We start from the raw sequence: 60,948 nt of genomic DNA, 5'->3' as shown, positions 1-60,948 counted from the left end.
TAAAACTGTGAGGGATAGGAAAAACCTACCGTGGTTCAACAACAAAGTTAGGAAACTACTGCGATAGCAAAGAGAGCTTCACTGCAAGTTTAAGCGCAGCCAAAACCTCTCAGACAAACAGAAGTTAAACAATGTCAAAGTTAGCGTAAGGAGGACTATGCATGAAGAGTTCAGTGAATTCGAAAGTAAAATTATATGTACCGACTTGGTAGAAAATACTAGGAAGTTCTGGTCTAACGTTAAATCAGTAAGTGTCTCGAAACAGCATATCCAGACACTCCGGGATGATGATGGCATTGAAACAGAGGATGACATGCATAAAGCTGAAATACTAAACACCTTTTTCCAAAGCTGTTTCACAGAGGAAGACCGCACTGCAGTTCCTTCTCTAAATCCTCGCACAAAAGAAAAAATGGCTGACATCGAAATAAGTGTCCAAGGAATAGAAAAGCAGCTGGAATCACTCAACAGAGGAAAGTCCACTGGACATGATGGGATACCAATTTGATTCTACACAGAATACGTGAAAGAACTTGCCCCCCTTCTAACAGCCATGTACCGCAAGTCTCTAGAGGAACAGAAGGTTCCAAATGATTGGAAAAGAGCACAGGTAGTTCCAGTCTTCAAGAAGGGTTGTCGAGCAGATGCGTAAAACTATAGACCTATATCTCGGACATCGAAATGTTGTAAAATTTTAGAACATGTTTTTTGCTCGCGTATCATGTCATTTCTGGAAACCCAGAATCTACTCTGTAGGAATCAACATGGATTCCAGAAACAGTGATCGTGTGAGACCCAACTCACTTAATTTGTTCATGAGACCCAGAAAATATTAGACACAGGCTCCCAGGTAGATGCTATTTTCCTTGACTTCCGGAAGGCGTTCGATACAGTTCCGCACTGTCGCCTGATAAACAAAGTACGAGCCTACGGAATATCAGACCAGCTGTGAGGCTGGATTGAAGAGTTTTTAGCAAACAGAACACAGCATGTTGTTCTCAATGGAGAGACGTCTACAGACGTTAAAGTAACTTCTGGTGTGCCACAGGGGAGTGTTATGGGACCTAGTAGATAGTGTCGGAAGTTCCATGCGGCTTTTTGCGGATGATGCTGTAGTATACAGAGAAGCTGCAGCATTAGAAAATTGTATCGAAATGCAGGAAGATCTGCAGCGGATAGGCACTTGGTGCAGGGAGTGGCAACTGCCCCTCTACATAGACAAATGTAATGTATTGCGAATAAATAGAAAGAAGAATCCTTTTTTGTATGATTATATGATAGCGGAACAAACACTGGTAGCAGTTACTTCTGTAAAATATCTGGGAGTATGCGTGCGGAACGATTTGAAGTGGAATGATCATATAAAGTTAATTGTTGGTAAGGCGGGTACCAGGTTGAGATTCATTGGGAGAGTGCTTAGAAAATGTAGTCCATCAACAAAGGAGGTGGCTTACAAAACACTCGTTCGACCTATACTTGAGTATTGCTCATCTGTGTGGGATTCGTACCAGGTCGGGTTGACGGAGGAGATAGAGAAGATCCAAAGAAGAGCGGTGCGTTTCATCACAGGGTTATTTGGTAAGTGTGATAGCGTTACGGAGATGTTTAGCAAACTCAAGTGGCAGACTCTGCAAGAGAGGTGCTCTGCATTGCGGTGTAGCTTGCTGTCCAGGTTTCGAGAGGGTGCATTTCTGGATGAGGTATCGAATATATTGCTTCCCCCTAATTATACCTCCCGAGGAGATCACGAATGTAAAATTAGAGATATTCGAGCACGTGCAGAGGCTTTCCGGCAGTCATTCTTCCCGCAAACCATACGCGACTGGAACAGGAAAGGAAGGTAATGACAGTGGCACGCAAAGTGCCCTCCGCCACACGCCGCTGGGTGGCTTGCGGAGTATAAATAAACAAGAGGTCGCCTTACGATGTGCCTACATTATCATAGTGTCTCCTCAGCATCTGAAATGCTGTGCACCATGCCATGGAGCCCCTCGTGGAGAAGTTCTGTGCTGTGGGCTTCTCAACAATTGAAATAAATATTAGGAATTTGATGTTAAAAGTTCAGTTAGTTCAGATTTGATGTTGACTCAGCCTGGAAAAAGCATCCAAGTTGTCAAACAAATGTTCTGGTGTTTTATGATTTAATGCATTCGTAATAAAACAAGTCGTTAAACACCACAAGAATTTTTGTCAGTAGCTTGGAAACCACCACAAGAAGATTTTTTGAGACTCTGCGGGAGCCATTCAACCAGCACCAGGACCTAATTGCAAGACGCACTCTGTTGGCATAAATCCTCGCAAAACACATCAAGCAGTATTTAGGAGGCGATACATGGAGCATCTTAACTTATCCTTTGTGGTTTTTTCCTCACTACTAATTACCAAATAATGTTAAAAACAACTGTATTTTTCTCCTTTGGTAGTGGTGTCATTGACACTGTTAAAAAAAGACTATTTAATGAAAATTGTTTCATCAATTTGTTTCCTTATTTGCGCACTGTGCAGGTTCTTTCTTAGTCCACGTATTTAAAACCTAAGCCATTTTTCACTTTTGGGTATGTCGCCACTTTTGTGAGAGAGCACTGGTGGGAAAAAGTATCAAAGTCCTTATCAAATATTTACAATGCACCATGAAGCACAATAAACAATAAAACAGAGACCACAAAGATACAAAAGCATGAAGTCCAGATTATAACACAAAAGAAGCAGTGATGATAATTTTATCAGACGATGCAACCTTTTCCCTCACCCTCAGAACTTTCTTCCCGAGAATCCTTGATGGTAACATCCTGTTTTATCCCATACCATACCGCTGACGGCCTATGTGAATGCCTCCTCCTTTGAAAAGTATTATGGTCTGTTTTGACATCCCATTCAGTTCTGTCAAATGTGAATCGATCTTTAATATTTCAAGAATTCACATTACGCAATTTCACACTAACAAATAGCTTGCAAGTACCAGAAAGTAGTGATCAATGGACTCAATGCTGGATGAGACTCCAGTGTGTGAATTTTTTAGGCATCCAAGAGTATAATATACCGAGGTAACACTAAAATGTGTTAAGTAAACAAAAGGTTCAGTTCTGTCTACTATCCTATGAAAAATCACCCTCATTATATTGACTTACAGGTAGGATTGATGATGTGACATTCATTAGTTTTCTATGGTATAATTTTTAGAACAATGCAGCCAATATCAAAGAAGTATTTACACTGTAGAAGCCTGTTCAGAGGTATAAGTATTCTTACACTTAAGTGACAATATGTTTATTCCTTAATGCTATTCGTATTTAATAAAAATAGGAAAGAAAAAACTGTAATTCAGAACCACAATACCCTAAGTCCAAAGTACTCAAATAGAAAATAGTGTTTTATACTCTGATGCAAACATACGTAACAGTTCACCAGCAGAAATCCGTCCAGGAAATTTAAAATCTCCAGATATTCACGAAAAGATTACATTGTTAACCAGTTCTACAATTTACTGAAATGCTGGCATTTTACCTGCAGTTTCGCCCACATACGGTGTGTGTGAGAGAGAGAAATATTGGCTTCTTGCTGTGCCCATTCTCACGATCTGGTTGACACACTGAACAACACAAGTAAAAGACATAGTGCACTCTAGACTTTTAAAGTATACCAAGAGAACTATATACAGAAAGGAAATACTAACAGCTTGTTTTGGAACCTTTTTACACTTCACCACCTCCTCACCCCCATCCCAAAGCGTAGTAGGTTGACTCTCACGTAACTTTTTTAAAAAATACGAGTCATGTGCGTACCAAATTTTTTGATATCTCCCCCCCCCCCCCCCCCCCCCGTCCCCCTTTTCTCCACACACCATCAGCAGTGGCGACACTATGAGTATTTTATGTCCAAAGTAATTTTTTTTTCCGAACTGCAAGTGCTATGTGTGTCAGACACACACACGACGTATGTGGGCAAGGCCACAGGTAAAATGCCAGCATTCCAATAAATGATAGAAGTGGTTAACAAGATAATCTTCTTTTCATGAATACATGGCGATTTTAAATTTTTCCATCTCTTATGTCATCCCATTTGGAGGAACATAGTTCTTACACCAAGTACTTCCTTTCAGACAAAAAGTGATGTGTGTACCAACTTTGGTTGGAGTCCAGTGGCTTTGGGAGGACATGTGGAACGCAAACTACTGGCCATTAAAATTGCTACACCACAAAGATGACGTGCTATACACCACGAAGATGACGTGCTACAGACGCGAAATTTAACCGACAGGAAGAAGATGCTGTGATATGCAGCGCATTCACACAAGGTTGGCACTGGTGGCGACACCTACAACGTGCTGACATGAGGAAAGTTTCCAACCGATTCCTCATACACAAACAGCAGTTTACCGGCGTTGCCTGGTGAAACGTTGTTGTGATGCCTCGTGTAAGGAGGAGAAATGCGTATTATCATGTTTCCGACTTTGATAAAGGTCGGATTGTAGCCTACCGCGATTGCAGTTTATTGTATCGCGACATTGCTGCTCACGTTGGTCGAGATCCAATGACTGTTAGCAAAATATGGAATCGGTGGGTACAGGAGGGTAATATGGAACACTGTGCTGGATCCCAACGGCCTCCTATCACTAGCAGTCGAGGTGACAGGCACCTTATCCAAATGGCTGTAACGGATAGTGCAGCCGCGTATCGATCCCTGAGTCAACAGATGGGGACGTTTGCAAGACAACAACCATCTGCACGAACAGTTCGACGACGTTTGCAGCAGCATGGACTATCAGCTTGGAGACCATGGCTGCAGTTACCCTTGACGCTACATCACAGACAAGAGTGCTGCGATGGTGTACTCAACGACGAACCTGGGTGCACGAATGGCAAAACGTCATTTTTTCAGATGAATCTAGGTTCTGTTTACAGCATCATGATGGTCGCATCCATGTTTGGTGACATCGCGGTGAACGCACATTGGAAGCGTGTATTCGTCATCGGCATGCTGGCGTATCACCCAGCGTGATGGTATGGGGTGCCACTGGTTACACGTCTCGGTCACCTCTCGTTCGCATTGACGGCACTTTGAACAGTGGACATTACATTTCAGATATGTTACGAACCGTGGCTCTACCCTTCATTCAGTCCCTGCGAAACCCTACATTTCAGCAGGATAATGCACGACCGCATGTTGCAGGTCCTGTATGCGCCTTTCTGGATACAGAAAATGTTCGACTGCTGCCCTGACCAGCACATTCTCCAGATCTCTCGCCAACTGAAAACGTCTGGTCAATGGTGGCCGAGCAACTGGCTCCTCACAATACGCCATTCACAGCTCTTGATGAACTGTGGTATCGTGTTGAAGCTGCATGGGCAGCTGTACCTGTACATGCCATCCGAGCTCTGTTTGACTCAATGATCAGGCGTATCAAGGCCGTTATTACGATGAGAGGTGGTTGTTCTGGGTACTGATTTCTCAGGATCTATGCACCCAAATTGCGTGAAAATGTAATCACATGTCAGTTCTAGTATAATATATTTGTCCAATGAATACCTGTTTATCATCCACATTTCTTCTTGGTGTGGCAATTTTAATGGGCAGTAGTGTACATGCTTACACCCATTTTCATGATAAATGTTGATAAAAAATCAGGGATGTAAATTTCACTTAATATTTATTTTAGCACATCTTGCCAATACTACATTAATTCTTAGATAAAATCAGCATCTGAGTAGAGAGAGTAGTTTCTTTTTTAAGGTAGCTGTCTTTCTCCAAATATATATACCTACTGAGAACCAAACTGTTGTGACCACCTGCCTAACAGTATGTCAGTCCACCTTTGGAATGGCAGTACAGCAGAGAATCTGTGGCATGGATTTGAAAAGTCCTTTGTAGGCTTTCTGAAGGCATCTGGTACCAGGTGTCTATGCACAGTTTGTGCAATTCTTGCAAATTAAATGCTTTTGATTTACTGGTGCAGAACTGGCACCTACTGGCACCTACTAGCATCCCAGATGCATCAGGTTCAGACCGTGAAATTTGGTGGCCAAGGTTGATACCTGAGTTTACCATCATGTTTCTCAAACCCCCACAATACGATTCTGGCATTACGACATGGATAGGTATCATGCTGGAAGACGCCACCACTGTCAAGACATACAAGTTTGAAGTGATGCAGGAAGGTTTGCAACAACATTCACGTAGTCCACACTGTCATGGTGCGTTTATTACCACAAGTCCCATGGAAGCACAGTCAAATGTCACCTATAGTACTGTATACACCCCATCAGCTTGCATCTGTGGTGTGGTGCACATTTCAAGCAACTATTTGCCTGTATGATGGATTATCTAGGCACCACTGTGAACCTGGTGTAACAAGGCAACATGTTTCCACTGAACCAGGATCAGTCTCCTTGATCCCTGTACAGAGAATGAAGGCTCCAAGCTTCATGTTCTGTGGTGAAACACAAATATCTTAACACCTTGTCACCTACTCGTGGTTTCACCATCCTTCAACCACTTTTCACAGATGCTCTAGATGTTCCCCGACAGCAGTACATGAATAGCCAACCACCTTCGCAATTTACTAGGTGCTTGTTCCCAGATGCTGGGCCCTAACTACCCTTTGTCAAAGTTGCTTTATTTCATTCAAATTTGCTGCTCTACTCATTTACTTTCTTTATGTCATGTGCCCACGACACTACCACACAGCGTTCAGTCTCACAGAGAGCACTGATTGCAATGTGCTTGTAATTCCACTCTTAATAGATTAGCACTTGACAAATTATTGTTACCATTGATTAAAACAGTACCAAACAGACTCAAACTCAGGACCTTTGCATTTCACAGGCAAGTGCTCTACCTTCTGAGCTACCCCAAGCACAACTTACAAACTATCCTCACAGTTTTAGTTCTGCTAGTACCTCATCTCCTACCTTCCAAGTTGTGTTTGAATAGCTCAGTTGGTACAGCACTTGCCTGCAAAAGACAAAGGTCTCAAGCTTGAGTCTCAGTCCAGCACACAGTTTTAATCTGCCTGCGAGTTTCATATCAGCATACACTCCACTGCAGAGTGAAAATTTCACTCTGTTGTCGTCATAGAGGTAGTGTATTCCTCAACTCGTTCTACATTTGTGAAGGCTACCCTTCATGGTTACGTAAACAACATTATGTTAAAACAAAAATCTTAAATGACAGTGTATTAGAATTCATCAGTAGGTCCCCTTCCCCAACCTACCTTAATTTTGATTAGTAGGTCCCATTTTCTCACTGTCACAAAGGGAAATAGTCATACTCATGCAGAATCATTTATACGTCAGCTGCCCTAGAACTATTGTATTTCACCTGAACAACTATCTGTCACACTGGCATACAAGCTGGCATACGAGCTAACTGCAAGGTTGAGGATTTCTTTATACAAATTTGCACCTTCTCACAAACTGAATACAGACGACTCGTGGCACCAAGTACTTACCAGACAGGAAAATCAATGTTCGTGTCCTCATTAACTGACCATAACTAGCTAAGCTCATCTGGGTAGTTGACCAGGGTAAAAAGAAAAGCAGGGGAGGGGGGTGGGGGGGAACTAACGATAGAAATCCCAGATGAAAGAACTTACTACTGTGAAAAAATGCAGGGGAGGAAAGAATATTAATGAAACATTGTTCTATTTTCCAACCGACTGACTTCTTATTGTACATATGTAATATCCAACATCTCTACAAATGATAACTCTCCTGAAAGTTAATGCACCTTGCTTATCCTTTCTCCCTTTGTCTTTTTGATCTTTATTAGAGCCACTTCCTTACTATTTTACCACCTTTCATTCATTACAGCACAAAAAAATCGGTTTTTCTTACAGGGAACCAATGAAATAAAACCTAAACAGTGCATTACATAAATGTATTTCCAAGGCAACAGCAAACACTTGATTACACTTATACATCTCCATTTAATCACATTTTGTTACATCTCCACTTAATCAAGAAACACACATCCTTAACATAATGGCAAAACTTCCAACATTGTTCTTATAATAGCAGATGCATTAATAAATAATGAAAGCTCCACCATCATACCTAAGACGCTTTAATTTCCATCTCCTCAAAGTGAAACAAAAGCTTAATGTTTATAATGTATATATAATATATATATGTGTATAAGCTGTAGCACAGTTTAAGTAAATATTTCTTCACATCCCACATTTTTAAGAAACTACACTCTTTACATAAAGGCTACTTTGCATCGAGGCATGTGGACAATATCAAAAAGTTTCAATACTGTCTAAATAGGTTCACCTAAACTACAGACTATGTCAATAAAAAAATTTCCACCAAAATACTATGACTCCAGTTTCACAACGAGGTGTAGCGGGCCCTCATGGTACATGAATAAGTAGCACATGTCTCCAAACATGCACCAGAAAACCTACTCAACATTCCACCAGTACACAGCCAGCTCCAACTCCAATTCACCCCAACTTATGACACATGCAACCTGCACATTCAAGGCTATATTTATCTTGGTCTCAATTAATACTAAAATTAGATTGCACTTTGGTTTCTAAAGTATTATAAAAAACAATACCTGCTTTTGGGAAACATGCTCCTCAATTCCAATATATCCAAAACTAGTATCTATTTACTATTGATTTATAGTCTCCTCAAATGTCAAAGTTCAGAGGAATTAAATTTGTTCAGTTACATACAATTTACACATTAAATGCAAATTAGATTTATAATTTTGAATAATGTGCAGATACTGTCATCATCAGAAAAGAATATGAGTCTCAGATATCATTGGGAACAAATGACAACTGCGCAATAATACTGCACAGATATGCTGTTGACATATGAACACACAGGTGAATTCATTATGTAAGAATAAGTATTGACATTTTTATCCTCTAGAATGCACATAATGTCAGAGAAATGTGATGAAACTCATTACAGGATCTCTTATCTATATATATTGCAAGTATAAAAACTACAAAACTGTATCAGGAAACACAATCACAACAGCTTCGCCATGGAAATGGAAGCAATGTGAGAACAGAAACAGTAAATTACAAAACAGTATTACAAAAAGAAATGAACTACTCTGAAGTACTGACACTATAAAACCAACCTAAAAATGCCACCTAAACTAATACTTTTTATGAGGAAAATAGATTTACAATTCTGTTGGTAAGTACCATTGTTAGGTATTACATCACTAATTGACAGTGACAAAATTAATACAAATCAAGTATAATACAAACTGAAGAGTTGTGGAAGGCAATTTTCCTGACCTGAACAACATATTTTCCGACCAGTGTTGTAAGCAATTTGCATCATGGAAGATAAAATTAGAATGCAGTAGTGGTACGGTCCTCCAAAACAACCTGGAAAACCACTACAAGAGACTTCAGTGTGCAGGGTGAAAATATAAACAATAGGGACACAGGAGCATGGTCTATATGACAGGAATATAAAAGGAGTGTACCAGATTTTTTTTTTCCCAGCAGAAAGGTTAGGATAATGTCAGGACAGGGCAAGGCAACTAACAGCACCAACAGCTGGTTTTTCTCGGCAATCACACACAGTCTGCAAAAGTGGTATTCAGTCCTTCCAGTCTTTCTTTATTTCAAAACTCCACTCCCACTTCAAATGCTCATGCTTATCATCATCAGTAAAAAGCGAGTGTACAATATAGCTTCCACGTGCCACCATCCCAGATGGCGCATCTTCAGGTGGTGTCGTGTATGACTGCACTTCAGTCTTCGGGGGATAGCTGCCTACCATATGTGTCATCTTGTCCACTGTAACACAGAAATTTTTAACATTTTCAGTTACTGGCAAAAATGAACAGGAGTTTCACCAACAAACAAACTTATTTTATACCTGTATTCATATGCAATGCTTCAAAGTAAGTTCACTTCTACTTTCTGTTTAGCACCACCAAGAACAACCACTGCATATCAGGCCAACCGAAAGAATTTTTATCAAAAGCACACAATTTTTACATACGTTAATTTTTAACTATCTGAGCTAACTTTCCCAGTCTTTTAAACATCTTACAAGGCAACTGTAGTTGTTAATGCTTCATTTGGTGTTCTTGTAAGTAACCTATGAGAATTCCCTCTTTTGAACAGAATACAATTTTCTTCCAATGTTTTAGCAGTTCAGGTGTGAGAATGACTTCATTTTAATGACTATGTCTTTCTGAATTATGAAAGTAATTTGGCAAAGTGGTGCACAATTCACAGCCAGAGAACGAAAATGCAAAGTGCAGTCAAATGAAGAGCATTATTGCTCATAAAGGTACTGATTGTACGCAGTAAAGTTGAAAAATGGAAGACTATAGAGGTAACTGCAGCATTTATGTAACTCTTGGGTTTGGGAAGCAAATTAAAGTTTTATAAAATTTTGCCACTGATTTATCTACAAGTTAAACAGATTAACTTTGTGCAACTGAAGATGGTAATAGGCTGGAAAAACTATTGTAGAGAAATGTGTGTGGAAACATGATTGAAACAAAGTGATAAATATGGTGGCAAATGTGTTGCGGAATTCAACAAAGTGACTTTTGAAAGAAAAGAAAAGAGACATGGGAGAGCAGATAAAGTGAAAAGAATGGACATATTCAGGGGAATAGAAGAACACAAGTTGTTCCAAAGTGCAGGAAGAAGGTGTTACTAAGTGTCAAAAGAATATATCCTTCTGGATTCAAAGACCTCAGATTGGTGCACATACAGATAGCATTTAAGGCACTTTATTGTCTATATAAGATCGCTGCACGGGACTAGACAGTGCACCGACATTATAGATAGCTGTCTGACTTTCCATAATTGCTTCCACATTATTATTATTATTAGCAGCTTCCCACAATTCCTCGTGGCAAGTGTTACTATCACATAATTCAAGTTCATAATGTGGACAGCCCTTTGTAAAGTTTTACCATACATTATACTATTTACTCTCCCGGACTATTTATTTAATGGCATAACATCATACGCAGACAGTGTTTATTCCCACACTTTGAATTTTTTTCTGAGTTGTTATAACATTAATAGTATGAGCTGTAAGAGAGAAGTACTTTAGCATTGTAGCACTTTACATGTTTGTGCACACAGAGAATTCGGCCAACTAACTTAACAGAGACTGCAAAAATGTTTGCTTACAGAGGGTGTTCAAAGTGGAATGGTCAATATTCAGGCATAGGAAAGGCATGATCATTAAAAAAATCTAGTAAACAATGGATTTAAAAAGGGTACCTAAAGAGATAGCCTATTAAGAAGAATAAGAATGAATTCTGAGGGGACTCCAGGGAGCAGAGGAAGCAAACTCTATCCTCTGCCTCCCAGTACATAGGCTGCTGAGGGAAGATGGGAAGTGCAGGGGAACAAGCCGCACTGTTACACAGTGCTGGCACCACACTTGGTTTCACATACAATAAGTGCTCCAAACAGTGCTGGCAGTGCCACCTACTGGCTGCTGCTGTAACAGCTGTTGACTGCTGGATATGGTGCATCTACAGAAGTAAAAACTGAGATGGGCATGATAAAAGCTTACAGGAGTCATGAAATATAAATTTATAGTTTCCTGTTGAACAATGGTAGTTGTTGCTATTAATTCTGCATCACTCCTCATATAAAATTCAAAATCTGCAGTAGTGGGACTTCCACTGTGGTAACAAACAGTCAGTTTTACTGCGCCCAAATCATATGTTGTTGATCTCACACTCTTTAAGTAGGTCTACATGCTTGAACTAGAGCAAACAGGGCCTGCCCCCTCATGCTCTCATTACAGGCACTATACCCCTTTTGCAGCCACTGCAACATTCTTACTTTTGGTATATCATACAGTGTGGGTTTCTTATCCGGCTCTCTGTTATGATATGGAATGTTCTGTATCACAATGATTGACTTAAGAGGAAGATTTGGGAGAAACATATTTGTAAACCACATTTCAAATTTTCCACAATTAATCTGACCATGGGAGTCACCTTTTGTGGATTTAGTCCAGAATTTTAGTTTGACCTTCTTAAAAAACCCTTCCTTGATACAACACTTTCTGGAGGAGGTTCCCCATCCCATAATGCCTACATCATCATTCTGCTAACATTTACCAACAGTCATATTACTGTCTATCCAAGCTTGACCAGACAGAACATTTCTGTGGCTGTTTCATTTCTAAAATGAAATGCGACTGCCAATCAATAATATCTCCATGCTGTAGCAGTACAGACCTCTCATTCTACACTTTTTCCACGTGAATCTCACAGACAACAAAATATTCTGCAAAGATGGACTACCCTGATGTCCATTCAATATTTTCCTTGAGTACTGGTCAAAATTTCTGCAGGCTGGGAGTAGTCTACTGCACCAAGTAGATGTCTTTGATTATCTGAAGAAGCCCTTGTAAAAGTTATCCAACATAATTTTGGCGTAACTGAAAGAATAAAGAAGTCCAAAAGCAGGACTGCATTCTACGCAGGATGTATAGTTGCTAATAATGAGGAGAGGTCCCCAGGGGAAGGACAGAGTTCTTTAAACTGCCTGTACAGTCGTGTAGGTTACGGTCCCAGATATCACACTATGCAGCCATGAATAAATAAATGAAGACAGTAATTTCTACTAAGATGTAAAAAACTAACATATGGAAGGACTCAAGTCAACTACTTTCAGCTTACTAAGCCAGTGTCTTAACCATAACACAACATGGAGGTTTCTAAAAAAAATGGATTTTGTTATTACGACTTTAGCCACCTACTGGCAAACAAATTCACACACACACACACACACACACACACACACACACACAAATGAACACTTTAAAATAATTCAGACAAAGGGGAATGCAGGTCCAAAGCATCACCTAACAGAAAAACTTTGAATTTCTCTCTTTTTGCCAGGAGTTTCTGGTTATTTCCCGGGATTATCCATACAAAATTTGCAAATTCTTCTCAGAGATCTGAAGCTTGTCCTTAAGTATGTCACTGTTCATCCTATAGGCTGAGATAGGGGTTGGAGCAGTTCCTTTTGCTCTCCAGTTCAGTGACAATTATTTTTCTTGATTCACTCCATAATGTACTATCCATTGCCCTTCTCTGAGGAGTGGAAGCACTATCTGGCACTGCCTGCGATGGGCCAGGAAGCACACTATAACTCATTACGAGACATCTGGGACACCCTGCATAACTGAGCACCACTGTAATTTTTGGGCTGAATGCTATCAATGAAAATTTAGTACAATTATTTCCCCAATTTTCAGCAATTAGATTTCACTATTTTCTTACACTACTTTCACTGTTTTGCAGGCATTTAAAGTTGGCAATCCATTAGCTCCAAGTGGACTGTCATGAGAACCTTTGGTGGGTGACAAAATGATTTGGGTTTTAACAATTTTGCACACAAGTTTCTTCTAATACAATTTCTTTACATCTAATTCCTCATTTTTCTTTAGAGAACAATTAGATCGGTGACTTGTATCAGCGCTTTTGAAGTTGAAAAGCAAGCATGTCAAACTGTCAGTCATTTGTTTATCATAGCTATTTCAAATAAGTGTTGCAACTGGAAAGCCCACCAAATGTAAAATCTGTTCAACAATATTACTTTTAGTGTGGAGATCTCTAATCTCTTGACATTCATTGTGAAACTCATGAAATGAAATGAACATGTTTTGCACAAGTGGTGGACAGAGTAATCAGGACAATAATATTTGGCTGTCCTGTATTTATCAACAAAGTGATTCATCAAATAGACAAAAATAATTGTGCACACAATTATTTTGCTATGAACTGTCAGACGACCTTAACCTGATTTAGCTCAATGTTTTACAAGAGATCACAAATGGAAATTCTGGGCACCAAAAATTCTGTGTTCATTTGAGTCAAAAACTCCATTCTCAGCAGCACAAACTTCAGCAGAGGACTGCTTCTCTGGACATTTTATTAGAACATATGAGGTGGCCTATAATGCAATTTTGTGCATTAATGGGCAATGGATTTCATGTGCAAACAAGACAAAAAGGCGTCCAAATTTGTGGGATCTACTGCCTCACCAAAAAGGCACACCAAGTTATGATTGGTTGGATTAAAAGAGGGGGGGGGGGGGGGGGGGGGAAGGGACCAAACTACAAGGTCATCAGTCCCTTGTTCTGAATAAAACAATGCCACTAGTATAAGAATAAAATAAATGAGTGACAACTCAAAACGGAATGAAAGGAAAAATCACAAGAACGAAGGGCAACAAGCATGTAAATGGACAAAAGGAGACAAGAAAACCACAGAAACGCAAGAAACGGGATGAAGACATTAAAACAATTAGTCAGATTACCATGGCTGGCTGAGCACGAGAATAAAAAAGGAGCAGCCAGCCACTCTGCAACGCATTTAAACCTCCACCCTAGAAGCACTAGGGCAGAGGACACAGAGGGACAAAGGACATGCACTAGAACTTGGATCAAATGATAAAACCCACCCTCATGAATAAAATGTAAAACTAAATTAGTAGATGAGGCGTTGTCAGATAAAATTAGCGGCAATGAGTCCAGAAACCCAACATTTCGTTGCTGGGCAGTCAAAGTGCGACACTGCACCAGAATATGGGCCACTGACAACTGTGGGTTACCCAAGTGTGATCAATGCGGAGCTGGCAGAGGACAACTGATTCCCTGTGAGAAGCCTGCATAGAAGTCTTCCACACATTCGTAGTCTCCTTAATGACACACAGTTTGTTGTGTGTACTGTTATGCCATTCCGTCTCCCAGAGCCAAAAAACCCTACAGCATAAATCAGAACGCAGGTCAGATTCAAAGATGCCCATCTCCAGAAGCAGTTTCCGCATAGCCTGTTTAGCCAGCCTGTCGGCAACTTCGTTGCCTGGGATGCTGACGTGTCCTGGGGTCCACACAAACACCACTGAACAAAGTGACCGGTCGAGGGCATAGATGGACTCCTGGATGCATGGCGAGGATGGCGAGGGTAGCACTGGTGGATAGCTTATAGGCTGCTCAAGGAATCAGTACACAGAAGACAGATTCCCTGGGGCATGAACAGATATACTGAAGTGCACGAGAGATGGCCACCAACTCTGCAGTGAATACACTGCAGCCATCAAGAAAGGAATGATGTTCAAAATGGCCTCTGTGGACCTAGGTGAAGCCAACATGATCATCAGCCATTGAGCCGTCTGTGTAAACCACTTCAGAGCCCCGGAACAAATCAAGAATCTAGAGGAAGTGACAGCAGAGAGTGACAGGAGTTACTGAGTCCTTGGGGTCATGCGAAAGGTCCAGACGAATCTGCGGCCTAGGTGTACACCATGGAGATGTATACGGACGGACCTGGATGGGAGGTGGTAAAGGGGAGGATTCCAGTTCAGACAGAAGGGAATGCACACAAACCGCAATCGTTAGCCCTGACCTGGGCCACCGATGTGGGAGATGAACTGCTGCTGGTGGAAAAAGGAGAGGGTAATTCGGATACTTAGGAGAACTATGAATGTGTGCAACGTAACTGGCGACCACTTGTGCATGCCTAACCAGTAATGGAGGGACTCCGGCCTCCACAGGACACTGATCACCAGACTCGTTCTAAAAGCTCCTGTCGCTAGGCAAATGCCACAGTGGTGCACTGGGTCGAGTACAAGCAACGCTGAGGGCACCGCAGAATTGTAAACCAGACACCCATAGTCAAGGCACGATTGAACAAGGGCTTTGTGGAGCTGCAGCAGAGTAGAGTAATTTGCACCCCAGTTGGTGTTGCTCAGGCAGCGGAGGGCATTGAGGTGCCCCCAGCACTTCTGCTTAAGCTGAAGAAGGTGAGGCAGCCAAGTCAATCGGGCATCGAAAACCATTCCTAAGAATTGATGTCTCCACTACAGTGAGTGGATCATCATGAAGGTAAAGTTCGGGTTCTGGATGAATGGTACAATGCCGACAGAAGTGCATGACACACAACTTAGCAGCTGAAAATTGGAAGCTGTGGGCGAGAGCCCATGACTGCACCTTGTGGATGGCTCCCTGTAGGCACTGCTCAGCAACACCGGTATAGATGGAGCAGTACAAAATGTAGAAGTCGTCAGCATACAGACAGGGTGAGATGGAAGGCCCTACAGCTGCTGCTAGACCATTAATGGCCACTAAAAATAGTGATACACTCATTCTCCTGGATATGGGGAACTATGGGAGGCACTAACTTGGACACGGGAAGTACGGAGCGACAGGAAATTCTGGATAAAAATCTGAAGTGGGCCTCAGAGACCCCACCCATATAATGTGGCAAGGATACTATGTCGCCAGGTGGTGTCATACGCTTTGCATAGATTAAAAGAGATGGCAACAAGGTATTGGCGTCTGGAAAAGTATGTTCGGATGGCAGACTCTAGGGACACAAGATTATCAGTGGTAGAGTGCCCCTGGCAGAAGCCGTCCTGACATGGAGCCAGTAAGCGTGACTCCAGGACCCAACACCACCGCCGACACACTATACGTTCCAGCAGCTTACAAACAACGTTGGTGAGGCTGATGGGCCAATAGCTATTCACATCAAGCGGGTTTTTACCGGGTTTGAGCACTGGAATGATGGTGCTCTCCCGCCATTGTGATGGAAAGACGCCATCACACCAGATCTGGTTGAAGATGTTTCATCACCTGACTGTGGATCCGATCTGGCCCAGGAGCTGTGTCAGGCCAATGTGCAAGTGCGCTGAGGACCTCTCGCTCTGTAGATGGAGTGTTACAGGGTTCACTGTGGCGTGTAGTGAATGAGAGGTCTTTCCTTTCCATCTGCCGTTTGAGGGAGCGAAAGGCTAGGGGGGAGGGGGGGGGGAGTTCCCCGACACAGCGGCTCAAGCATAGTGCCCAACAATCGCGTTTGCGTTGGTTCACAGCACACCATTGATGGTAACACCAGGGACACCTGTCGAGGTCTGGTACCCAAAAAGACGTCTGATATTCGTCCGGACTTGGGAAGGCGACATATGGCACCCAATTGTCAACACGTACCTCTCCCAACACTCCTGTTTCCGTCATTTTATAAGCTGGCGTACACGGGCGGGGAGCCGCTTAAAGGCTATCAGATGCTTTAGGGAAGTGTGCCGCTTATGTTGCTGTAGAGCTTGCTGATGCTCTGTAATTGCCTCAGCGACTTCCGGCGACCACCAAGGGACTGCCTTTCACCGGGGGCACTCTAAAGAGTGAGGGATCATGTTTTCTCCCACAGATACAATTGTTGTAGTCAGCTCCTCAACCATCACATCGATATTACCGTGTGGGGGAGATTCAATGGTGACAGCCTTGCTTAAAGCCCATCCGGGCACGCGTCCATGGGCCTGATGCTGGGGCAGTGACAGGAAGATGGAGAAGTGGTCACTACCATACAGGTCGCCATGTGCTCTCCAGTGGATAGATTGGAGAAGTCCTGGGCCGCAAATTGATAAATCAATGGCGGTGTAACTACCTCGAGCCACACAGGAATGTGTGGCAGCTCCAGTATTTAAGAGGCAGAGGTCGAACTGAGAAATAAAGTTTCGACATCTCTGCCTCGGCCAGTAAGCACGGTGTCACCCCACAAGGCGTTATGGCGTTAAAATCTTCCAAAAGTAGAAAGGTACAGGGAGATGATCAATCAGTGTAGCTAATACATTCGGAGGAAAATATACATTGCAGACAGTTATTTCCTGTGTCATTTCCTGTGCTGTTCCTTGGCTGGAAGGACTTCACTGAAACAGTCTCCAGGACTGAGGATGAGCGTGAAGCCCTACGACCAGCTGCTTTTGGGCTCTTCAGCCACTGGCAGGTGTCATCTTTCCCACTAGCAGAAACCTGGGAAGGGAGTGACCCAAGGGAACCCTTCCTAGCGAGAGTAGCCGAAGAAGTCTTACGCTTCTCTGGTTCAGAAATGGGGACTGTAATCCCCAATGGTTGAGGGGCGGAGTTTGGGGGGGGTTGCTCCTGAAGTAGGTGGTGCACGAGCAATAGGGAGAGAAGAGCCCCCAACCATCAAGGGGGCAAGTGTAGTCTCCTGGTTCTGAGACGTGACAGGAATGCAAGGAACTGATGGGGCAACAACTCTAAGGCCAAGATGAAGGCACCGGTGGCAACCTGGTTATACCTCGGATCCCGATAGACGCAACGGACGAAATGAACACCTCGCCACTCTAAATTGGCGCGCAGCTCATTGCCAGACTGCAAAATAAGGTCCCTGTGGAATATAATACCCTGGATCATATTTAAACTCTTATGAGGTGTGATAGTAACAGAAATATCCCAACTTGCCGCAAGTAAGTAATGCCCGTGACTGGGCAGAGGATGCTGTTTTTATCAAAACTGACCCACAGCGCATTTTGGACAAGCCCTCCACTTCCCCGAACTTGTCCTCCAAATGCTCCACAAAAAAGACTGAGGCTTCACGGACATGAAAGATTCTCCATCAACTCTCGTACATACGAGGTACCGGGACGAATAAGCTTCACTGCCATCCTTAGCCTCGCGTTCCTCCCATGGTGTGGCCAGGGAGGGGAATGACTTGGGGTCATATTTCTTAGCATTGAAGTTAGACTATGCCCGCTTAGAGACTCCTGGTGGCGGACCAACAGCAAGAGATGACGTACTACGCTTCATGGAGTGTCATCCGCTCTGATGCCACCTACTCCAACCAGAAGGCCTCTCCACGGGTGCCACCCAACCACAGCAAAGGCCACCTGACAGGATGGCCATTGCCGGGAGTAACGATGCCCGAGGGTGATGGGCATCTACTCCTTGGCATACATGGGGAGTTAATGGCGCAGGCATCATCAGCAAAGCGATCCCCGTGTAGTCAGGCAGCTACAACCAACAGGGTACATGGCGGCCCCACCACAACGGACTGGTTAAAGTGCTGGATATGAGGTGCAAAGAAGTCCATCATCGTTGGCACAGAAAGTGACACTACATAGTGCTTGGTGGAAAAGGTGTCATCGCCCAAGAGATGGAGAATGGGCGGGACTGCAATGCGACGACAAGAAAGTGGGCTAAAGATCTCAATGCATGATGGACACGATGCACCATGTAAAGCGCCCTTGTCCAATTGGCTCGCTCTTCGGGAAAATTTTGAGAAATGGAGGTCAAACCTGACAGGGGACCATCACAAAGGCCAAAACATGAGAGACTAAAAGCAGTCGCCTCTTACGACAGGCAGGAATACCTCGGGCCTATTCTAATCCCCGGGCTCCCAGGGAGGCACCAAATTGTGAGCCAGAAATGTTATAATTATTATTTTTTTAAAATTTCGAATGAGTTATTTATTGATTTTATGGTATTAGGAATGACAATTCTATCTGCTAAGTGACATTCACAAAACTAAGCACCGAGCGAGGTGGCGCAGTGGTTAGCACACTGGACTCGCATTTGGGAGGACGACGGTTCAATCCCGTCTCCGGCCATCCTGATTTAGGTTTTCCGTGATTTCCCTAAATCGTTTCAGGCAAATGCCGGGATGGTTCCTTTGAAAGGGCACGGCCGATTTCCTTCCCCATCCTTCCCTAACCCGAGCTTGCGCTCCGTCTCTAATTACCTCGTTGTCGACGGGACGTTAAACACCACTAACCTAACAAAACTAAGGCAATTCGTACAAAATATGTGTCAGTCTCTTTTAGTACTAGTGACTTCTTCTTTGAAAGACAATCCTCAACCAGCCAATGTGCATTAAACAATAAGTTTTTAGTCAGTTCAAATGAGAAATTATTTAGCATCTCGTAAAGCCTGCACTGGGCTACATAAGATTTTCACCCTACATGCACATGAAGAAGCGGCTTGGCTCTAACCAATGACTATCAAAAAACTGCAAGAAGGTGTCACATGCAGGCTATAATTTCAGGTGCCAGAATTTTATACACATGGAATTTGTCAATTACTGAAAATAAGATAAATGTTAGGACAAAATTTCACTTGTTGAGGTGCGGAAGGTAGTTTCCGTAGCGTGGACGACTAACATTGAGAATGGCAGTAGCATTAAGTTGGTAGTCAGTCAGTTGCTGGTCTTCCCCTAAATCTCACCCTGAACACATATCTACAAAATCTGTTTCATGCACAGTTAAGAGTTTCCATTTGACAATTTGTCATAAAGTAGATAAAAGTATAGCAGTTGCAGGACAAAACACTCAGACGCAAATTTGTAAATCCCATTGCAAATCAAGTACTTACATTCATTGCTAACAGTGTCAACATTATTATAACCTGGATCACCGAAATTTCAGCATCATTTATTTTCAAAGATACACTTATAAGTTTTTACGTTTTCTTGACATAACAGATACCATCATCTGCATATTTCACTCTATGCCTAATTCACCAGTGAACAGTAGTCATGGAAAGTTTGTATCCTTTCCACACAATTCATCGTTTAACAACCTTCAAATTAATGGTAAACATACATATTCACACAGAATAACTGCAGTTAATCCCAACAATGCTTTTCCGTTTTCCAAACACACAGAAATTAATTATTTATTATTATTATTATTAACTATTTCAAAACAACTTCCTCACCAGGGCTATGAAATGCTTTTGAAATTAAGTCCCTGACCATTCACACTATTTTCACCATACCTCAAAAATAGATCTTAACACCACAAAATCCTCATTAAACCTCACAAAACAAGGAATGGCAGCATGTAACTCATGACACACATCTGAGAGGAACAGCAGCATGAATTCCTGCCCAGCCACCCTTATTTCTACACAATGCCATTCCTCTAAGCTACAGTCAAATGTGTATCCTTATTTAAGATTTCTCAACTGTCCTCTATAACACTAACGGGAAAGGATTTGTAATCTTGACTATCACTAGATGTTATGCCCATCCTGTAACAACTTTGATCCTGTGGTCCTTGTACCATTCCTTTTAACATTCAAAGAAATAGATTTTTTGGGTCCTTTTGAAAACCTGAAGGATGTCCAAATTGAAATAGACCACATCTGTCATCTTCTTGAATGTACGAAAAGTGTGTTCTATATTCAAATAATTTCCATTTGGATAACTTATTTTAGCACAATTTTGTAAATATTAGAATACAATTGAGAAAACATACACTGTTACTTCATCATATTAAAACAGCTGAAATATGTTTCAGCAGTCGGTAATTACCTGGCACTATGATGATAGCTCCTAGATTTAAAAATATGCCATGCACTATTCAAATGCGTATTGGAAGTACAGTAACTGACTTAAATCACTTCACAAGGGACAAAAATTATGAACAGAAGCAATTCACTGAGGGGGTATATTACAAGGATTAACATTTGTGCAAGAAATTGTAACCCAATGTGCTTAAATTTATGTAGTGTCAAAGCAGAATGTGCCAAATTGTTGGTGTATCAGATACACTACTCATTACTCACTACATTCATGTAAAGAAGCACAAAAACAGTACTTACCTACAGCAGCTGTAGTTCCAATGATAGCAAAAATACATAAAAATGAATTTTCAGTCATTAGTTAAGAAAATGGCTGATAGCATGCTGGTCTCAAACTGCTTGTGCTGCTCCTTATTTTGAAAATTGATATTTTAAAGGCAAACACATGAACAAAATGGTTAGGTGTAAGAGCGGATCTATCAGGATAGAAAATCAGTTTATGCACAACAGTATTCCTTTACCTCAGAATGCCACATCATTCCATATATATTACACTATAACATTTTTAACTCAACAAAAATAAGTTTTGATCCATTTGTCAAAAGTATGATGATGAATGAAGTCTTGATATATCAAGTTTCATACTGAAACTATGCCCGAATGGAAACAACATACTGCTTCAGGGAATAGATGCTACCTTCTGTAATTTAATGAATATGATGATCACTACACATGGAAAAGTAGAGTGGTATGTCAAAGTCAACAGTAGAGGAGAAACATTCTCACGACTACAGGCATAAATGTGCTTCACACACAAAAAATAATAAAAAAAAAAAAACAACTCTCAGATGAAGTGTCACAGAAGATGTGCAAATGCACTTTGTGTACACCATAATAAACTGGTGTGTGTAAAAACTGCAATATCACAGGTGTTGATGTCCTATGGTGACCAATTATCTCTTTCTAGTTGTGACAAGCAAAACTAAGCAAAATAAAGTCTTTCTCCAAAGATAGTCACCATAATCTGTCAGAGAGCACACTCATGAAGCGTCTTAACCACACTAACGGTGGATGGTAGGCACGGCTCATAATTAAAGGAAAGGCTGAGGCAGAGCTGCTCCTAAACAATATATTAGAATAAATTTCTGAATAATATATTACAGATATTAAATAATCAGAATGCATTTTGCATATTTACCACTCAGATTTAAATAATAATGCTGGTCAATGTTTTCAGAACTTTTGACATGTAATATCAAGTGATATTTTCCGAACAGGAAGTAGCGAGTCTTAAGGCTGCACCTCGAAATGCCACTTAGCTCTAGGCGGCAGACATTTGCGGAGTAAGGCTTCCTCTTAGTACAGCTCTTATTGGTGCCATGAAGGCTCTGGTGTTTCAGCCTAATGTTGTCCTACCAATCTGCACAAAATTTTCATGTGCAGCACTTACATCAACAGGGAACAAACAGAGCTGCTGGAAGTTAACTATCAAGTCCCTGTCTCTGTATATCTATTATGCTTTGATGTTTCATTAAGCTAACGTTTAGTATTACTGTTTTGATACTGTTTTAAGAGTTTTTTTGTTTCCGCCATTGACTTATGTCCATCGTTTAAATAAGTTTGCAAATGTCTTACCAGAGTGGACTAGAGTATGGTAATATATGTAGAGTGTACATTAATGTAAGTACCACCACCTAGATGGAGTTTCACGAATGATTAGAGAAAAAAAATGTGCAAAGTATGTCCTGTTACTTTAGTTTCCTTATTTGCTGAGTGCAGGTAATGCTCTTTATTAGCAAGTTTCTTTTGTGGGTGTATTATTCATCAGCAAGTTAATTTCTTGTGAATCACAGCAGCATACCATGAGATTGAAAACAATACAAATTGAGTGTGGAATTTATCAGGTAAAATTATGGAACATGCAGCTAGGACGAAAGCGAAGGAACTTAGTGCACCCAGACCACATGTAAACAAATCCAGAACAAAAACATTTTTAATCCAGGCAAGGGGACACATGCTATTTTAACAGAGCAATGTACAATGCAGCTGAGTGGTTGTGTGTGCTATATCGCTTAAAACGAATATTTTTGTATTACACAAGTATAAATATGACAAATACACAGTGTAATTTACCATGGAGGTTGCTTGGGTTGCGTATGTCAGCCAATCACAGCACAAGATCAGTGACGTCATGAAAACATCACAGTTTGACATAAAACGCCACAGTTTGAGCACACATAACATTAAATGTCTCAAGTTTACAAAAGAAAATAACAGACACATTAAACATGCAGCAAGGCTAACATACACCACATTAAACATCTCTCCAAAACTCATCTTTTGGTATGATTTGTTGGGGGAAACTTGCAGGAAATGTGAATTGGGGGATAAATAAACTACCTATAGATTTTATCTTTGAGTTATCTTTTCGTATTACTTAGCAGTGAATTATAAAACGGAAAGAAGGTGCAGTTTGTAAACATTTAGCAGAACTGTGATATTGCAGACCCTCCCCCCCCCCCCCAAAAAAAAAAATCTTGGCTGTGGTGACAGACTGACCTGTGGCGAGGTCTAGGTCAGTTCCTGTCCATAAATGTCTCAGCCTTCCCCCTATGGAAACCAAGAACTGTACATCGTACTGGGCAATGATCTCCTTTAACACATTGACTGCCATGTGAGTTAAATATAACTCACAGGAAGTATTCTCTTCGGGCCACGTGAAGTAAATACAACTCACAGACATTTTTCCAATTAAAGCTCTGTGGTGCAGTTGTAACTCACAGGAGCATGCCGTGACTCTGTGTTATAGTAGGTTATGGTGCCAGTAACAAATCATGTTCGTGGTCTACGGTTCTCAAGAGTAATTATTGACATTTGAATTCATGAGTAACTCACATGGCTCAGTCGTATTGAACTTTTCTTTTTATTATTTAGTTCGACGTATTACTTACACAGTAGATTGCAAATCACATACAGTTTTATTAAAATTCCTCAACTCTAATTGCAACAATGAAACTGAAAAATTTGGGTCGTTCCACTTTGTTTCTCTAACACCTGCATGCACTGTGCTTTATGAAAAACCACTCTACGCTAAAATATGAGTCACAATTCTTACATTTCCATGCAGTTTGCATTTCTTGACAACTTGTCCTCGTCCAAATTCATTCTTCATTTTCTCGTAGCACACTGTACACCTACATCTGGCTGCTCCCATGTCCACAAGGGCACAATCTGCAGGTAATGCGGTGGCTTTGGTGAGAGATGTCGGCATCTTCTGTATGGAGTAGTCTCAAAGTCACTTCCTCTGAATTCTGATTGAGATCTTCTTCTTGTTGATGTGTTGGTAAATCACATGAGTAATTTACCAGTGCTGATCCTGTCAGCAATTCAATTGCAAGCTTCCTGTACCATTTCATACCCCGCCTTAGACAATGCGAGTATGACTTCATTTGGTCAGAAAGAGCTATAAAAGACTGGCTGATTATAGTTAATTATCATTGTTGGTTTTTTCTTTGTGCCCTTCCTGGTTTGAACTTTTGTTGCTTCTTCTCCATGAACAGTACTCAGCATCAGAACATCCCTCTTACCTTTCCACGTCAGTACTGCTACACCTGTGGTGCTTTCCTTTGCTTTGTGTTCCCCCTTCTTCAGTTTTGCCTGTACAACATCTTGAAGATTCAGTTTTCTGTTTAAGAAAACCAACTAAATGTGTTGACTGTTCAAGAAGCTGGTGTGCTAGATGAACACTTGTGTAAAAATTGCCTGTCTATAACATTCTGCCCTCATTTTGTAATCCACTCATAAGGCTCACAACAGAATTGGCAAAAGGAACACCAGGATTCACATTCTTACCACAAAATAAATCTTCATATTACACGTGTAGCCACCCTTTAGACAAAGTTTGAACAATTTAATTACAAATTTATGGCACTTATTCTTTATATACTGAATGAAACTTCCTCAAAATGGCACAAGTGTTTCGTCAATGCAAACTTCTTTCTGCGGAACAATTGCACTTTGAAATCTCTGCAGAAATTTATCAATAAGAGGTTGAATTTTGAATAAGCGGTTTCCCGGTGGGCACTGGTTGTTATTGGAAAAATGCCACATACATAAAAGCAGTTCAAAACGCTTGCGTGACATAACATTTTTTACATTGTTGTGATAGAGCATGTTTCTTGACCAATAATTTTGAATCCTCAGTTTTACATTTAGTAACAGCCATAACAAAAATCCTAAAAATTGTTCTATTTCAGTTTTGCTGACATCAGTCCACTTTTTCAGTCGTGAATTAACAGTTACTGAATGACTTTCTAAGACTTGTTTTGTGTAAAAATTAGTTTGTTGAGTCACATAGTCTAAAATTTCAACAGTCACAAAATATCTGAAGAAATTGTATGGTGTCTTGCCTTTGAGAGTTCGTGCAACAGAAGCATTGACACCAGAACTGGAATGACTAAATGTAAAGTTTTTTTTCATATTTTTGCCCCGTAACTGGCCCCCAGACAATCTGATTAGAATTTGTTCTAAATGTGTCACCTTCATCTTCAGAACTTTCTGATATTACACTTAGGCCCTATTTCAATTGAACCTGAATCAACTGCAGTAGTTATGGCACTAACACGGTTCGAGGTGCTTTGTTGCCTGCTTTTTACAGCTCGTTCTTTGACTGAATGTGGACATAAAACTCTTCCTCCTACCTTCACTGATGTGATTCCATCATCAGAACTTCCAGTTTCACTTCTGGTCTCCTCTCGTAAAAATTCGTCTGAGCTATCACCAAATAAAGACACAGAATCTTCTTCACTTATGTCCATAACTTCATCAAAATGCTGTTGTACATGCCTTTCTTCATCTTCATAACTTCTACGAGACATTTTCTTCTGCCACAATATTGCTTTGTTACGGAGCAAACAACACTGAATAAAGACTGTAGCAACAATGCAAGAAAGCAATAATGGAACTGTACACAAACAATGCTGTGAAATGAAAAACTAACAGGAGTACAAACCTAAAATTATTAGTGACACAGTAAATGACACACCTGGTACCTTTACTCTGGGACCATGTGAATTGTATGTAACTCAAACAAAAAATTTAAAAAAGGTACTAAAATGTCATATTTCCACTTTATTTGCACTTAAAAAGTTTGCTCGGAGCAAACTAAAGCAGGATATTGAGAAAAAGTAAATCGCCCCAAGGGGTCAGTAACCCAACTATACCATGGCAGTCAAAGTATTAAAAAACTGTGTATCCACCTGAATGATAAATAACTAGATCAGTACAAATTAATTCGTAAGTAGCAGAAACAAACATCAAAAAATTCAAATTCCCAGTCCTCTGTAATTCTACGTTTAATAAAATTAAGCTTGTGAAATTACACCTTGATGCTTTATGCTCAAGCAAAAACAGCTGACATCAAAACAGCAAATGGAATTTTCTGAAAAATAACCAATTTACTTGATACAATTTCAGATTGCACTGTCTTTTCACACAGTTACACATGTGTAAATGAAAGACTCTTGGCTGACAGGTAACTGGAGTTTTCATTGTATTCTTGTCCAAGTACGCAGTGTGGGTTATGTTTCTGTTAACAGTTTATTACATACCGTCTTCAAATAAAGTCAACCTCTACAACTGTAAGGATGATTGCAAGAAAGAACACCCATGTCTGTCAATGCTTATTATTATTACATTAAAAATGTGTGTTTTATTCACAAATGTAACAGGCTATTTTTAAGAGCACAAACTTAAATGTTACAAGGAGACTATCAGCATAACTAATGTATCACCTCCATTATGATTGCTTAGACTGCTTCACCTCATTCAGGAGGTGTGTACACCAAGTGGCCTTCTCACTGAATCTAGGACTTCAGCATGTCACCAGCCATGACTGCCCAATGCCACTGACCTCATGACTTAAATTAGGAATGCTAGCCTCATTACTTCCTTTCTGCCTGTTTAATGGCATCAACATCTTGTTTATTCTGATTTTTTCCCCATAATCTGTGAACTTTGCTTGTCATGCTAGTGCAATCAAAATTTGATGAACTCATAGCTTATTCCAGATATGGCTATTGGTATTTGATTCTTCCTTGATGGTTGTGCAGAACACAATGCTGACTTTTCCTGTAGTTCTTAATATGGTTTACAAATCTCTTCACATTAGTGTCAACCTGCTTAGCTGAGTGGTAACATGCTTGCCTCCCACACAGCGGGCCTGAGTTGGAGATTTTCTCTGTTCATGGACTGGGTGTTGTGTTATCATTTCATCCTCATCACCAGCACGAGTCACCCAATGTGGCGTCAACTGAAATAAGACTTGCACTCTGTGGCAGAACTTCCATGGATGGGGCCTCTTGGCCAGCAATACCAGAAGCTCATTTCATTTTTTTCACATTACTGTACTACTTCTGTATTATCGATAAAAACATTAAGGAAACTGAGTAACAATTACAGTAAACATAGAGCTACACTTAAAAGCAAGTTTCTAAAATTTGAAACTGCTAACCGTATTTCACTCTCACAAATTGTTTAGAGGCGAGCATTAACAGGAATTTTCATGAAGTATAAGATCTTTAAATAATGTACTTCATGTATACATGATTTTTTTACTTCCAGTTAAATGTGAAGTTTATACACAAGTACAGAACATGGCACTTTTTAGAATGATAATTCAGCCATTGCAGTAACAGATTTGAAAGTTAATACACAGCACAACCCAACTTTAATGTAATTTTAACAAAGATTATCAACAGAACTGTGCATTAGCCTCATAAGTCTAGAATACTAAAATAGTAACCTATTCAAGCTGGTGATAATTAAGCAGTGTCACTCACAAATAATGTTAGAGTGAGACTGAGTAAGATTATTGTATCCTGAATCAGCACACGAATTCTGCTAAAGTTTAAGTTATGTGAGAGACCATTATTTACTGGTGGTTTCTTTCCATACATTACAAATGTGAACAGATTGTAAAAGATAATACATAACTCAACTAATGCAACTAACAATGTGAAACACATGCTGTAACAATGTGGTTTCTCTTGCTTGTGATATGTAGTGCCAACCTTCAATTTTGAAGTGACAAATTTAAATATTTTCAAGTAATTCTGAAAATGACCTGTTTACTACAAATGCACATTTGAGGAAAATGTTGACTTCACTGTAATACACATTCCTACACAAATTCTCTTTCATCTATTTTCTATACACTTCAGAAATTCCTGTACAAATACACAGTGCAACCAGTTGCCATTAATCAAAGAAAGTGAATTAGAAAATTTTCACAGAAAAAACTAGTAAGGATCAAGAAAAATGTGCACGAGAATATGTGAGAAGATAATGTGATAATTGCCAAGTTTCATACCGTTTTAAGGTAGCGAAGAGCATACACATGATTAACCAACATGGGAACAGGCAATAACTGTCACGAAAAACATGAGCATAAAACTATAAATATATCCCACAATTCATGCATGTGACACTATATGATCCTGTAATAGGGAGGGCAAGTATCCAGAAAAATGATGTTACACAATTTGAAGGATACAAACACATCAAAGCACCTTTATCATTAATTAAAATTAATATCAACATCTGAAGGGTGATCTTGTCGTATTAGTGCCATTCAGCACGGAAACCCAAAAGGATTTCAGTAAAATACTTGAGTTAACTGAATAGTAATGAATGCAAAATATCTTCTGCATTTTCTTATAAAAAATAGGCATTTAAATAAATGTCAAAACATTGATATTCAGACGATTAGCTGCGACACCCAAAAAAATCTCTGAAGATTTGTTAATTTAGAAAGTAGTTCTATTTCTCCAATATGAATCACTTTTCATTATTTAGCAAAAAATTTACAGAAACTGGATACATCCACACCATTGCATCATTCCTGAAAATAGGTGCAGTATTTTAGGCATTTTAGTCATCAAATATAAGAAGAGGCCTTGAAAGTTATGTTCTGTAGCCAATATGTTCTGTAGCCAACATGTTCTGTAGCCAACACAGGCCTGAGAATCACACTAAGCCACATGAAGTCAAAGGTCATCAAATTCTTAAGGACTGCATAAGCAAACAAAAACTCTAAAACTCTGAGGTAAACTAAGTTATCAGGGAATAAGATATGAGAAAACTACTTACCAAAAAACATGTTCAGAAGATTTATTTTCTTCAAAATATGAATTTAAAATTTAATTTCCATTAAAAAAAAAATCAGGATTTCAAAGTACCTTTCAAAATTACACATTCACAGCTGCTGTCCTATAAGCTGTTCAATGCCACATGCATGAGATAAAGAGTTTGAAACAGAATGCATTGTCAACCAGCAGCATGCAGCTCAGTGACTTAACTGTGCTTTATTCACTAAAAATACACTTTTTTAATGATAATCAGAAGACAAGAAAAGTGTATCTATAAAAGATCCACACACCCATAAAAAATACTTGTCAGTCACAAAATTAAATCTCAAAGGGTACGCTCACTGGCTGTTGACAAAACACTAGCTTTCACTTCCAATACGTATCACTGATATTAATCTCTTGGCATCAAACTGTTACGCACACAATACTTATGGACCTACTGCACAGACAGGAAATATATTCAGATAATTTCCACCTTTGACAATTTTCAGCACCTTCCCTCTCCACAAAGAGTTCATTAATATAAAAACGAATATTAACACATGGATTTATTTCACCACTAAATCGTTTAAATTACCATAAAATTTAAATTTACTATGAACACAAAGAATTTGAGTATAAAACGTGACGGTATGTCCATGCCATACTTGTTTCCAAAATGATATGTTAAAAATTAATAGCAATCCCTACATCATTTTAACTGACTTACCAGGCACACCAAGTCTGTATGTTTTCTGAACATATTTCAGCCCATGTACAATTTCTCTCTGTACAATAAACTCTATACGTATTCTGTATGATACACCCTCTTTGATCACAAAGACCTGCAATGATTAAAAGATTAGGTTTATTTACTTTAATTACAGAACAGTGACATTATGTGATACAAGTGATATGATACCTGTTTTTTTAGCTGTGTGAGATCTCCAGTTAAATCAAGTTCAACATCTGGCCTGTCAGTTACACACAGAACAAGCTTTTTCACGATTACTTTTCTAGGGTCATCCGGATCTGTAAGGAATCAAAGTATATCAGTTAACTTCAATGGGAAAAATAATATGCAAATTCTCATGCGAATAACTAGTTAGTAACCTACCAACAATAATTTTGCCTTCCTTCGCTTCTCCCAAAAGCGCTTCCTTATATTTCCTGAGACTTTCATCCTCTTTATCTGCTTCCAAGAGTTCTTCTATTGTCTTCTCTGGGGGAGGTTTATAATTTGTATCAATCTCATCTTCAGGTGTATTTATATGAAGATCTTCAATTCCTTCTGCTGCCGTATCGGCCATATTCAGCTAAACACTGCAAATAAATGACTCTCAGATTTTCAGTAAAATTTCTGTGCGACTTCTGAACAGAAAACTCTCGCTTGGAATCCTTTGCAACTATAAACATCAAATCTATGAGACCCTGTCAAATGACTTTCTGATATTACTCATGGGTACTTCAGAGACATAACCGTGAATGGAAACACTTCAGTTGAATCGACCGGTCACTATACAAGATCGTACGTCCTGCTACCAAACTGTGATGGAAAAATTGCGATATACACAATTAAAACTATTTCTCTGTTTTATACATACCTCAATAACCTAACAGTACCAAATCAACAAACGAAAACTGGAAACCACCAAACTGACTCCACCTAGTTACAAAGCAATTCGCGTGAAAGATGATACATCCAATGGATCTGGCATTTGTACAAAGGTGACTACTCTGACGCCCGCACCTTCAATCAAGAACGCCAGACCCCACGATAACGGCGCAAAACCCAGTAGCACCAGCAATTTCACCACTAACAATTTCGAATGTAGAATAAGAATAATGAGTTGATCAACCGAAATTTAGACGATCACTGAGGTTTTCTGCATAAAAGCATATTACACCAGACCCCCTGATTTGCAGGAGGCCTTGATTTTCGCATGAAATAAAAATAAACGTAGACCAGATTTGAAAAAGCATTAAGTACAGGTATAGAAACCAAACTATACAACAGTTTACCACGAAATCTGAGAGCACGCATAATTATTTGAGAATTCAGTAAGGTACCTCCTAAATCATTACTATTTCTTCTGTATAGACTTCCTGAAATTATTTCGATTTCGGTACACGCCATCCAGTCAGTAGCATATTTCGTAAGTTGTGTACCTGATGAATAAAAATACATTTATGGAGGTAAACACAAAGCTCATAATAGATAGTAACAGATCATAATTATTAACACACAGTACTATGGTTTTAAACACAGGTATATTTGATATGATTTGCTTCCGTTTTTATTTAGTTCTGTCAAATTACTATCTGTACAAAGATTGTACTTAATGTAGGACAAGTCAATGAATACAATATTACGCGGACAAAAAAAGGAGGAAAAAAAACAATTCTGTAGAAAGGATAAATACAATTCACTGTATACTCTATTACATTCAAGGTTGCAAGAAAAACAACAGAACTGCAGAAAACATTCATACAAAGAAGTACAATATTACATACAATAGCATACAAATTAACTCATTTATAATATAATGATTCTTTACAGACGAATGGAAAAACTGGTAGAAGCGGACCTCGAGGAAGATCAGTTTGGATTCCGTAGAAATGTTGGAACACGTGAGGCAATACTAACCTTACGACTTATCTTAGAAGAAAGATTAAGAAAAGGCAAACCTACGTTTCTAGCATTTGTAGACTTAGAGAAAGCTTTTGACAACGTTAACTGGAATACTCTCTTTCAAATTCTGAAGGTGGCAGGGGTAAAATACAGGGAGCGAAAGGCTATTTACAATTTGTACAGAAACCAGATGGCAGTTATAAGAGTCGAGGGGCATGAAAGGGAAGCAGTGGTTGGGAAAGGAGTGAGACAGGGTTGTAGCCTCTCCCCGATGTTATTCAATCTGTATATTGAGCAAGCAGTAAAGGAAACAAAAGAAAAATTCGGAGTAGGTATTAAAATTCGTGGAGAAGAAGTAAAAACTTTGAGGTTCGCCGATGACATTGTAATTCTGTCAGAGACAGCAAAGGACTTGGAAGAGCAGTTGAACGGAATGGACAGTGTCTTGAAAGGAGGATATAAGATGAACATCAACAAAAGCAAAACGAGGATAATGGAATGTAGTCAAATTAAATCGGGTGATGCTGAGGGGATTAGATTAGGAAATGAGACACTTAAAGTAGTAAAGGAGTTTTGCTATTTAGGGAGTGAAATAACTGATGATGGTCGAAGTAGAGAGGATATAAAATGTAGACTGGCAATGGCAAGGAAATCGTTTCTGAAGAAGAGAAATTTGTTAACATCGAGTATAGATTTAAGTGTCAGGAAGTCGTTTCTGAAAGTATTTGTATGGAGTGTAGCCATGTATGGAAGTGAAACATGGACGATAACCAGTTTGGACAAGAAGAGAATAGAAGCTTTCGAAATGTGGTGCTACAGAAGAATGCTGAAGATAAGGTGGGTAGATCACGTAGCTAATGAGGAGGTATTGAATAGGATTGGGGAGAAGAGAAATTTGTGGCACAACTTGACTAGAAGAAGGGATCGGTTGGTAGGACATGTTTTGAGGCATCAAGGGATCACAAATTTAGCATTGGAGGGCAGCGTGGAGGGTAAAAATCGTAGAGGGAGACCAAGAGATGAATACACTAAGCAGATTCAGAAGGATGTAGGTTGCAGTAGGTACTGGGAGATGAAGAAGCTTGCACAGGATAGAGTAGCATGGAGAGCTGCATCAAACCAGTCTCAGGACAGAAGACCGCAACAACAACAACATAATATAATGCCTCATTTACAAAACTTATAGCTCCAGAAACTCATTTACTTTACATACAGTGTGGTTTATGAGACACTGTTGAATGTGTCAGGGTTTTCAATATCCTTTTTTCATATACAGAGCTAGCTTATTGTGAATTCTTTTTCCAGCCTGGGTAAGTTTTTTTTGCGCTATACTGAGAGTTTCTGAGCCTTCGCGAAGGCTTTGCTTCTGCTTTGTGTCATAACTGTGAATATCACACACAGTTTGGACGGTATTTTGGTTCACAAATATCATCAATGAGTAGAAGTACTGACTTTCCGATTTGTAACATCACTGATCAACCTCACAGATCCTTTTCTGTATTATAAAAACTTTTTCCCCTTTTGCAGCATTTCCTCAGAATATTGTGCCATACAAAATCAGAGACTGGAAATTCGCGAAATATGACAACATTGAGCTGATAATCAATATGTTTATCCATTTATAATGTCCCCAAATTTTACACGAAATTTACCCAAAGTAATGTGACTATGCATGTCACCTCTGGATAAGATATCGATAATCATACAAAGATCGTAATGTGTAATTAGCATAAATAGTCGTAAAAAAATGGCGCCACTCTCTTTTCATTTTGCTCTTCTCTTTTGCTCTTTTCTTTTTGCCATTGTGTTTGTCTCCCTCTTGGTTAGTTTCATTCACGTTACGCAATTAATTTTGCAGATTCAATGAAATGATCATAGTACAGCTTTCTTGGATTATTTACAACTGGAACTGTTATTATAAATCAGAATATCAAGTACAAGCATTTGAATATCGCGTGTTTCATACAGAGAATCTTTTGTTTTAAATGTTAGGCCATGTGGAAAGTAAGTTTACTTTTATTTCCTTAAAAATATACTATTAATGTTTAATCATATTTCATTTATAAACATGTCCTTTCCTTACAGATTCATAATTTTGTGTGCTTTCTTAAATACAGAAGCATTTCTTTTGGTTCCTGTACTTGTGTGCCCCATTTCATTCACTGTAGTCTTTTGTTTGTGATATACTACAGAACCTGCAATCGCTTTAATATTACGAAGTCCGATAATCAGTTTAATATTAATTTCCGCAAGAAAGCAGATTTAAATTCACAGTCAGTAACAGAACTTACCACAAGACTTCCTCTCCAAGCCAAAACTGTGGCCGTTGCTACTTTTAGAAGAAATCGCATTAACTATTGGAAAAGTTCAGAATTATTTCAGTCATCTAATGAAAAGAGCCCCCAGTTTGTTTTAACTCTGCCGCCATTGCACTTAATTTCAATATAAAAATAGTTCACAACCCGAAATTGCCTTTAATATTAATTGCAAGTATAATAATTAAATCCCAATTAACAGGTGGTGACATTGTAGCATGTTTTAAACTGTTAGTGAATACTCCATTTTTTATAGGCTGGTTACATAAACAGCATAGTACGTTCTGATCAAGCAACCACACAATTTTAGTGGCCTGGACGATATTCTGTCATATCTAGAAAAACTGTTGCTTTCTAGGGACATTATACTTTTTATAATTCAATTGGCTGATGTGGATTTGAAGTTAAGTGTCGTCAGTGGTGTACGTTAACTAAGGGAAGCAGTTTTACGGCCTTTTAATGTTTTGTGCTACTATGTTTTTGGACAACTAGTTCTTCTGATATCTTGTCCATGTTTGCTTCAGATTGAATATCTTTGCTGTCTGTCTGTCTGACTGATAAAAACTCGTTTTCTCAAAAACAATTAGACATATCAAGTTAAAATTTATGCTACATGCCAAGGTCTACAGTCCCTTGGTGGCGTAAAAAATGTTACGCTTCTAAGTCAATGCAGTCAAGAGACATGGCCATTTATGTTGCATATTTTGACACTTGCACAGTCACTCATCAAAACCTAGAGGTTACTTCGTATTCGCAAGCAGTTATGAAACTCGGTAACAAACTAGACTTAATAGCGCAACCAAAGGGAAGAATCCGACAATTGTTAATTTGTAATTATATCATGGAAAAACATTGTTTAGGATTCCATACTTCAATCGGTAAAAACGGAATCCCCATAGGATAACTTTATTGTCCATGTGTCTGTCTGTCTGTCTGACTGACTGCTCAAAATAGTTTTTCTCAGGAACAGGTAGACATATCAAGTAGAAATTTATGTCACACATTAAGATCAGCAGGTCCCTTGGCGCTGTAAAAAAAGTGAAGCGACAAAGGCAATGCAGTCACTTATTTTGATATTCATGGACACACTCATCAAAACCTACAGGGTAATTCCCTTCGAATCATGAAATTCGGCAAGAAGCAAGGTTTCATAGCGCAAATAAATGAAAAACCTGATCATTTTTAATTTGTAATTATTTCGCACGAAAAAATAATTTTTCTGTCGTCTGTTATCCGAATGTTTGCCTGTTCGACTATCTGTTAAGATGCCTTTTTCTCGGTAATGGGTAGACGAATTAAGTTGAAATTTATATCACTTACTAATCTCTATAGTCCCTTGTTGGTGTAACAAACGTAAGCGTCTAAGTGAGTGCTATCAAAAGATAGGGCCACTTATGTCACGTATATCGATACTCAAAAACTCGCCCATTAAATCCTACATGGTATCTCTCATGGATGTGGAATTGCAAAATTTGGCAAGGAGCAAGCTTTGATAATAAAAGTGTGGGAAAAATCAGTAACTTGCTAATTTGTAATTATATTATACAAAATATATTGCTATTGTTTTTGTTATTCAACTTCAAACTTAAAAAGTCTTGGAATTCCCAGGTGCAAGATTTTGCAATATCAGTGTCAACAACAGGCAAAAATCATCGAGATTCTCAAACACTGGATGGATGAACTGACTATATACATAATTAAGGTTATACGGAACCTCCATACTGCTAGTTCTACTTGCACCTGGCCAATTTATTGTTTTACTGTTTGACCTGTTAATTTGCTGTGCTTAATGCATGTTTTTGGCCTTCCTTATCATGCAATTTAAGTTTTTACAATATCTCTTGTTGTGTATTTTAGTGCTTTGTGTGTATGATTCCCCTATTCTAGGAGGTAAAGTTTCCTTTTCCTGGACATGATATTCTGATCCTAGATTTTATTCAGTTTTTCTGCCTACTTGGATTTGATTTAGTTTTGATTTGTCTTTGGGAGAAGTTGGGTTCAAAATGTTTGACAATAGGTTAATAAATAAGTCTAATTCCTTATTTATAATGTCTTCATGGCAGACTTCTTCCAGTAATTCCTGTCGTATGTAATCACATATACAGGATTATTATTCAGAATGCTGTTTTGTCTTAGAGTGAATTCTGGTTTAAATTTGTTTTACTGTTGTAAATTTAGTTGAAGCATCAATATTTCACATTGATAACTTTCAGCTTCATCACAACATCTTTCCCCAGAAAATAAAAACAGAAGTTTTTGTGTTGTATTGTGTCATAAAAAGAGTGTAAAAACAAAGTTAGTGCATGTATTCAGAGAGTTTTAGTTACTAACAAAAGCATGATACACACATATTACAGATAATCATTTATTCCATGGTACTGAAGATAATATGTCCTCCTTTACACATCGTAATGTCCACCTGGGGAGCTTGACTGAACTTATTTCACTGAAAAATTTTCTTTTTTCTTCTCTCCAAAGTTCTTCGTCTTCTCAGTTTCTCTGCAAACTGAAGATTCTCAACAAGTGCTCTGAATGCAGATCCATCCTGGTCTTAACTTTCTTTTCGGTTATTTTATTTTTGTTTGTTGTACACAATCCTATACACCTGTGTGAGCAAACAAACTGCTTGGATGTGGTACAGAATTTCATATGTAGACTATTACACATGGAATATAAATATCAATATGTAGAATATAGCAATAATGTGTACAACATAGGTATGTATGAAGCAGTGGTAATAAACTTTAGAAATGGTGGCGTATTTTTTATGACATCTTAGGTTTATTAAATTTTGTCGCAGACGATCAGCAGGAATTTATAAATCTGATTGGGATGTTAGTGTGATTTTTAAAGCTTTTACCATATTATTGCAAAAGAATTCTTTTATAGTGTGATCTCGTATTTCAAGCATATACTTTAAATTAAAAAAAACTGTATGAAGACGTATTACTTCTCATGCCTTTGATATTATTTGGTAATGAATTGTAAATTTTAGCAATTTTATAAGCCACAGAATCTCCCACTAGGAGAATCTGCTCTTATTTTGCTCCCATTCATCATATAGGACTAAGTTTACTACACAATGACAATATGCATCTTGAATAATTTTGTTTAAATACATGAATAGTTAAGGTCTTGACAAAATAATGGGTTTTGTCTTCAACGAAATCAATACACTAAGGCATAATGTTCTTAAACTGTGAGATAGGAACATCATTGCAGCTCTCAGCAATTCATTTTAATCACTATTTGTAGTAAAGCAACACAGTATCATTTGAAGTGATGTATAAATTCAAAACTTATTCTAATTAAGAGTGTGTACATGCCGAAGTTCATGTTACTGTAAAACAGACAATATTGTAAAACTTTTTCTTCATTTCAGTATGATGATAATAATATTTTGCTTTAGCCATCGAATGTAATTATTATGGTGAAGTGTAAATACAAAATTTATTTGTGCCTTTAAAGATTTAAAGCTGTTCTTGTCGCTATTAACATCCTATGTTAATACAACAGTGTTTGTATTGGTGCAATGTCAAAGTAATGACTGTTCTAGACAGTAGTACAAAGTTAAATTATGAAATTATGTTCTGTGTTGCTAAATGAAACGTTATATTTACTGTGCCTGTGACCTATCAGAAACGTGACTAACTCTAATATTAAATACACGGCAGAAATGTTGAGACAGAAACCTTGCTTTCCAATCTGTCTTTGATGTATTGTGGATAGCTTACAAGTACATAATACGACGATTTAGAGTGGGGTGTTCTTTGGAATGCAGTATGTGAAATACAGTGATGGTGGTGTCTCCATTTACCAGATATCACAATGTTACTTGTAATTTAATATGAGCTGGTATGGTATTTCACATATGTGTACTAGATTTTTGTACAGAGCCAGCAGTTCAGACCAAAAAGAATCCAAAACTGATTTTACATTCGAAAATGAATTTTGTCATCTGCAGATAGTTTTCTGTGACATACCAAGTCAAATCAAATCAATTTTTTTTATTTGTCTGAAGACAACAGCGCTGCAGGCTGAGAAACTATCTGGCATAAGTTTTTTTACAGAATATAGTGTTACATATTTAATTTATGTAAATGCCAATTTACATTTTAAATTAAAATTTTCACATTATAATTAAATTATCAAAATGTTTGGACTGTTACATACAAATTCTTCAACATTATAGAAGTCTCTTCTTTTTAGCTGCGTTCCATCACTATTTTAAATTTATTCCATGTAAGTTCCTTAACACTTTGTGGTATCTTGTTCAGAAACGTCACGACAATGTATGGAAATTTATTTTTAGTATTGAAGAGTCTGGTCCAGGGGAAATTTATCATATTTCTGTTCCTGGTTTCGTAAGTATGGACATTAGCCCCAGTTTAAGTACATTTGCATCCTCTTTCGTATATCCAATGAACAAAATTATATTACAAAACCAATAGTCAATGGCCTCTCAGACCATGACATGCAGTTCCTTCTGTTAAATGTTAATACTGAACAGGATACAAAATCTGTTAAATCTGAGCTCAGAGACATTCACTGGACTGATATTTACAGTGCTTATGGCATGAATGAAAAATTTGACACTTTTGCTAATAAAGTGCTTACTTTATTCGAACACTGTTTTCCCCCAAAACCTACCAAGGCTAGAGCAAATTCTCCAAAGAATCCATGGATTCCTCAAGAAATAGGGGTATCTAGTAAAACAAAATGAAAACTGTATCTGTCAATCCGAAACAGTTCTGATGTTGATGCTATAGCACATTACATGAAATACTGCAAAATATTAAAGACTGTGATATGGACATCAAAGCAAATATATTACAAGGAAAAGATAGTCATATCAGATAACAAAATAAAGACAATATGGGATATAGTGAATTAGGAGACCGGTAGAACCAGACATGAAGAGGAACAAATAGCATTAAGAGTAAATGATACATTGGTGACAGATGTGTATAGTGTTGCAGAACTTTTTAACAAACATTTTATAACTGTTACTGAACAGATGGGGTTGTCAGGTTTGGTAGATGCTGCTATGGAATAACTCAGACCAGACATTTCAAGTAACTTCCATTATATGAATTTGACCCTCACTAGCCCAGCTGAAATAATGTCCATCATAAAATCTTTAAAATCAAAAACATCTAGTGGGTATGATGAAATATCAACAAAGTTAATTAAAGAATGTGATTCTGAGCTAAGTAACATATTAAGCTATCTGTGTAACCAGTCGTTTATCAGTGGAATATTTCCTGAATGGTTGAAATATGCTGAAGTTAAGCCACTGTTTAAGAAGGGAGATAAAGAAATAGCATCAAATTTCCGTCAAATTTCACTGTTGCCAGCATTCTCAAAAATTTTGCCATAGAGTACTTTTTGTAAGATCGAACTGGGATTCCACTTGGACCTGCTGATTTATTTGCTTTCAAATCTTTCAATTATTTCTCTACACCAGGTATGGTTATTATTATTTCGTCCATACAGGAGTCTGTCCAATGGTCAAATGACATTATGTGTGTACAATTCTCCTGTGGGAACGATTTGTTGAAAGTGAAATTTAAAATTTTGGCTTTGGTTTTGCTGTCTCCAATTGTCACACCAGACTGGTCAACAAGGGACTGAATGGAAGTCTTAGATCCCCTTAGCGATTTTACACACAACCAGAATTTTCCCAGCTTCTCTGCCAGATCTTTTGCTAAGGTGTGACTGTGGTAGTTGTTATGTGCTTCACATATAGATCTTTTCACAGATGCACGAATTCCTACTAAACTTTGCTTGTCATCATTTGCATGTTCCCTTTTGATCTGAGAGTGCAACAGTCTCTGCTTCCCCACCATCATCTGAATTTTCTTATTAAACCATGGAGTGTCTTTTCCATAACTCATAACTCTAAAGATAATATTCACAATGCTTAAACTTTGTCCATAATTATTCTACATCCCTTTTACTGTAACTAAGTGATCCTCTGTCTAGCAGAAACACTCTCCTAGCCTTCTTGACTGACTTATTAACTTTCGTAATCATAGTTGCTATAATGAGATCGTGATCGCTAATCCCCACTGACAATGTCGTAAGGTCTGGCCTATATATCAATAGTTTTTGGTAGTATTGGAGTATTTCTGTCTCCTGATTTTTACAGACACAATATGGTTGTTAACTTCAAGCTGACTGGAAATGAACCTTTTTTGAACATGAAATTTATAAGGATACATGATGGCTGACTGATTGCATTTACTGTTTTTTAAGGATAAAATATATATGTCCTCTATTTTGGAGAGCTCGGCTTGGAGACAACGTTTATTATATCCTGAGGATAGACAGATTTCCATCGACAAGTTTCTAAACCGGTGTTAGCTCCATCCTTCCAAGAAGCAAGCAAGAAGAAAGCCTTCTTTTAGCAATAATTAGTTCTTTCCTATGTATGTTTTTTAGTTTGTCATAAGGAGGCTGAGAGTGGATATATGTATGGGATTTTTCATAATATATTCTTAGAAGAATCCTTAATCTACAGAGATGTGATGTCTACCAGTTGATGGAAATTTTATTCTGCTTCTTAAAGTGTAACCAATTCGATTTTGTTTTGAGTGGGCTACACTCTTTAAAGATATTCACAATAGTGCTCCAGTAAGTGAGTCAATCTCCATCACAATGGAATTTCAGTCTATATTAATAATTTTATTTTTCATATTTGTCATGTTTGTATCGACGGTATTACTATCACCATGTATGTAAAAACCATAAAAATTTCTCCATATGGTCCACTGTAACTTTTGACACACTACTGAGAGAATGGGGAACAGAAACCACAATAATCAGGCATTCTGGATATTCAGAGAAGCAGCTGCAAACTCTCCTCTTGAATTAAATGCGTAATGTCTGTTTTCCTCAACTTAAATTTTGCACAAGCTTTTACAAGTATACCTACATTCCCTTTCCTTATACTGTACCTAAAACAAGCAGCTGCTATATTATAGCCTTCAGAAATGTACAGCTGGCTTTCATATTGTGTGAGCCAGTCCTCATTGAGACACACAAGATCACAATGTAACTCTTCTACAAACAGTTCTCATTTAGGCAGTTTACTTTGTTGTTGTTGTTGTTGTTGTTGTGGTCTTCAGTCCTGAGACTGGTTTGATGCAGCTCTCCATGCTACTCTATCCTGTGCAAGCTTCTTCTCCTGATAACGACATCCTCTTGAGTAGTCCCCGCCCGGAGATCCGAATGGGGGACTATTTTACCTCCGGAATATTTTACCCAAGAGGACGCCATCATCATTTAATCATACAGTAAAGCTGCATGTCCTCGGGAAAAATTACGGCTGTAGTTTCCCCTTGCTTTCAGCTGTTCGCAGTATGTGGAAGAAAGAAAGAAATTCAGTATTTACCTTTGATCAATCTAACTCAGATTTTGTGTTACATAGTAGCTGCTTAGGATGTTTGCTTTTACAATTATCTTGGTCACCTTTGGGACAGCTATTTTATTTCACGTCGTAAGGTAGAGTTAGTGTTTTGTAAATTAGCTGTATGCCCATAACAAATTGTATTGGCCATTTACATGTTCCCCTGATCTGACCATAGAAGTGATATGCTTGCAATATTTGCTTCTAATTTGGAGCTTAGCAAGTTTATAAGATCATTGGTAATTTCCTGTTACCCAGTCTGTTGATATGAAAACTATGAGTAGTGAAGAAGTCTCAGACTATGAGTGGTGAAGAAGTCTCTTTTATTACAGCTAATATCTAATACATGGACATTATTGTGCATCCAGAAAATATTGAACAAGCTGGAATTGGCTTTTCCAATCTCCACATTTACATACGACCAGTGAGAGAGGTCATATCTTTTTTGGAAATATCGTAAATATTACTTTTAAGTTTCTTAAGCAGTGCACTTTTGCACACAGCAGAGTTTGCATGTTACACGATTCAATGCAGTAAGTATCATTTGAACCAGCACTAATAACAACATTATCGTTTTTACGGAATTCAGTTTTACATGTATTGATTTTTATAAAACATTTTTTAGTTTGGCTCCACCTATTACAGTGGTAGTAACCTTGAAGCTCGTGCTTTTTTGCAGAATGTTTGAGACCCCTTTAACATGATTGTCACAAAATGCTCGTAGCTCCCTCATGAACTATACCTTGTGGAGGTGATGACCGATCTTGCTGGAATATTAAATGAGTTGCTTTGTTGTGTATGACCTTTGTTACTGCTACATGCATTGTTTGTTTTGGCTGTATTGTTAGTAATTTGGACAGTGCTCTTTTGCCGGTGGGAGAAGCGCAATAATTTGCAATCGTAATATTTTTCGAAAACTTTCAGCACGCTATTTTTACTACAAGTCTCTTTTCATGTTCTTTTCTCTTCAGCGTTGTTGATCCGCCGTTTTTCGAGGTCTACGCTTTCAGCTTCATTTCTCTGACTGCCTGAATCAGTAAGATCTAACACTCATAATTGACAAACACAGTTTTTGTGCTTGCAGAATTTGTTTTGGATTTTCACAATTACACTCGTAACATTTCTACCAAAGTGCATACTTTTTATCCCTCTTCACTGAAGGATTCACTTTACCACAGCGAAAATGAAACTTCTTATTGCAGTGTTTACTTATGTTTCTGGTGTTCAATGTTTTGGAGCATTTATTGCACAGCTAAGTGCCATAGTAGTATTTTCGTGAAGCAGAGTGAATACTTTGCCGCTGTATACGCTCTGTTTCACATACTTATTTAACATGTTAAGTTAAATTTTTGTTTTTTATTTTTTCTGCTTTTCATATTCAACTTTTACGTTTGTAATCTCGTTTATTAACATCGATATGATCTGTTCAGAACTATATTTGCTCCTAAGTTTTATACCTAGTCTGTGGATGTCACATTTCTCGTATATCCAATTTCTCTGGTTGGTGTTTGCACTAGCACAGCTATAGTGGAAAAAAGTCTTCCATTTTACGCACATGATATCTTTAGCAGCATGTGTTTCACAGGAACAGACGTTGGAGCACTCCTCCTCTTGTGGGTAGTTGTAAGACGATGTGGTTGCTGTGCAGAAGATGTAACTTCCATGTTTTTTTTGTTCTTCTCGAAGTTATTTCGGCTGCCTTTGTTACAATATTACACGAAAGACACGCTGTCTGGCAGTATATATCAAATTTTTGCAGCTGAGACACTTTTCCATAGAAACTGGCAAAAATTGAAGTCATCACAGATACAGAACTTACACCCACTGGCATCTTGTAACACAATATGAGTATATATACTTCAATCAGTTCAATATCAGTTCAATATATAATTAGTTTAAGTCTATGATAAAGAATGATGTTCCATTCTATAATCGATTTGAATAGGTGAAATCAATTTTGAAGTCTTCATTAGCCACATATCTGGCACTGTACAAAAGTCTAATACTTGCACTGTATGGAAAGTGCTGTGCCAGTTGACATCAAATTATAAGTAACAGTATAACGTCTGGCAACTAGAGTCACTGCAATATACATATAGAATTCCGATGAGCATTAGTTCTAAATTCTAAATTTTTATATTATCTAGAATACACTGAAGGTACATTGTAATGTAAGGTTTTATTTTCACTTCTTCAATGTTCTGATAAGTCAACGTGCTGTAAATACATGTTTGTTTTAGCGGCATGGTACTCAATTTCGTAACCAAACATTGTACTACCATGCAGAAGACTCATTACTCAGTGACAGTGCGAATAAGTACTCTGTTATATTTAGATATCAGTTTAATGGGCGTCAAGAGTAGTTTTAAATCTCTACACCACAAATAAAATTTCCATTTCACAGTTGTGTTTGCACTCTAAGATAAAGGCTAAAAATTGTTATCATTCAGCCCATTAATATGGGGCTCTGATAACTTTTTAATCCATTTCATCACTTTATATGATGGTGCATTACTCTGTTACAAATACGTGATTATAAGGAATTGCTGAATGTTAGAATGATATTCCTAACCACTGTTCAAAAAAATTTTACCACATTAGAAAGTATTTACTTACTTAGTTGAACACTAAGTCCATTATTCTGTCATGACAATAACTGTCCACAGACATAAACAAACGATTCTAGATATATACTGTTGAATGAACCAGAGCAGAACAAGAGCAGCTCCCCCTAATGGCAGTTGCTGAAACTCAAAGGGAATGGTGGAGGAAGCGACATTCCGCAAGAAAGTAGAATGCCTTTGAACTTTTGTAACTTATGTGTAAGTCGGCATGACAGTGTGCAAGCAGGGTGTTTCCACAGGGATGTGAGTTTAACCCAAAGGTTCCTGGTAAGCTATGAGGCTTAATGGTGAGCTTAAGATGACACTCATTTCTCCCTAAAAAAATTTAACTTGTTGCCAGTGTGAAAGTCGCGTAAGCAACACCTGCAACTTCAGCATGTAGAAGTTGCTAACCTGCATGTAAAGGTATTATTGAGGGGGATGTACATGTAAGTAATTCATGCCTGTGGAAACACAGCTTTACACCATTCCATGCGAGTACCAAATGTTCCAGATCAGAGTGGAGATAATTTGTTCTTCTTGTGTTATTGTCATGGTGTTGGCAATTTCTCTTAGCCTGAACTGGATTATTAATGAGAAAAGAGATCAAGAAGTAGCCTGTATGACCGATATGTTCTGAGATACTGTTATCATTATACTGAGCTCTTTGAAAATGTTACAGTATGAGAATTAAGAAGGCAGACCACACATTATTTGTACTGCTATTTTCTGGGCTGTGAAGTTTTTTATGATAGCCTGTTGCCCCAGATTATTTTTTTGTAACACATTATTTATTTAAAAATATCCGAATGCTGATTTTGAGATGCTGCTGTCACCAGGATGGTAAATCACTCGTAGAGCAAACGTTGTCATCGTTTTAGTGTCTGGAGGAAATGGTCCTAGTTCAGAAATTTAAAAGACCCTTTTTGCATTATTATTTTTTCGTTAAGCTCAACATTTATTCCATCTGGATCCTTGTGATGTATGTGGAAATGGATGAAACTATTCTTTTTTAGATTAATTGAATGGGAACTGATTGTGAACTAGGCCATAACTTTATCACACATGTCATATGTAGTACTTGAGATACAGGTGTGCGATTTGTGAGTGTACATGCCATGTTGCTGTACACATAGGCCTTTGATACATGGTTTGTTTGAATGAAACACAGTAGAATGCACTATTAAAGTGTACAGGTACACCCTTCTGTTTATTTTGTATATACGTAAATGAAATTCATATAACATGATTAATCGAATTTGCGAATTTTTATTCAGTTGAGTTAACCAATCTTTCGGGTATGGTGTGGGTGGCTGTGGACCTGGCTCTGACGACTCAGTCCTCTCAGCCTGCCCTACAAGGGACAGTGGGATGTAATATTTAATGTACATAATGTAACAACATCAATGATTGTTCTTGTTTGGTTTTAATTCTTTTTAAACTAGCTCTCTTCACAGGTATGTCTCTGCTGCTATGAATTTCGTGGTTTTATACTGCGCCATGTACCTGATTATGTATGATTCTCTACTTCCTGTACAAGCTGTACTTAATGTTTGCTGATGTTACAAACCAGAATCAGTGCCAGTGGGACTGGCTAGTACATCCACTACATGCGTTGAAATCATTTTGATATTTATTATGTAACAGGAAAGTTACTCAGTGATGAGGAAAAATATGAACATCTGACAGAATCTTTAGAACTACCTTGCCATTATGAATATCCAGAGCAGACAGATGGTGAACAAAAAAAGTTCTGATCTGATTGACTAAGGGAATACACTCTGCTAGTCTATAGGCAACAACAGAATGGGGCATATTGTTTGCCTTGCACACTAATTTCTGTTCCAGACAGCGGAGGTAAGCATTCTGTCGCTCTAGGATCTTTAGTCACTCGTCCACTTTGCAAATATAAAAAACTCCAGGAATCTTCAGAAACCATTCTGCTGCCTATCACCGCAAAACGGCGATGTTAAGAAGTATACATTTCAAAAATTCATATGAAAACCCTGAGAAGGTCGACATTATTTTAATCGAAACTGAGAAAGTGAAAGTTAAATCAAATAGAGAGCAGCTGATTTCTATAGTAACGACGACCATACTATGTGGTCGAGAAAGTAGATATAAGAGGCCACTGAGATGGTGGTACATTGAGTGAAGATATCGACCGTGAAAAATGTGAGCAAGATTTCTCCAAAACAAGACAACGCCGAAAAATGGTACATATCTGAGCGAAACAACCCATAATCAGCTTATTGATTGTTGAAATTCTGTCATAACGGAAAAGGTACTTGACATAGCCAAAGAAGAAAAATTTATGCTGTCCGTGGCGACGGAACAACTAATGCTAGTGTGATTCTTGAGTTTCTCCCGGCGTATTTGATAATCAAAATGTCCACGGGTGTGCTGCCGGTCTATAGTGTCCAACGGGCACAATATTTCGGCGATCATACATGTCGCCATCATCAGGGGAACTGACGGACTGAGCTCCTGTGAACGTGCCGGCACGGAGATCCGTACGCTAAGGCTGCTCAGAGGGAACTGGGTTCGGTCACGGCGGCGGCCGATTTAAATACCCTCCGCCCGCGGCGCGCTCCCTCCGCCATCCGCGCCCCGCGTCACGGTCGCCCGGTGGAACAGATTGCGACGGCGTCTGAGATGACGTCGGTGTGATGGCTCTGTCCGCCGTGGTCGTCACAACTATACGTTTGCTCGATTTACTCTTGATTAACCCAATCGCTGGTTCCCAAGACTTGCTAAGATTATAGCCACAGTCACGGTTTATGAGGTCGTCATTGGTGCGAATTTCGATGGCCTCTCTAACAACGCTGTCCCAGTATCTCGACGTCTGTACCAGAATCCTCGTGCGGTCATACTCCATGGCGTGATTTTCCGACAAACAATGTTCAGCGACCGCCGACTTGCTCGGATACATCAGTCGAGTGTGCCTCTGGTGTTCACGGCATCGATCCTCGACGGTACGCATCGTCTGACCAATATACGACTTGCCACATTGACACGGAATCTGGTACACGCCGGCCTTCCTCAAACCGAGGTCATCTTTGGCGCTCCCCAACAGTGCACGAATTTTATTTGGAGGACAAAACACAGTTCCGACCCGGTGTTTCTTCAGAATGCGGGCGATTTTCCCCGAGAGTGTGCCTGTGTATGGAATAAATGCAGTGCCTACCTCCTCCCTCGTGACTTCATCCATCTCAACAGGTTGTGCTGCAGTGGTTGGGCGGAGAGCACGTTGAATCTGCCACTCTGAGTACCCATTTTTTCCGAAATACAGTTCTCAGATGTTCCAATTCCTGGGGTAGACTCTCTGCGTCAGAGATAGTGCGCGCCCTATGTACTAGAGTTTTAAGTACCCCATTCCTCTGTGAGGGGTGGTGGCAGCTGTCTGCGTGCAAATACAGATCAGTGTGCGTTGTCTTCCGATACACCCCATGACCTAGGGTGCCGTCAGCCCTTCTCTTGACCAGGACGTCAAGGAAAGGTAATTTACCCTCCGTTTCAGTCTCCATAGTGAATTTGATGTTGGGGTGTATGGAGTTTAGATGTGTGAGGAAGTCAAGGAGTTTATCCATACCATGTGGCCAGATGACGAAAGTGTCGTCCACGTAACGGAAAAAGCAAATAGGTTTCCATGCGGATGACGACAGGGCTTCCTCCTCGAAGTTCTCCATGTACAAATTCGCTACCACCGGTGACAGTGGGCTACCCATGGCGACTCCCTCCGTTTGTTCGTAGTATTCTCCATTAAAAAGAAAATACGTGGAAGTCAAGACATGCCTAAAAAGTTCAGTGGTCTTCTCGTCAAACTTCTGACTAATCAATTCTAGTGACTCTCGCAGGGGTACCCTCGTAAACAAGGAAACGACGTCAAAACTCACCATGATATCTGACTCATCCAACCTGAAGCTATCAAGGCGTTTAACAAAATCCACGGAATTACGGATGTGATGAGGGCATTTAACCACATGCTAGTGCTACAGAACAAGTCAGTGAGTGTCTCACTGGGTATACAAAAGAGCATAATACACGAAAAGTTGATAAGCTTTCTATGTGCAACTGACTTGACATTTGCTGCATTAAGCAATCAAATAGTTCAAGAATTATATCAAGTCAGCGTACAAGTTGAGAATTTGAGAGTTCAACATTAAGACAGGTGCGCCAAATGAGTCTGCAAAGTTTAGGGGTGACAATCACGAATCAGCACATAAACTGAACCATGTTGCCACGAGGCCCAGCAGCTTACCTAGTGTTCGTGAAATGATGGGAGTTATAAGTAGTGTTGCAAATTTTGTATATAAGACAGCAATAAGGTTAGAACTCATCAAGTGAGCTACCCATGAAAAGTAGCACATGAAAAACACCAGGGGCAAAAAGATTTAACTTATGAAGTCTTAGTGATATACACTGGTTTGAAAGGTATGATGCACTACTTCAATTCAAAGAGTTCATTGACTCTATCATACAGTTCCTTGAAGAAATAGACAAAAAATTTCCGTCATCGGAAAGTGCAAGTTTTCTTGCTTCCATTTAAGGATTCTACTTTGTCTTACTTAGGACAGTAACTGCCGCTCTATTTGAAATTTCTGTTTGGATTTCACAGCAATTTCCGGTGGTTGCATTAGATATTAATCTTTGCTAGAAGATGGTAGACAGTGTAATAAGAAAACTGGAAAGGAACAGAGAAACTAGACATGGAAAGATTTTCCAAGAGGCTTGTTATATTGTAGGATCTTTGTACATCGCAGTGTAGACACCACAGTCTAACGTAACAGTCGTGATACTTCGCCCCGATATTGTTACCTTCTGCGCCAGCAGCGCACCAAGCGGCCAGTAAGTGAAACTGTTGAGTTCGGCGCGATCGTGAAAGCGAAAGCGAATAGTAGTTGTTTATTTGGTTTGTACTGTGGCTTTTACAAACGGAAACATAGCGTAGCTCAATAAATTGCAGCAATGACAAGAAGAAGATACCACACCTGTCTTTTTTTAGGTTTCCTAAGGACCCTGAGAGGGATATAACATCATGTTACTAAACTGTATCGTCAGGATGATTGCAAACTACATGTTTCGTTCTAGGAACAGAAAATGGATAGTGAATAGCAGATGAGAACATCTTATGAAAAAAGACCCTGTTTACCTCTATAATAATGTTAAGCTTTGTCCGCTACATGTCAAAAATAACCAGTTCATGAATGAAGACAATAATAAACTTGTGTGGAAAGCAGTTAACCATGTTGTTTGACATTCCAGATAAGCCACCTCAACTGACACTGAAGAGAAAAATGCCACAAAGTTTCGACAATCCATCTAAAGCTGTAAAACACTCCTATGGCACTGAAGCAGCCAGTTCAACTCTCCATACATCAGGACCAGATTCATTTGAATCGTCAACACAGATCTGCTTGGACGATGAAGTGGTAAAATTAAGTGCAATTATTCGTTTCTAGGAAGAGAATGTGGAATATCAGAATGTGCAGATCGCTAGACTTTGCGCAGAACTGTTATGGGACAATGAAGTGCCTATTATATTAAGTACAGACAGCAAAGGAAACTGTATCAGTAAGATCAAGTGAAGGAGGATTAACAAATTTTGACGACTATAGGATCCCGATATTTTTTTTAAAAAAAGGGGCCCTTGACTTGTTGTTAAGCCACATTAGCTTGCTATCTACAAGATGGAAAGACAAAAATAAGCTGTTCCCTTTAAATTTATTATATTACAGCACTCAGGCCTACAGGTTTTGACAAGATCTTTTATGTTTCCATTAGTGCATACATTACAGAGGTATGTGAAAGGCATACAAATAAAATGTGAGATAAGTGACAATATGTTCCACCTTTTAAAGCAGAAGGTACAGCATTTCTCCAATACTGATAAACCTGCGCATATGTCATTGGATGAAAAGTCTCTAATGGCAAATTTAACATATGACAGCACTTCTGACAGTGATATTGGTTTGAGTACTTGGGATTTACACTCACAGTATGTTTTTCCCACTATTTGGCAGTTGCTTGTCCCACTTAGAATAATATAAAATGAAGGTCGTACTTGTGGCAACAGGAGAAAATGACTAAAACACAGTAAGCCTAAGGGACGACAAATGCAGCGTCGATCCCTTTTGAATGTAGAGGTACAAGTCTGTGCTTCTTATGTGTGAATCTATGTGTTCATATTCCGTCGATATCAACTTGGTAAACTGCAGTTCTATCCAATGTCACAAGTATTTTTTCACGAATGTATTGTAACTTGCCACTGGTTTCATGATTTTTATCTCTAGTTGCACTTATTTTTGAATCATTTTTAGAAACATCTATGTCTTCTGATATTACACAAAGTCTTGGAGTCAAAAAAATAATTCAAATATTTCATAAACCACGTAGGAAAGCGTTGCAAAACAAACATAATGCTTACGACACATCTAAAGTTCTCCTTTCTCGCCTCTTGGAGTGCTAGTGTCGCTCCAGCTGTCAAACAGCAACAACTTTTACAGCAGTGAGAGTCGCGACTGTTATGTTAGACTTCCCAACATTCAACTCATGGGTCAAATATAGAAGCACCTGATGCCAGGGAATTGTACAAGTTGTAAACTTTCTGTAAAAAGTTGACTGTATACAAGAGAAAAATGAACAGATTTTGATTTTTAAAAAAATCTTCTCTTGAAATATGTACTTCAGGTATCACATTCGGTTGCTGAGCAAAACTGACTGCTTGTTGGCCCTGTGTTGCCCATGTGAACAGTGTCACGAAATAAAACTTTATACTTAATGAAATGCGAATTTTGAAAAAATGTAATTTAATTTAATGATAAAGGAAACTAATTGTGTGCTCAATGAAAACTGCACAACTAAAACTCAGTGCTGAAGTATATTGTGAACACAATATTTGACTTCAAACACCAACAAAAATGAATTACTGCTTTACTCAGATGAAAATAAAAGTTTGAAACTACCAACACTGTTCACTGAAAACTAATCTGCTTGCTAGAACGACACCTGACAATCCCAACTATACACTCTTTGTTTGAGGTGAGATCTGCTCTGAAATATAAGTGACATACCTCTTGCTCAGCAGACTATTTTTGTGCCTGGAGTACTGATGGTCTCGAAAGTAAATATAAATCACCAGATGCAGATGGCTAAATGTAAATAACTACTATAAATTTATTTTGCTTGTCAAAAGCAATCTGTTCCTGTGTGTGTGATGTGAGGTCTAATGCACACACTATAATTTTGCTATGAAACATGGAGGTGGGTTTTATATTACAGAAAATCGTTGTTGAGAAATCAAAATCTGACTATTGACGAAAAGACTGTACAACATAAGAAGACTCTAACAATCACGAAATTTCCTCATTACAAAGAAAGTACAAACATTTCAACCAATTGAGTTATCTGTTACATAATGAAAAACAAAGAGATTAAGTTAACATTAATCTCAAAAGTTATTAGTTATCTGAGGGACAAAGATTTTCTTCAGTTAATGGTTCTGAAAAACAAACATTTCATTCTTGCACACGTCTTCATTACTTTTTAAATTCCTCCAAACTCTTCTCCAATAACAGACCTCATTCTCCTCGAAACTCCACTGCTCGCTACTACACCTCAAATAAGACTGCCCCAGAACTGCACAACTGACTGACTAGCAAGATAACCACAGATAAAACTAAACACAGTATCAGGGATCTTATTCACTACTCATGCAGTGCACTCATTCATCTTGTCCCAGTACTGTAATAGTGAATTATTTACAATAGCTGAAAATATATGAAACCTTACAAGGTAAAATAAAACTTTAATACATACACACACAGTTTGCTTGATGCAGCATTTCTTTCTTTTCTGTCATGTTCTTTCGACCTCTAGAGTAATATCATATTCTGTTTTGCTTCAGATTTAATGTATGCCTTCCTTTCATCAAATTTGTATTGGGACACTTGAGAAGTCGGTTTTCGAGAGCAGGGCTTATACCTAGCGCCATAGTAAAAACAGAAAATCTGAACTCAGTAGTGGCAGTTGCACATGTTTACAGCAGGAATGTGCCTCATCCTCTCTCATTATTGGAGAAATAATTCTTCATAATGAGCTTTGCAAGACAGGAAACATCTCCCCCAAGCAGAAACAGAGGCTGATCAAGAGACGAATGAGATTTTCCCAGGTATTGTTGCTACATTAGCGGTATCCACCAGCAGTGTGGAGTGCAGCTTCTCTTCACTTAAATTAATAAAACCATACCTTTGTACAATAATGATGGAAGGCATGTTGACTGGCTTGGCAGCCATACTGAGATATATCTGGCAGCCTACAACCAGTCGAAGCAATTGAAGAATTTGAAAAAAGTTATCCAAGGAGACTTGATATGCATTAAATGCGCAAAATAAAATTTTGTCACTTTTTCATTGATTTAATGTTTACCTTGATAAAGCTTACCTTCAGCTGGGTCAACTGCCTTCCAAGCTAAAATTCTGGATTTCGTCACTGATAAGGGTTATAATACCACCCTGACCCCAAGAGAAAATTTTACTAAAAACATTTATATTTTTACGTAAACCAGTTTCCAGATTTCTCAGCTAATGTAGAAGAATACAGTAACATGAGAAGTAAGAGCGTCGAAAATTCCTAGGAATTCTTGCAATTAGAAGCTCCATTTAATGCAAGTTAGTTTTCAGTTGCTTGCCTGAGTGTTAGACCACGTAGACAGAGTTGTGACCTCGCCTTTTGCAGAAATCAGTATAGCCAGTTAAAGGCACCTATACACAGACTAACCATACCTGCTGCTAACAACAAACTGATGCAGTAGTGAGTCCTCATTTAGTGTGCCAAACTACTGGAACTCTTGTAAGCCAGGGCAGTTAGAGAAAGACCCTCCACTAATAAAAAAAATAACAGGAAGGCTGACTTTTCTGAACATAAGTGGGAATGACTGAATAGAAACAGCATTCCCCTCACTTATACACTCACACATCAGCTGTCAGCATCATAGCACCTTCATAGTACTGAGTGAAATACTGCAATACTGCTAACTGTGAGTGCACACTTTGACTTTATATTTCCAAATCTATGATGCTGTCAAAGATGAGACAGTTTTTTTTCTATCACAGTTTTTAAATAAACTGTATGAGACATTTATTTCTTAGATTTCAGACAAATGCTTGTCAAAACCTTTTTTTATGAGTTGCAGTTTCTTGGAATTTAGTGTTGCACTAATTAACAATTTAAACTTATTATTACTATACTAAAACTTTTATATATTTCGTACTAAATGAGGTACTATTATTATATTAAAATATTTTGTGGTTTATTATTATTATTGTTATTATTATTATTCTAGACATCTGTGAGCCATTACAGTTATAGTGACATTAACTGACTGAACCTTCCCCATCTCAGAACTGTACCTTCGATCCATGTTTATCTGTACTCTGTGACATATGGTAGGCAGAGACACATTTCATTCGTAGAGGACATATGGACCTGAATGGCACAGCTGTTCATGGTTATTGTTTTCTAGCCTTGATTTGGAGAATGATTTACTGCAATGTTGCCCATCTATCTGTTATCTTAATTTGTGATAAGTATTGGTGATCCCTCATCATTATGCAATGGCTATGATGGTTAACTGAGATGTCAGCTGTTCTCTCTGAATTTAAGTACACACAGCACATCCTTGACACAGTGGCATCTGAAAAGCCCACTGTAGATACAACTTCAGAGACGCAGGGATCTGTATATTAAACACCAGCTATCTGTCCATGATCTAATGTACTGATATCCCACGACTTGCCTAAATTGCACTTGATACTTAATCGTCGTACTGATGACCAGTGTTATACATGATGACATGCTCAAAGATTTATTTGCAAATAAACGAATTTCATCCCTTTTTAATCCTATAGTTTCTCTCATTTTATTCAATTTCGAAAATAGTAACCTTTGGATTCCATAGAAATATTGGAACACGTGAGGCAATATTGACCTTACGACTTATCTTAGAAGAAAGATTGAGGAAAGGCAAACCTACGTTTCTAGCATTTGTAGACTTAGAGAAAACTTTTGACAGTGTTGACTGGAATACTCTCTTTCAAATTCTAAAGGTGGCAGGGGTAAAATACAGGGATCGAAAGGCTATTTACAATTTGTACAGAAACCAGATGGCAGTTATAAGAGTCCAGGGGCATGAAAGGGAAGCAGTGGTTGGGAAGGGAGTGAGACAGGGTTGTAGCCTCTCCTCGATGAAGAATGCTGAAGATAAGGTGGGTAGATCACGTAACTAATGAGGAGGTATTGAATAGGATTGGGGAGAAGAGAAGTTTGTGGTACAACTTGACTAGAAGAAGGGACCGGTTGGTAGGACATGTTCTGAGGCATCAAGGGATCACAAATTTAGCATTGGAGGGCAGTGTGGAGGGTAAAAATCGTAGAGGGAGACCAAGAGATCAATACACTAAGCAGATTCAGAAGCATGTTGGTTGCAGTAGGTTCTGGGAGATGAAGAAGCTTGCACAAGATAGAGTAGCATGGAGAGCTGCATCAAACCAGTCTCAGGACTGAAGACCACAACAACAACAACAAGTCCAGATCAGTCAATCATCCAGACTGTTACCCTTGCAACTACTGGAAAGGCTGCTACCCTCTTCAGGAACCACATGTTTGTCTGGCCTCTCAACAGATACCCCTCTGATGTAGCTGCACCTATGGTACGGCCATCTGTTCGCTGAGGCACGCAAGCCTCTCCACCGTGGCAAGGTCCATGGTTCATAGGGGGAAGAGATGATGTTGTTCAAGTAATACTTCAAATTGTGTAAATCATGTACAAGAATATACATTAATTCACCTATTGAAAATTATTTATTTCATATTCCACAAAGGAAATTATCATCATTTCTGCTAACATGTGAAACTAGATGTAAAATAAATAGTAATGTGATAATAGGTTTTGTAGGGGATAACAATATCAGCAAATTTCGTGTATAATTATAATAGTAGGCTCCAGATGGTACACTGGGAATCTGTTGTCTAAATACGAAATACGAGCTGTTCATGAATCCTTGTACAAGGTGCTCTGATATGCAGACGAAGCACAGAGGAGTTACAGCCACAGATGGGGAACTGGCGGCCCGTTGGCCATATCCGGCCTGTGACCAGTTTCAGTCCCACCTGGAGACGAAATTCATGGGGGATGAGAGTGAAGCGCTCACATTGTACTCCACTCGGGACGCATTATCGGATATTTTCGGCGACACTCGGCTTGCCTCTGGTTTCTCTCCTGTGTTAATAAATAATTGATGTCCCCTGTGAACATATTAGAATGGTGCAGCGGTTGAAATTAAAGGTCATCTATAATGAAATAGCTGCAGCTGGTTGCTTATATAGACGTTCATTTTTCTATGATAACATTTCAAGGTGCCTGGTACTCCATTTTCAAATGTTAACATTAATTTTGTTGCTGCAAATGTTGTTTCTTTGTTGTAGCGTTGCAGAATTTTGCAACAGAAGTTTTGAACAGGTTTCCAAGGACTCCATGTAATTACTGGAACAATCGTCTTAACAAAATGCTTACTTTGACACTCGATAACTCAATTCTCACCAAGATACCACTTTGGATTTGAAGCAGCTTGTAAAACATTATAAAAAACGATAATAATGATTCATAAATAAAAGTAAACATCTGAACATTAGATTAATATAAAATGAATGTACTTTCAAACACGCATGTTATAAGAAATAACTTGTTGGTGCGGTGTGTCGGGAAAGTGGTGACTTCCGTATCGGTGCATTATCCTACAAACATTAACGTCACGGAATCAGTATACATGGATGAATAAATGTTTGAAACAAAGAGTTTTATGATTCATGATATCTTTGTTTATCCACATCAATGGAAAATGGGCAAGACGGTTAGTCTGAAAGGCCATTAAAAAAACATATACTGTAGGTCACATTAACATTTGACATACTTCTTTACACAACATTATTCAGCATTATGAAAACAAAATTTTGTTGATGTGAATGCCGCCTCTGTGGCAGACTGATGAACCATCTCTTTGTCTTGATGATGCTCCTGTATTTTGCTCCTTTTCACTGTCCCAACCTCCTACAGTACAACAAAAAGCCCCCTGTGGCTCACACCCTCCAGTGATTTTCAGTGTGCAGGTTTCTGTGCTTGCAGGTGGGTGGGAAATCTTATTTGAATACAGCAGTTTGAAGAAGAAAGGTATTGCTCATTATTTTATCAACAATGGATAAATAGAGCTCCTTGACTGTTTATGAATACGCCCATCTTCTGTGGTTTGTACAGTTTCTTTTACATTTCTCGGTAGATTTTTATTATGTTCTAGATTTTTCGTTGTGCTCTACATTTCAGTTCATTTTTGCGAGATATACTGAAGGTATAGCGTAAAAGAAGACGCAGCTAAATTGCTAAATCCGTGCATTTCACACATTTTCTTCTACCTAGGCATATAAGCCGACTCCCAGTATTTCCTTTGTTGTGAGCAAAATCACTTGCGTGTCATAAATTCACTTCGAAAACTTACTTCACGTAAAATTTAAATGTGTTTTTCGTGTTGATGTATCAATACCCATGCAGTTGTCGTGACATATTTAATCATCAATTGTAAACATAACCTGTGCTTTTCATGTATGTGATATATTGTGTAGTATTATATCGTCAACTGTGAATGGAACTGTGCTTTACAGAAACTTTAGACACAATATCCTCGTTCACAGATAACAGCTCCCAAATTTCATTATATTTTTATGTGAAAAAGACATATTTTTGAGAAGTTTGGGACTCTCACAGCGATTTTAGAAAATAACAAGAGTTATTTCGTAATAAATCGGTGTCTGCTGTTTACATTTACTATAAGTACATAACATATTGTCCCACAGTAATTCTCTCTTTCAATAGGACTATATGTTGTCTGCATTAATTGTAAATTAACACAGTTATAGAATTTTCGTAGTGACCATAGCCTGTACAGCATTTCAGAGAAATAGTAAAATTTTTACCAAGTTTTCTTTGTTCTAATAGATATCTCATTTTTGGCTATAAATCACTCTGGTTCCAAAAGGCTGCTGGTAATGCTTAAGGCACGCCAGATTCACACATTAAAAGAGAATCAGCAAGCTTAGAATAAAATTATGAGTGGTGTCTGTTCCGTCAGACTTGTCCAACAGAACAGACCTCACTCGTGATGACAAGGCTTATGCACATATTTATATGAAATAGAGAATGGGTACAGAAAGGGTAGGAATGGGTGGGAATTTGTGAGAAATGTATATACACAGCTGGAAAAAAATTAGCACACTCTTTTAAAAGTGTACGAATCACTCACGATTTATTGTTGCAACAGTGTGGGGGCCATGCTTGCTCGAAGTGTTCATGTAGTTCTGTAAGAGTTGTTGGCTGACGAGTCGCATGAGTCACTTCTCACCCCCAACACATCCCACATGTGCTGGGATGGAGACAAGTCTGGATATCGCGCTAGCCAGGGAAGTTTCTGCACATCGTGCAGAGCACATTGAGATTCACAGATAGTGTGTGGACGAGTGTTATAGTGCCAGAACAACACATCAACTTCCTGTTGCAAGAGATGGGATAAAGGTGTGTGTGCCCATTGTCCTATTACCGATAATCGATTCGCAACAGTTCGTATTGACATGTCTGGGCTCACAAACTATCTTACTCATGATTCTCTGAAAGGCCCATCCCATCACTTGGAAGGCCACAATTCGACCCATTTCAAACTCACTAGGTTGGCTGTAGGAAGCGTGAGTGCATCTCTGTGGCAGTGTTGCCTGCTTGCTTCACATGTTAGCACCACACTGAGCCCTCTGACTGTGAGCATTCGCTATTAAAGGGTAGAAACAGATGGCGCCCTGGTAGCTATGCCACTATGCTAACTGTTGGCAGATGACGTTGAAATCATTACCAGTACATCTACTGTTTTTCGGGTGGTATATGGCGTCACCAGTCAAAATCGATGTCGTCTTTACAGACTTGTCTGAGGAGTCTGCTCTTGGCAGTGGTGAGCTGCGGACATTTTGTTTCCATCCCGGCAGCAGAGCTGCATGTATGCAGTTGTTTACTTCCCAGCTGTTGCGAGTCGCTAGGCACACATTCTAAGTATGGCACATTCCTATGTACAGGCACCAGTTAAAATCATTTTTCTTGCCAGACTGAGCACATATGATGCTTATGATTCCTACAAGACAGTCTATGTTTGAATCCCCTGGACATTGTGGTTATCCACTTCTCAGTTACAGCCAGCATAATTTATGGCAAGGTGATAAATGCCAAGAAGCACACAACTGTAGTGATCGAATTCGCTAACTCACTTAAGTTCAAACGCTCCGATGGTGACATCAGAATGGTTACAGTGGACCATACTAGCCTGGACTTGCACATCCTTAGAGTCTTTGAACTCTCCTTTGAGGTGCCAGCAAATGTTGTAACTGGGGCCTTCTGACCATACAGAAACGTGATGAGCCATGTGGTTGAGAAATGGCAGGTTTTTGACACATACAAGGTGTGGAATGGTGGAGGCTCTCCAATATTGTGTTTGAATTCAGGCACTTGTACAAATTTTAATTCATTGCTTTGGCCTGCATTATTATTGTATATAAAGGTGAGACACAATATATCTGAGGAACATCAATTGTGTGTGATTAATATATCACCTACGCCTGAGATAAAGGTGGGATTAACCCTATTTCACTCATTGCTAAGGTGCTTCTTCAGTATCGAAGAGCCTTGGCAATACTGATGCGAGTTTATAAAGGGCAATAGCAATCGGATGAAGTGTGAGTTGGAATTTGTATCAAGGAGAGCGACATACTAGGGCTGTGGCAGCTGCAGTGCCGGTGTGGCAGAACAGCTAGTGCATCTGCCTTGTAAGTAGGAGATTTAACTCATTGCTTTGGCCTACATCATTATTGTAGATAGAGGAGAGACTCACTACCTCTCAGGAACGTCAACTGTATGTGATTAATATATCTTCTTCTTCCAGAGGAGGAACAAGACCAATGCCATCACGTGGATCTGAGACCATGCATTCAGTAATGGCCCAATGGATGTACATGATTTTTGGAACTACATCCAGGAACGGCATTAATTAGGATCCCAAATATAGACAATATTTTTCGAAATACCTCTGGAGTGCACTACACTACCCATTGTACAGCTGGATCATCCATGGCGACAGAAAGATACGAGAAGATATGCAAGGACGATCTGACAGCGCGAGGATCCTAGGTGCTAATACCAGTAGCGTGACTGTTTACTTTATTTCAGTCAAAGGATGGACCTCCCTTTTCTTTCCTTTCTTCATGGCACGTTGTCAACCAGACAGAAAAAATAGTTCTCCTTACGGACAGTTTTTTTTTTCCTTCCCGAATCCCTCATCCCTCCTACTTCCTTTTGATGCAAAGGGACACCACAGCCAGTCCTTGAAAGACGTACCCCGCCCACTCTGCCTCTCTAGCAAATTCTTAAAAAAACATAAAGCAATTCCCACCCATCTCTTCCCTTTCTTTCCCCATTTTCTGTTTCATATAAATAAAGTTATGTGTTGAGTAATCTGTAAAATACTCCACTGTGCATTAGTTATTTGTTTACTGTTCTGCAAAATCTTGCACCAGGCATAAAGTAGCCCCACTGTCTTTACTGTTCTTGGGCAGGGGATGACTCTATTGCCATTTCAAAGCAGCTGGAAATGGCCATGACTACTGTCAAGCGATTAGAAGCTGCTGTGAAATAGTGTGTTGGGAGGGCTACCAAGATTTGTGCATCAGAGGTACCACAGGTACCTGACGTACTATCCTCTCCTGTGGGTGCTGACTCTCCCGCAGGAAATACAGGATCCATCATTACTTGTCCACATGACTGTGAGTGGCGTCTCAATGGCAGATCTTGCAGTTCTGTTCAGGGGAGGCAGTTCGAGGTGCTACCTTAGTTTGAAACTGAGACTGAGCCAATGAGACCCGCTTCATCTGCACAAACACATGCTGTGTCCTGTGTCAATGGACAGCAAACGCTAAGGGTAGAGGATTTAATCGTTGACAGTTCAAATTTATGGCGAACAATGGTAACACTTAGAGAAATGGCAGCAAGGGATAGGGAGGAGCACAAGGTGCATTCAGTGTGTATGTCTGGGAGCCTCATTCAATATGCTGAAGATGCTCATACTTAAGAGGCTACTCTGGCAGCCATTGAGGGAACAGGTTGTAACCAACTAACTGCAGATTGTTGCCCATATTGGAACAAACTATGCTTGTCATCTGGGCTCAGACGTCAAACTCAGATCATCCAGCGACTAATAGAGAAGGTTGAGAACACTAGCTCACAGTCTGCAGCATTGTCCTCAGAATGCCTGCCCCTGGTGCAGAGTTGAGTGGAATGCCTGAGCCAGTGACAGGGAACGTTCTATGACAAGCTAGGCTCTGGCTCGCTAGACTTGTGTCATAGGGTTAAGAGTTGAAGGATCCCCCTAAATGGATCACATGCACACTGCACATCAGAGGCAGCTATCCAATTAGCTGACTGTATGTGGGGCACAGACGAGGTTTTTTTTAGATTAGACGACTCTCCATTGAATCCAGATAACGATAGCTGTAGAAAACCCAGAAGTATCGGTTTAGGACCCAAAGAAATCCCCCCTACACGAGAGAGTTTCAAAATCCTAGTGATTAACTGCCAAAGCATTCGCAACGAAGTGCCAGAGTTCGAAGTGCTCATAAAAAACACTGAAGCTCACGTAATAATAGGCACAGAAAAC

At 39.1% G+C, this 60,948-nt stretch overlaps 1 protein-coding gene across 1 annotated transcript; it reads right to left on the bottom strand.

The window, feature by feature from the left end:
• Positions 1-7,856: 7,856 nt before the first annotated feature.
• Positions 7,857-30,922, bottom strand: LOC126236193 (rho GDP-dissociation inhibitor 1). Its single transcript, XM_049945296.1, has 5 exons — positions 30,802-30,922; positions 30,315-30,520; positions 30,120-30,229; positions 29,928-30,042; positions 7,857-9,772 (listed from the first exon to the last, which is right to left on the bottom strand). Exons 2-5 carry the CDS (start codon positions 30,505-30,507, stop codon positions 9,573-9,575), a joined length of 618 nt encoding a protein of 205 aa, XP_049801253.1. The 5' UTR covers positions 30,508-30,520; positions 30,802-30,922; the 3' UTR covers positions 7,857-9,572.
• Positions 30,923-60,948: the final 30,026 nt, after the last annotated feature.

The sequence above is a fragment of the Schistocerca nitens genome, chromosome 2 (assembly GCF_023898315.1).
Source record: "Schistocerca nitens isolate TAMUIC-IGC-003100 chromosome 2, iqSchNite1.1, whole genome shotgun sequence".
Classification (NCBI taxonomy): Eukaryota; Metazoa; Arthropoda; class Insecta; order Orthoptera; family Acrididae; genus Schistocerca; species Schistocerca nitens.
The sequence above is the reverse complement of the archived record's forward strand: the minus strand, read 5'-3'. Positions and strand labels throughout refer to the sequence as shown.

What these genes read in the sequence shown, in the direction of transcription:
- LOC126236193 (XM_049945296.1), bottom strand. Translation starts at nt 30,507, where the DNA reads ATGGCCGATACGGCAGCAGAAGGAATTGAAGATCTTCATATAAATACA. An exon ending in GGAAGGCAAAATTATTGTTG is followed by an intron (nt 30,230 to 30,314) that starts GTAGGTTACTAA and finishes GATTCCTTACAG; the next exon opens with ATCCGGATGACCCTAGAAAA. An exon ending in ATACAGACTTGGTGTGCCTG is followed by an intron (nt 9,773 to 29,927) that starts GTAAGTCAGTTA and finishes TCTGTGTTACAG; the next exon opens with TGGACAAGATGACACATATG.